This window comes from Taurulus bubalis, assembly GCF_910589615.1.
Source record: "Taurulus bubalis genome assembly, chromosome: 17".
Classification (NCBI taxonomy): Eukaryota; Metazoa; Chordata; class Actinopteri; order Perciformes; family Cottidae; genus Taurulus; species Taurulus bubalis.
This window is the reverse complement of record NC_136605.1, coordinates 1,742,791-1,814,879: the sequence shown is the minus strand read 5'-3', so window position 1 is coordinate 1,814,879 and position 72,089 is coordinate 1,742,791. Positions and strand designations below refer to the sequence as shown.

At 43.9% G+C, this 72,089-nt stretch overlaps 3 protein-coding genes across 3 annotated transcripts; 1 reads left to right on the top strand and 2 right to left on the bottom strand.

The window, feature by feature from the left end:
• Positions 1-1,119: 1,119 nt before the first annotated feature.
• On the bottom strand, positions 1,120-4,030 carry LOC306749797 (ADP-ribosylation factor-like protein 4D). The gene is made up of 3 exons (XM_079233126.1): positions 3,906-4,030; positions 2,476-3,314; positions 1,120-1,878 (listed from the first exon to the last, which is right to left on the bottom strand). The coding sequence occupies exons 2-3, from the start codon at positions 2,899-2,901 to the stop codon at positions 1,714-1,716; spliced, it is 591 nt and encodes a 196-aa protein (XP_079089252.1). The 5' UTR covers positions 2,902-3,314; positions 3,906-4,030; the 3' UTR covers positions 1,120-1,713.
• A 1,527-nt stretch (positions 4,031-5,557) lies between these two features.
• On the top strand, positions 5,558-13,042 carry LOC306749753 (uncharacterized protein). The gene is made up of 5 exons (XM_079233076.1): positions 5,558-5,656; positions 8,131-8,262; positions 12,264-12,324; positions 12,540-12,817; positions 12,947-13,042. The coding sequence occupies exons 1-5, from the start codon at positions 5,573-5,575 to the stop codon at positions 12,971-12,973; spliced, it is 582 nt and encodes a 193-aa protein (XP_079089202.1). The 5' UTR covers positions 5,558-5,572; the 3' UTR covers positions 12,974-13,042.
• Positions 13,043-21,841: 8,799 nt separating this feature from the next.
• Positions 21,842-68,902, bottom strand: nbr1b (NBR1 autophagy cargo receptor b; the record flags this gene model as incomplete). Its single annotated transcript, XM_079233823.1, has 23 exons — positions 21,842-22,118; positions 23,385-23,478; positions 25,207-25,285; positions 26,527-26,612; positions 28,359-28,595; positions 29,041-29,257; positions 32,794-33,060; positions 40,371-40,568; positions 41,369-41,479; positions 41,795-41,870; positions 43,235-43,348; positions 43,588-43,773; positions 44,055-44,138; positions 44,522-44,681; positions 48,063-48,269; positions 61,244-61,369; positions 62,389-62,687; positions 63,212-63,289; positions 65,050-65,238; positions 65,716-65,738; positions 65,827-65,845; positions 66,631-66,693; positions 68,801-68,902. 23 exons carry the CDS (start codon positions 68,900-68,902, stop codon positions 21,945-21,947), a joined length of 3,189 nt encoding a protein of 1,062 aa, XP_079089949.1. The 3' UTR covers positions 21,842-21,944.
• Positions 68,903-72,089: the final 3,187 nt, after the last annotated feature.

Sequence of the window (72,089 nt, the reverse complement as noted above, 5' to 3'; positions counted from 1 at the left end):
ATCCTTCAGTCATCACAAACAATCAAAGTCAACCCATCTGGAGATTTCACTTCACTCCTGAGATCTAAAAATATAAAACTCATAAAATGGAAATACTCAAGTAAAGTAACTCAAATCTGTACTTCAGAGCAGTACTTTCCATACTGGCAGGATGTTGTTACAATGTCAGACTGGGCCGACAAAGGGTTGATATGAGCGTTTGTTTATTCTGATTAACTAGAAGTATTCCCCTCTGCATTCAATAGCAGAGCTCAGTCGGCATTAAAGACGTTCCGCTCATCAGTCGTTGGCCCGACTCGCTTTGCAACACTTCTGTGTATCCCGAGGGGACGAGGGTCAAATATCTACAGGTTGAAACCCCAGACGTCTCCGGACCTCAAGATAATTCAACACATCACTGTTTGCACATTAGGAGACAAAGACAGGACACATTTCATTCTGCTGAGCAGGTCATGTTTCACTCATGTTGTCCACAGCTGCAGGTACGTAACAACTTGCATATGTACATATATATGTAACAACCTGCATATACGTAACAACCTGCATATATGTAACAACCTGCAGATACGTAACAACCTGCAGATACGTAACAACCTGCAGATATGCAACAACCTGCAGATACGTAACAACCTGCAGATATGCAACAACCTGCAGATACGTAACAACCTGCAGATATGCAACAACCTGCAGATATGTAACAACCTGCAGATGTGTAACAACCTGCAGATATGTAACAACCTGCAGATATGTAACAACCTGCAGATATGTAACAACCTGCAGGTATGTAACAACCTGCAGATATGTAACAACCTGCAGGTATGTAACAACCTGCAGGTATGTAACAACCTGCAGATGTGTAACAACCTGCAGGTATGTAACAACCTGCAGGTATGTAACAACCTGCAGATATGTAACAACCTGCAGGTATGTAACAACCTGCAGATATGTAACAACCTGCAGGTATGTAACAACCTGCAGGTATGTAACAACCTGCAGATGTGTAACAACCTGCAGATATGTAACAACCTGCAGTACGAGTCATCACAGCGCTCATCACACTTAGGTTTACTAAACTCTCAGCTTTGGTGAAATAAAGACACATGTTTCCAGTAATTAATGCCAAAGTTACTCAATAATTTATTCTTTTTTACATTTTACAAAATAATAATGCACAGCGTATACAAAACTAATTGAAACTGAAATAACACCAACAACGTTGGCGTTGGACTGAAACATGATGTAAACTTGCACGGCTGGATTCTGCAGCCGCAGCGCGTCGGTCTGGAGAGGAAACGCTGGGTACGACCTACCCGACCCAGAAGAAGCAACACACGATGTCTCCATGTTCCAATACGCAGAACCTCCTACCACAGGAACATGTGGAGGGAAGTGTGACAAAAGGAACAGGAAGTGGGCTCTAGAGGCCTTTGTACTAGTAGTGGGAGAACATATCCTTCACTATGAGAGTTCTTCATGTATTGCTCCTGAGGATGGACCCGGGAGAGGGAGGAGCTCCAGAGCAGACCCAAAGAGAGCCGCTCTGCCAGGAGTCTGGTGGGTGAAGACATGTGAACAGACTGGAGAGACAAAGCGTTCTCCCACTTGTCTGAAGTCGCTCTTCTGGTTTCACCGCTGAAGGTCCGCAGGAGTCAGACGTGCCGAGGAGTCCTGGACACGCAGAGCTTCAGAAGTAACCCTCCATCGGCCGTCTCCTCACCTCTTCTTCTTGCTGTGGCGCAGCATCCTCTTCCTCTTCAGGATCATCTCGTAGAGCTTCTCCAGGCCGGGCTGCAGACCCCGACCGTCCAGGGCCGAGCAGCCCTGTGTGTGGTGCAGCGTGGCGGAGCTCAGCTCATGGAGCGCCAGGACCTTCTCCACCTGAAACAGGAGACAGGAGACACAGGACTCAGGAGACAAGACTCAAGAGACAAGACTCAGGACACAAGACTCAAGACTAGTGATGGGCATCGCTTGGGTTTTTCCGATACCGGTGCCTAAACCGATACTTCTTTATTGCCAAGGCAATTTTTTTCCTTCAAATAGTGCCATAGTGGCACCGGTTTTCAGTGCCCAACCCTACTCAAGAGACAAGACTCAAGAGACAAGACTCAAGAGACAAGAGACAAGATTCAAGACTCAAGAGACAAGACTCAAGACCCTTTCCAGTGAAGCCGTTCACCCTGAAGCTGAGTCGTTACCAAACAAAGAAACAACCCAGACTTCAGCACGACGTGAAGGCCAACAATCTGAAACTGATGGTAACGTCTTTCTTTTTTTGGTATTCTATTTGTGCGTTTACAGACAAGTGAATACCGGGCCTGCACAAACACACCACCAGGCCTACACACACACACACACACACACACACACACACACACACACACACACACACACACCACCAGGCCTATACACACACACACACACACACACACACACACACACACACACACACACACACACACACACACACACTACCTCTGAAGCTGAAGCGGCCCGGTCCAGGTCCTGCTTGTTGGCCAGAACCAGCACCGGGACCCCCTGGTTCTCGGCCGCCCGGCTGATGCGGTGCAGCTCGGCCTTGGCCTCCTCCATGCGCTCGGCCTCGGCCGCGTCCACCACGAACACCAGCCCGTCCGTCCTGCGCGTGTACGACCTCCAGAGCGGCCGCAGCTTCTCCTGGCCGCCCACGTCCCACACCTGGAAGGCCGGGCTGCCGCCCCCCACCGATACCTTGATCCGCTCCATGTTGAAGCCTTTGGTGGGGATCGTCTCCACGAACTCCCGCAGCTTCAGTCTGTAGAGCAGCGAGGTTTTACCCGCAGAGTCCAACCCGACCACCACCACGTGGACGGCCTGCGGGCCGGGGAGGCCGGGGGCCATGTCTGTGAGCTGGTTCCCCATGGCCGGTCCGGACCGGGCTCAAAGAGCCTACTTCCTCTGGCAGGGCTTCTCAGATCCCACCTTCTGGCCTCACTGGCTCCTGACGAGGAGGAGCCGGTCTGACCAGAGGACAGGTCTCACTCACTCACTGCAGAGGCCCAGGATGAGAGGATGAGGAGGACAGAGAGGAGGACAGGTCTCACTCACTCACTGCAGAGGTCCAGGATGAGGAGGACAGAGAGGAGGACAGGTCTCACTCACTCACTGCAGAGGTCCAGGATGAGAGGATGAGGAGGACAGAGAGGAGGACAGGTCTCACTCACTCACTGCAGAGGTCCAGGATGAGGAGGACAGAGAGGAGGACAGGTCTCACTCACTCACTGCAGAGGTCCAGGATGAGGAGGACAGAGAGGAGGACAGGTCTCACTCACTCACTGCATAGGTCCAGGATGAGAGGATGAGGAGGACAGAGAGGAGGACACCAGTCAGCTGTTTAAGCAGAGCTCCAATCCACCATGAAGAGGACAACATTCTACTTCTGAGAGACTTTCACTTAGTTCAGATATGCACAGAGCATAAATAAATAAGGCTGTAAGTTACACTTAGTAGTTTCTAAACTTGATTTGGTATAAAAACAGCAGCTTTAACATTGTATTTAAAATCTTTTGTTATATATATATATATATATATATGTATTGTCTCGTGCAGAACTGGAACAACAGGATCAGAAATAGGCCCCCACACCCCAAAGAAGCACCGGCTCAAAAACCAGCAAACAACAGATCAGGGAGGAACGTGTTAAAAAAGTTAAAAAGGTTTAAAAAAAGAGAGATTTTATAAACCAACAACGTTACAATTTATCTGCGAAGTTAAAACGTAATTAAAAAGTACCACGTTGCTATCCGTCTCTTTACAGATCGCTCCGCGGCGGAAGGACTCGCTGCTGTCACAGAAGTCTACACAGGTGGTTAGGTTTCTGGGTATAGCGTGTTGATTAGCATGTTGATTAGCATGTTGATGTCTACCTGTAGCTCCAGCTGCGGTGGAGGAGTTTACATGGCGGCGCCGCTGACGCTGTGAGGAATCCCCGCTTCAGACCGAGCGACGTGGCGCGGGTCCGCTCCGTGAGGCAGCCGCTGGTCTGACGACGGCCGGTCTGGAGGACGGAGCCGGGGAGGCCCGGCCCACCGCTGACGTCACGACCGCGAGAGGGACTGAGGGATCCGCGGAGTGATCTGGAGAACACAAAGTCTGTAGCAGCCCTACTTTGTGGGCGGTTTAAAGTTGCTTCACAGCGCCGCACCATAAACACAATAACACAACAACACAATAACATGGAGTATGATTGCTATGTTCAGACTGTTTTAGCCTAATCATTGAAACATGCTTCATTTACACACGTTACATTGCTGATGTTGAATCTGGTCGCTTTGTACATGTGAGCTCTGCGTGACCGGAGCACTCAGGTCTACTCAAGTGATGTTCTAGTGAGAACAACATGAACACCTGAGGACAGACGAGGCTCTGAGCCTCATCACAGCTGTTACAGCAAATAATAATAATGCCTGATACCAACACGTGTGTGTGTGTGTGTGTGTGTGTGTGTGTGATTGAGGCCAGGCTGGCGGGCTGCTCTGTGAGCATGATGACCTCTGGTGACAGCTTTATAGGACACAACAAACTATAACAGGGTTCATACACATCCTGACCAATGATCCAGGACTTTAAACCAAATGTCCATTACAAACATTTAGTGAGATCTGGGTGTAAACAGTAAAAAGTGAGTAAATGTAGTATTTAAACTAACATGAGAATACAAAGCATACAGTAAACCTTAGAGAGTATTAATTATGCATAAACTGCCTCCTTAAGGCTGCTCCTCATGAGGAGCACCGTCCTCTTCCTCCTCATGAGGAGCACCGTCCTCTTCCTCCCCATGAGGACTCTTCCTCTTCCTCCTCATGAGGATCACCGTCCTCTTCCTCCTCATGAGGATCACTGTCCTCTTCCTCCTAATGAGGAGCACCGTCCTCTTCCTCGTGAGGAGCACCGTCCTCTTCCTCATGAGGAGCACCGTCCTCTTCCTCCTCGTGAGGAGCACCGTCCTCTTCCTCATGAGGAGCACCGTCCTCTTCCTCCTCATGAGGAGCACCGTCCTCTTCCTCCTCTCCAGAAGGTGAGGTCCTTCTTCATCACACAGGTGAGCAGCACCCTCTTCAGGCGGCCAGAGGGACGGCAGCCCTGATGGATCAAACCAATTATTATTATTATTATTATTATTATTATTATTATTATTATTATTATTATTGCATATCTACAGTAATGCTGCTGAGGAGCAGGAAGAGTCTGTACAGTTATGTTTCTGATTTAGCTTTTTGATCATTTCTAAGCTTCAATAAAGTTGATTTAAATAGTTGGATATATAGTTTAATATTTAAATCAGTAATACATAATGATGTAATGCACTGGGTTTGTCTTCAGGCTGTTGTCATGACGACCTTCATAACGTGTGTTGGAGGACCAGCTGGTGAAGTCGTGACCTTGAGATCAGGACACAGAGCGGTCAGTGTTGAGTTTCTGTCTCTCGTGCTCCTCCTCTTCAGGGAGGAGATGACCCTGTGAGCCAGGAGATGGTGAACAGGTCACGCCCCACTTTCTGCTCCTCTCTTACAACAGCCGCCCAAGGAGCTTCATGTTGCTGGAGACTCACCAGAGAGGAGAGGAGAGGGAGACGACACCTCGGCCAAAGAGAAGCTGCTGCTCTGGAACCAGTCAGGTGAGTCACAGAGCTGCACTGATGCTCTGTAGTCTGTCTACAGACTGTGAGGTGTCCTGTGGTCATGTATTACATTAGATAGTGAGGTCATGTCTTACATTAGATAGTGAGGTCATGTCTTACATTAGATAGTGTGGTCATGTGTTACATTAGATAGTGAGGTCATGTCTTACATTAGATAGTGAGGTCATGTGTTACATTAGATAGTGAGGTCATGTCTTACATTAGATAGTGTGGTCATGTGTTACATTAGATAGTGAGGTCATGTATTACATTAGATAGTGAGGTCATGTATTACATTAGATAGTGAGGTCATGTCTTACATTAGATAGTGAGGTCATGTCTTACATTAGATAGTGAGGTCATGTCTTACATTAGATAGTGAGGTCATGTCTTACATTAGATAGTGAGGTCATGTCTTACATTAGATCACTATCTGATGTAAGACATTCATGTGAAGGAAACACCACGCTGTGATGAGGAAGAGAGCTTCTTCTGTGTTGACATACTATGAGGGCTCAGGTGCATTCTGGGAGATCTCTATCCAGACATCATTCAGAATGGTCACATAAAGAGAGGAGAGGAACACAGGAGCTCAGTAAGAGGAGCTGCATGGAGTTACAGCTATCAGGTCACAGACCAGAGGAGCAGTCCTACTACAACATGAACTGTTTTATAGCTTCACTACGTTTCCTAACAACTCATAAAAATCAACATTTAAATATTATTCTTTTATTAATATATGTAAAAAACAGCTTTAAATGATCAGTGAAGCTGTTGTAGTGGTGAGGTAGAATAAAGAGCAACACTCTGCAGGGAGGCGGTCGTGGACGAGTCCAGAACCAGGACTAGAACCTCTGCACCAGACGTATTGGATCAGAACCACGATCATTTTCTAAACCTAACAGGTAGTGTTGCTGCATACAAGTGATGCCTTGTGCTGCTGGACCTGGGAGGAACACAAACAAACAATGGAATGCCTTTAAACTCACATCCACCAGCTGACCGGCCAGAGATTCAGTTCACCTTTAACTTTGAACGTTTCTGTCAAATTTGACAAAAAACGCTTATCCAGGTATACCCAAAGTAAATTGGAAGCTGTACTTGAACTATTTGGAGTAAATGCATGGTCTTGGTCTCTTTTGAAAGGTAACACTCTGAAGCTTTTTTACCTCAATAGTCAGAATCACTTTAAGTGCTGCTGACACTCAGTTATATGAGTTTGAACACACTAAAGTATAAGGTTTTTATTTACGCCTGAACATTTCTTTGTAAATAGATGCCTGTAGATGACTATAAATGGGACTTATGGACTGGAAAATACAATGGGACAATAATCTGAAGCTTTATCTGGTCTAAGTATAAAGCAGATAACTATATCACAGAAAATTTATATTTTACACATGTTTTTCGAATGGAATGTCTAGGCGTTTTTTCCATTTTGAGACTTATATACCTATTAAAAAGGCTTATAGTCTTGCAAACTTATAGAGGTACTATTCATATTTACTACCAGTATTGATGACACAGAAGTATATATAATATATATAAAGTATAAATAAAAATGCATTTTCATGCTAATTCAATGCAAAACTGAGGATCAGTCAGCAGAAGTCTCTTCTCATCAAGCTGAAAATAATATAAATAAAAATAAGGCACAAAATATAGTGACAGTATTGCACAAAAATATGCATAAAGTGTATAAAGTGCACTATGCATTGCTACAATACAATATACAAAGTATGGCCGTGACATGAATGAAGTCACAGCAGCAGCCGTTCACAGATCCACATAAGGAAAGAGAGGCTGAGCCTGTTCATCAACGTAGCTTCTGGTTGGGTAATGTAGCCTGTCAGTCAGGACATGAAGCTCCTATTGGTTCAAGTGAGGATTCATTAAAAACGTTAGATTTCGGCGCACATTTTGGTGCCCAGCTTTCCTCTGTGCTCTCATGCAAACTTGCTTTGCAAGTGGAAATGCAGAAATATTGTTTCATATCTTCCAGCTGATATGAAATAATGCAACGCCAGTTGGTGGATGTAATCACGTGTTTTGGACTAAATCTTTTATGGGATTTTTGTTTACGACGTAACAACGTCGTTTTTGTTGGAATGTTATGGATTTATGGATCAATATGAGGCGTCATCGGTGAGTTGCCTGGCTTTTGCTATCGTTTGTTTGTTTGTTGTTGTCTGACATTAACGTGAGCTGTAGCTGCTGTGGTGGTCTGATCTTGAAACGGATTACATAGCTGGAATCACAAGAATAGGTTTCCAGAAACATATGGCACTCGTACCGAACTATAAATAGATATACAGTGTACAACAGAATGTACAGTAAAGGACGCCTGCAGACGGCAGAACGCTAACAGGTTTGTAGCCGGTGACTTCCACAGGAACGTTACAAACCAGTTAGTTCTGACCGTAATGACCAAGTCAGCTGAGTCCTGTGAACCTTGATGGATCTCTCCTCAGCTGCTGGACCTCAGGATGTCGGCCATGCACTGGGAGGCTCGCCGGCGTCAAGGAGCGCTGGACCGCCGGATGGCCCGGGACCAGCAGGCCCGAGACCAGCAGGCCCGAGACCAGCAGGCCCGAGACCAGCAGGCAAGTTGCATGTTGCACTGGCTGTTGAAGTGAATGTACTGTGAACACACACTCAGGTGATATACCTTAAGGCTGGGTCCATTATTTATATATATTATTTAGATCTTTATATCATTCTGAGCCTCAAAGCCAATCTGTGTTTCTAAATGATGAACATGAACATAGATCCTGATGCAGTCAGTGTGTTACCTCTAACAGACCGGACATCACTAACACAACCGATCACGGTCCGGTGTTTTAGGGCTTTTGAGTAAGAAACAATGATCTGATCACGGTTCATGAATATGAAACATTAACGACATCACTATGATATAATATACATTATATAACACAACGCCTGTGACACGGCTCAGAAGGACTTCTCCTGGAAGGATATATAGGATGCCATCTGTTTAGAGGAAGCAGTCATTTGAAGATCTTTGTAATTAATCACGGATGGAACTGGTGCTGGTCCAGCAGCGAGTCTGCTCTCCTTTATTATTGAAGGCCAGCAGCGCTGGAAGCTGAGAGGACATGTGACACCCGGCATGAGGGCCAGACCGCCTCCTGTGGGTCGGACCGCTTGGATCCAGTTGCTGGTTTACGGTTTTATCTTCTAAGAGCTGGGTTAATAGCATCCACCATACGTGTGTAGACATTGATTACAAGATCCCTTAAATGTTGCTCATAGGCTCTTGGAAGAAAGACTAAAAATAAGGCCTCATTGTTTTTAATGAAATATTGTACCCAAGATTACACATCTTAAAGTTAACTTTTGCAAATCTATTTTGTTCCATGAGAAGGAATTAGCCGCCACTGCAGGGGCTGCTGCTGCTGTTGGGTTTGAACTATTTCAACTCGGGCATGTGTGACTAAAGCTATCAGTGATGAGTTACTTCCTCTTATCGCTGATGTTGTTCAATCAGAAATGGAGAAACAAATATTGTTTATATATATTTTCTTATTGCACAGCTCCTGTCTTCCTCTGTTGCTCTGCCTTCAGCCTGCAGCAGTGCAGCTGGTTTTAAGGAGAGTTTCATCCAATCAGATGTTTCTCTCCTGTGTCTCTATGTCACAAAGCAGTTTAAGCTTTAGCAGATTAAAGCACACAGAGAGAGGACGCTGTGGTTGATTGTCATGGACGTCAACAAATCAGATCTTTTGTTTGACAAGCTGGGCGGATTCTTTGACGTGCAGGGCCTGCAAAATGGCGTGGACGTGTGATTGGTCAGTGGGCCAGCGTGACCATTAACATGCGCTGTGATTGGTCAGTGGGGTTACTACTACTACTACTAGTAACTTCTAGCTGCTACCTAGAACCTACCTTGCTGGTGTATTTACTGATGACGCCTTTCACATAGAGGATTATGTGCATGTGGTGAGTGAAATGCTGGTTGTGTTACTGTTTTTACATCTGCAGTTGTATTTAATCATACACAGCTCTGTTGTTGCTGCTGGTCAGCCGGGGCCACGCCTCTCACCTCCAGCTGCTGGAGATGTCTTGTTATTACTAAATGTGACTGGTTGTTTGGTGGTTATTTGGACAACATGCATTGTTGTTGACCTGACGGGGTTGGGCTGGTCCAGTCAGTCAGCCAGGATGCACAACATCACGAGGCGAGCACTGCATAATGGAACATTGCTCCACGCCGCGCCAGCTTTTTAACAGCTGATAGAGTGATTTGAAGGCAAAGGTAGGAAATGCACGGCCCACCACTGCCATGTATGTATGTATACATGTGTGTATGTATGTATGTATATATGTATGCGTGTATGTATGTGTTGTAACAGGGCGGCATGGAGGACACCAGAGTTAGGGCAGTGCAGCAATCACAGGCAGAGTCAGTTGGATTTTAATTAAACAAACATAAAACAATTCAAAACGTAGCTCGGTCCAGAGCTCTATCAGTTACAGTGGTGGATTGGCCATAGGGAGTACCGGGAGTTTTCCCGTTGGGCCGGTCAGTAATGGGCCGGCAGTGGCTGACCTTTTTTTTTTTTGTATGTAAAGACGCATAAGAGGCCCAGTGGCCCTATGATAGGCCCAGTAGTCCCGCCCACGCATTTTCCAGATCCCCCCTCGTCCAATCACCTTTAATGATGAGCTAATGACACATCATTAGCAATCTGTGAGAGAGAAGAGAAAGCAAAAATGGAGAAAAAACGAAAAGGCGGTGCAGAAAAACTGTGGGAAAAGAAAAAAAAAAGCTCTCGTAACTGATGCTGCTAAGAGCAGAAATATAACATGTTTGCTGCTGCGGGGGCCGGCGGCAGTGGCGTAGCCTCCGGCTCCGGGGCTTTAGCTGCGCCGGGCGCGGCGGGTCCTCTCAAGTGTCGTCGGACAGTGAAAGTGAGGCTCCCGCTGCCATGGTGGCACAGTGACATGAAGTGGAGCTTCTAATGAGCACCAAGACACGTCTGTATGAACGGACTCACTTTACTGGTGGACTGCAGTATTACAACTGTTAAAGCGATTGAGAACGCGCTCTTGCACCCGACATGTATATATTTTCCACACCTAACGTCAACATTAGTTAGCGTAAACAAGCACGTATCATTGTACTTTCTGCCTTCAAAGTAAAAGCACTTCCTGTTTCCATGCTCTTCACAATAAGAGTAAATAATGTAATAAAACAAGTTACAACATACAGGAGGGGGAGGAGGAGATTGGTGGTGGTGATAGCAGGTGAGCTAGCTAACATGTTGATGTTGTGGATAAACACTCATTCACTAAATGTTCAGAAACATTGTCTATGAACTTTACTTGACATAATAGATAGCATGTGGTGTAAATCTAGTTCTCAAATGTTGGAAAATTATATACTATCCTGATTAATTAACCACTATTTTATGATGCTGTGGTTTGAGCATGCAGATCTGCTTTTTCACAATTTTTATAATTACAAATCAGGTCACCAGAGTTAAAGTGTTTTAAGTATCAATATACTTTCTCTAAGCTCCAATTTGTTCAAATGTGCTTTTTTTTCTGTCAGTGTTTATGGTTTATTGCCCATGCTTTTCTTTTTTTTGAACACTTATTTATGGAAATTTTCAGATTAAATTACATCAAATAAGAGACAAGGAGACAATAACCCATTCCAGTATAGTAGTGTTATTAAGGGCTTGTGTGATTATATGTACAGTACATCAACGGACCGAGTTGGCACAGTATCTGCGCGCGGATTGTGGTGGGTCAGTCTGGACCAAAAAGTCCAGGGCCGAATTTTTGTCCCAGTCCAGACCTGATCAGTTAACTACTGAACTACAGTCTCTTAGCCGGGCCGCTAGCCGGCTTACCGGCTCAATCCTCAACCTTCACCAAGAGGAGAAGCCTCTCTTCCGGATCAGGATCAGGTGTGTCTCGTCCCACACCTGATCCCAATGCTCTCTGACGAGTGGGTGGAGCCTTCTGGCTGGAATGTAGATTCCATCCACCACACCTCCCCTCAGGCCCTTACAGTGTGTATGTATGTATTTATGTATGTATGCATGCATGTGTGTATGTGTATGTATGTATGTGTGTGTGTATGGATGTGTATGTGTATATGTTTGTTTGTATGTATGTATGTATGCATGTATGTCTGTATGTGTGTGTGTGTGTGTGTGTGTGTGTGTGTGTGTGTGTGTGTGTGTGTGTGTGTGTGTGTGTGTGTGTGTGTGTATGTATGTATTTATGTATGTGTGTATGTCTGTGTGTAAGTGTGTGTGTGTGTGTGTGTGTGTGTGTGTGTGTGTGTGTGTGTGTGTGTGTGTGTGTGTGTGTGAATCGACTGTCTCGGGTATAAACAACAATATTATTTATGCCAAGATGATGTTACTTTGGACTATCACTGACTGATCCAAACTCTTTAAAGTGATTTTCTTGTTGCATTGTTGTGCACTTTGACTATGCTAACATGTTTGCATGCAACACAGGAGACACTGCCGGTATGTGAGGAGGTCAGGTTCAAGTAGAGCAGAAGTGTCTTTGGCTTCTTACACAACATGTTCTAATACTGCTCTCTGTTTCTCTTGCTTCACAGCTGCTGCAGAGTTCTGAGAGCCTCAAAGCAACCAGACCGAACACAACTCAAGAGCCAACAGGTATCATTGTAATCATTGTGCTATTCTCACGTACCATCAACCAAAAATACAAGCTGAACGTTATCTTTTGAGAACAGATTAGGTGAGAAGCTGATCATCAAATACCTTTTATTTCCACTACAGAAACGTGTGTATGCATTATTAACATGATCGCTTTGTGTGGCTTTAACGGAAGGTAGATTCTAATACATCAAGTCTTTCACGTGTTCTTCCAGCTGGTAGCCAGTGTCCCCACTGTGAGGACCAGCTGAAGACTCTGGTCCACCACAGTAAGGGCCAGCTGAAGACTCCGGTCCACCACAGTAAGGACCAGCTGGACACTCTGGTCCACCACAGTAAGGACCAGCTGAAGACTCCTGTCCACCACAGTAAGGACCAGCTGAAGACTCCTGTCCACCACAGTAAGGACCAGCTGAAGACTCCTGTCCACCACAGTAAGGACCAGCTGAAGACTCCGGTCCACCACAGTGCCAGGATTCCCAACAGATACTCAGTAAGTACCTTCACGTCTTTAACCGCCTCTCCAGTTTCTAGAAGCGCAGTCACAGTATTGTAGGAGAGAACTTTCTTTTGAAAACACACTTTAAAGTTTCTCCAGAGGAATAATACCTGTTTATCTCAGTCTTTACAGTACAACCAGCAGTGGTGAAGACGATGAAGAAGACGGTTCTGACAACATCACAGGATCACTGGACTGTTTGGTTTTGACGAAACTGCCTCAGTGTGAGATTAACAAATACATATAAATCAGATTTTGTCTTGACACTTCACTCGGCTCTGTCATTCTCTCACATGGCTTTTCGTACCATAGCTATGCTGATGACACCCAACTGATCCTCTCCTTTCCCCAGTCTGAAACACAGGTAGCAGCACGAATCTCTGCTGTCTGACTGACACCTCTCAGTGGATGTCCACACAGCACCTGAACATTAACAAATAAATATAAATCAGATTTTGTCTTGACACTTCACTCGGCTCACCCTGACAAGACTGAACTACCCACGACTTCACTATGACCTCACTATGACCTCACTATGACCTTCAACAACTCACTGTTGGCCCCGACTCGACTGCCAGGAGCCTCGTGTGACACTCGACAGTCAACTCTCCCTGACTGCCGACATTGCCACAACAACACGTTCCTGTAGGTCCATGCTGCACAACATCCTGTAGGTCCAATGTACTCAACATTCTATAGGTCCATGCTACGCAACATCCTGCAGGTCAATGCTACGCAACATCCTGTAGGTCAATGCTACACAACATCCTATAGGTCCATGCTACTCAACATCCTATAGGTCTATACTACGCAACATCCTGTAGATCCATGCTACACAACATCCTATAGGTCCATGCTACACAATATCCTGTAGGTCCATGCTACTCAACATCCTATAGGTCCATGCTACGCAACATCCTGTAGGTTCATGCTACACAACATCCTGTAGGTCCATGCTACTCAACATCCTGTAGGTTCATGCTACGTAACATCCTGTAGGTCCATGCTGCACAACATCAGGAGAATACGTCCCCTTCTCACCCAGAAGGCGGCACAGGTTCTGGTCCAGGCTCTGATCATCTCGCGCCTTGACTACTGTAACTCCCTCCTGCAGGTCTACCTGCTAGTGCCGTCCGACCTCTGCAGCTCATCCAGAATGCAGCAGCTTGACTGGTCTTTAACCTAAACTCACACTCCTCTGCGACCTTCACTGGTTACCATGGCTGCAGCATCCGCTTCAAAACATTGGTACTTGCGTACCGTGCTACGAACAGATCGGGTCCAGTCTACATCCAGGACATGGTAACACCGTACACCCCAGCTTGTTCGCTCCGCTCGGCTTCTGCCAATCGGCTTGTAGCTCCGTCACTGCTTCTGCCAATCGGCTTGTAGCTCCGTCACTGCTTCTGCCGATCGGCTTGTAGCTCCGTCACTGCGAGCTAAACACTCTACAAAGTCACGACTGCTCCTCAATGATGGAATGAGCTCCCCATTGACATCAGGACAGCAGAAAGTCTCTTTGTGGTGACGGGGGCGTGGTTAGCTCAGGTGCAGAGGGAGGGAGGGGGGGAGCGATTCAGAGAACAGGTGCCGGGATGAGGGACAATAAGGTCAGCTGGGGGCAATTGGTGTCTGTGTGTCTCTCCCGGTTAAAAACCAGCAGTAGCGACGGAGGAGGAAGAATGTGCGGAGGCGACGCAGCCGAATCAGCTAGTTCACCGGTGCAGGAGCAGAGACAGGCGGAGGCGGGTGGGCTCGGGGCCGAGAGCGCACACCAGGCAGCTGATTAATAAAGTATATTACTAAACCCGCAAATCTGGAGTTTGTTGCCCTTTTGTGCCGCCCAAGACTCACGGAGGTAGCGAACTACGTTACACACATCTTTTTGGACTACACCTTTAGTGTACTTTAGTAGCACTTAATGTCTCTTACTGATAGCACTTTGTGGTTTAACTTTCCATCCATCCATTATCAGCCGCTTATCCGGGGTCGGGTCGCGGTGGCAGCAGGTTCAGCAGGCCGATACAGGCTTCCCTCTCACCCGCAACACTTTCCAGCTCATTCTGGGGGATACCGAGGCGTTCCAAGGCCAGCCGGGAGATATAATCCCTCCAGCGTGTCCTTGGTCTTCCCCGGGGTCTCCTACCAGTTGGACGTGCCTGGAAAACCTCTAATGGGAGGCGTCCAGGAGGCATCCTGACTAGATGCCCGAACCACCCTAGCTGACTCCTTTCGACACGAAGGAGCAGCGACTCGACTTCAAGCTCCCTCCTGATGTCCGAGCTCCTTACCCTATCTCTAAGGCTGAGCCCGGCCACCCTACGGAGGAAGCTCATTTCGGCCGCTTGTATCCGAGATCTCGTTCTTTCGGTCACGACCCAGAGTTCGTGACCATAGGTGAGGGTTGGAACGTAGACTGACCAGTAAATGGAGAGCTTTGCCTTCAGGCTCAGCTCCCTCTTCACCAAGACGGACCGGTACAGCGCCTGTTTTACTGCTGCAGCCGCACCGATCCGTCTGTTGATCTCGTCGTGGAACAGTGGACCAGCTCTTTACCCTTGCAAGACTACTGGAGGGGTCCTGGGAGTTTGCCCAACCAGTCTACATGTGCTTTGTAGACTTGGAGAAGGCTTTCGACCGGGTCCCTCGGGGGTTTTTGTGGGGGGTCCTGCGGGAGTATGGGGTGCCGGACTCGTTGGCACGGGCCATCCAGTCTCTGTACGCCTGCAGTAGGAGCTGTGTTCGTATCCTCGGTAATAAGTCAGACACGTTCCCGGTGGGTGTTGGCCTCCGCCAGTGCTGCCCTTTATCACCGGTCCTGTTTGTGACCTTCATGGACAGGATATCTAGGCGCAGCCAGGGGGCGGAGAGGATCCGGTTCGGGAGTCTCGGGATCGCCTCTCTGCTGTTCGCGGATGATGTGGTCCTGTTTGCCTCCTCGGACCGGGACCTCCAGCTCCACTGGCCGTTTTGCAGCCGAGTGTGAAGCGGCAGGGATGAGAGTTAGCGCCTCCAAATCTGAGGCCATGGTGCTCTGCCGGAAACCGGTGGATTGCTCCCTCCAGGTGGGGACAAACTGCCTACCCCAAGCGAAAGAGTTCAAGTATCTCGGGGTCTTGTTCACGAGTGAGGGTAAGGTGGAGCGGGAGATCGACAGACGGATGGTTTAACTTTATTTAAGAAATTGTACTTTCTTGTTTCTTGTTGTTCTGAGTTTGTCTCTTTGGATACAAGCGTCAGCTAAATGAAATGTAATGTAGTGTACTATGACTCCACAGGACTGAAGACCATATTTTATTAAGTGTTCCAATACGCATGAACTTTGTCAAGTTAAACTAGAAAAGGAACAAACAAACTGTGACGCACTGCAACAAGTGCCGTGTTCCCCAGTGAGTCTCCCAGTGAGTCTCCCAGTGAGTCCCCCAATGAGTCTCCCACTGAGTCTCCCAGTGAGTCCCCCAGTGGGTCTCCCAGTGAGTTAGTCCCCCAGTGAGTGAGTCACCCAGTGAGTCTCCCAGTGAGTTAGTCACCCAGTGAGTCTCCCAGTGAGTGAGTCCCCCAGTGAGTCCCCTGCCCCCCTCAGTGAGTCTCCCAGTGAGTTAGTCCCCCAGTGAGTGAGTCTCCCAGTGAGTGAGTCCCCCAGTGAGTGAGTCTCCCACTGAGTCTCCCAGTGAGTGAGTCTCCCTGTGAGTGTCCCACTGAGTGAGTCTCCCACTGAGTCTCCCAGTGAGTGAGTCCCCCAGTGGATGAGTCACCCAGTGAGTCTCCCAGTGAGTTAGTCTCCCAGTAAGTGAGTCTCCCAGTGAGTGAGTCCCCCAGTGAGTGAGTCTCCCAGTGAGTGAGTCCCCCAGTGAGTGAGTTTCCCAGTGAGTGAGTCCCCTAGTGGGTGAGTCCCCCAGTGAGTCTCCCAGTGAGTTAGTCTCCCAGTGAGTGAGTCTCCTATTAAGTGAGTACCACAGTGGGTGAGTCCCCCAGTGAGTGAGTCTCCCAGTGAGTCTCCCAGTGAGTGAGTCCCCCAGTGAGTCTCCCAGTGGGTGAGTCCCCCAGTGAGTGAGTCTCCCAGTGAGTGAGTCCCCCAGTGGGTGAGTCCCCCCAATAAACTCTGACAGACACGTGTCAAGCTGCTCTGTCAAGTTGTGCACACGCCTCCCGTTGCGTCTCCAGCTCTGACGCCAGGTTTTGGAAGTTCCTCAAATCATGGCGCTGCAGCTTTGAGGGTATGAAAGCATTAACTGAGATGATCATATCAACCACGGTTGTGTCTTTCCCTTGCAGCTCTAAATTAAGATCATTCAACAGATCGGTTAAAAATACCTACAGCCACTGATAGTCATTGAGTTGGTTGTATTCTGCATGTTTAACTACATGAGAAACTCCTTTATCTCCGGACAGAGCTCTATAAGCCGTCTCACATCAGTGTGTAGAACAGCCGTCTTTGAAGAGCTCTCGCTCCAATAGGCGATCTTCGTTGCCACATCCATGATCTCTTTCATGTTTAGCATTGTAGCGCATAATGCTTGTTGGTGTATTATGCAGTGGTAATTAAGAAAGTCGAGGAAAACATCGTCCTGCACATGGCAATACATCCATTCAAGCCGACCATTGCGGACGCAGCGTTCGTGGTGACTAACATTAATTTGCACACTGGCAGCTGGGTTTTGTCGATAAGGTTTTTTTTTTTTAATGGCATGCGATCTACCCGCACTACCTCTGCGATCGACGTATTGGGCACCCCTGATCTAAATAGTTATTATTCTGTTCTTGCATTACTCTCAGCACTGACAATATGTTAACCATCCTAATAATATAGTTTAGGTTTTATTGGATAGGTCTTATGTCCTGTAATGACCCTCACATCTTGTTTACACCTTTAGTATTTATCCACAGCAACAATCAACGTAAAAGTAGGACACATCTGATTATTCCATGTATATTGCATTTATGGAGGTTATAGAAAAGATGACCAGAAACCCCTGATTGGTGTCATGACTTTATTGATTCATACATCCTAACCATGGTCGTAAAGTGCAACACAGAAAAAAAAAGCTCAAACAATCCAGCTTTTCTCTCCTCCTTAAATACTTGACTTGTATTCATATCCCAACATGAAGACGTTTCCCCTGACGCCCCTGGTGGAACACATGACGTGTAAATAAAGCAGAATGGCGTACAGGTACAGAGAACGTCTTTGCCTCCAGACAGCCGGTTCCACCGCTAGAACATAAAGCTTCCTTATGGAGGAAAAGTACCGCTTCCTGTTGGTCAACCATGAGTCAAATCATTTCAGGATTCTGTTTGAATAATGCCATGAATTACACATTTATGACTTTTGGCGATTCAAAAGATAATTTTGCACTTTGAGAAAGTCTAATTTGATCATAAAACTGTTGAAGTATGTTAAAATACTTTGTTAGAAAGACTACACACACATGACTAAAGCTGTTTTAAATGAACACAGATCATCTGTGTATTCACGGCACAATTCAAATGATGATAGGTCTCTTTCCTGGACTATACATATTTATTCTGATATTCGGCCATGGGGAGCACAGGAAGCCTTAGCCTCTCTATTCAAAGGGACACATCCTAAACTAACTAACCCCCTCTTATATCTCACTGTTACATTTTCAATACTCGTCACCAAGACATATTTATGTGAGTCCTTTATCATCATTGTTCCTTTTCCCATCTGACTCCTGGCAGGAAAGCAAATGAGCATTTTTTCCAAAATGTCAAACTATTCCTTGTAACTTTCTATGGATTAGGAAAGACGTTGTGATCAGCATCTCTGTTCTCAAGGTGTATCTGGAGCATATTTACTTATTTATTCATGTATTAAGAATATTTTTCGACTCTAAATCCTTCAAGTCCACTTTTTTTTTTTTACAAACAAAAACATTAACACACGTACAGCGGAGCAAACTCAACCACCACACAATAAGCATAAAAACACAACATAATCACCCAGCATTTAAAGCAAAAGCACGTAAACAATCTCAACTTAAACTAATGATTCAACTGATAGTCGTTGCTTCCAGCTGGAGGTTCTGTATTATTCATGTCTGAAGGGAAAGAGACATTCCCATCATAGCGTCAATGTTCTCTTCATGTGAGAAGAACACGCCTGCAGTGCATCAGCACACGGACCCTGATATGAACACATGAACAGAGCTGCATTCTGCTGTATGAACACATGAACAGAGCTGCATCCTGTCATATGAACACATGAACAGAGCTGCATCCTGTCGTATGAACGCATGAACAAAGCTGGATGCTGTTGTATGCACACGTGAACAGAGCTGCATCATGTTGTATGAACACATGAACAGAGCTGCATCCTGTTACATGAACACATGAACAGAGCTGCATCCTGTTGTATGAACACATGAACAGAGCTGCATCCTGTCGTATGAACACATGAACAGAGCTGCATCCTGTTGAATGTCTGACTCCACTAAACCATTTCAGATGCCGCTTGTCTTTCTGGCTTATTTGTAAAGATCTGTCATGTTAAAAGAACAGAAATAAAGTGAACAAAATGTGAGTATTTTTTTCATGTTTAACATTTAAAACCTCAAAACAAAGAAGATTATTAGATCATCAGTACAGTGAGGACCCTTATTGTGAGAACCAGCTTACAACAGCAGCATGTAGAGGACGTGACCGGTCATGTTGACTCAACGCTCGCTGTGCTAACGTTATGTTGACTCAACGCTCGCTGTGCTAACGTCATGTTGACTCAACGCTCGCTGTGCTAACGTCATGTTGACTCAACGCTCGCTGTGCTAACATCATGTTGACTCAACGCTCGCTGTGCTAACGTCATGTTGACTCAACGCTCGCTGTGCTAACATCATGTTGACTCAACGCTCGCTGTGCTAACGTCATGTTGACTCAACGCTCGCTGTGCTAACGTCATGTTGACTCAGCGCTCGCTGTGCTAACGTCATGTTGACTCAGCGCTCGCTGTGCTAACGTCATGTTGACTAAGCGCTTGCTGTACTAACATCATGTTGACTCAACGCTCGCTGTGCTAACACCATGTTGTTCTTTGCTTTCAGTAGTCATCGACTCATCTTCAGTAGATCATGCACACAGTCCAGTGAGAGCTGTGAACCCTTTCTATGCTCCAGTGATATGGACATGTCATAAAACAACAATAATAATAATAATAATAATAATAATAATAATGCTATACTGTATGAGCACAGATGTCCAGCTCAAGGGTCATGACAGACTCCCAGCATGAACCAGTAGACATGTGGCTCCAACACTAGCAGGTCCACATGTCTAGGGGGACGTGGTTCTGCATCAATCCTGATTCCTGTCACAAGGAAGTGGACTTTCCAACGACGTCTCTGGGAAATCAATTGGAAAAGTGCATTGATTTGCAACAACTTGCCGAACACAACAGTAGACATTTAAAAGATGGTTCCCTCTTTAAAATGGGCCTAAAGCTGAGACCTGGAACTGGAACCTGCATCTCTGAGTCCGGACCTGACTGGTACTGCCAACTTTGAGGCCCGGACCCAGGCTCAGAACCGAAGACCGCCTCGCCAGACAAATGCTACGTGTTTCCGCTCTCTGCAGCTTTGGCATTCCAAATCATTCTTGGCCAACTCTGAAAAATCTTCATTTGGGATTTAGAATGTTGCTCAATGTAAACATGACTTAACATGGCGGCACTCCACGAGTTTACTATTTGTTTCACGTTGAGGTCGACTAGCTCATGTCAACAGAATGTGCTAAGTGTAGCATGACAACAGAATGTGCTATGTGTAGCATGTCAACAGGATGTGTAGCATGTCAACAGAATGTGTTATGTGTAGCATATCAACAGAATGTGCTATGTGTAGCATGTCAACCGAATGTGCTATGTGTAGCATGTCAACAGAATGTGGAGCATGTCAACAGAATGTGCTATGTGTAGCATGTCAACCGAATGTGCTATGTGTAGCATGTCAACAGAATGTGTAGCATGTCAACAGAATGTGCTATGTGTAGCATGTCAACAGAATGTGTAGCATGTCAACAGAATGCGCTATGTGTAGCATTTACACAGAATGTGCTATGTGTAGCATGTCAACAGGATGTGTAGCATGTCAACAGAATGTGCTATGTGTAGCATGTCAACAGAATGTGTTATGTGTAGCATGTCAACGGAATGTGCTATGTGTAGCATGTCAACAGAATGTGCTATGTGTAGCATGTCAACAGGATGTGTAGCATGTCAACAGAATGTGCTATGTGTAGCATGTCAACAGAATGTGCTATGTGTAGCATGTCAACAGGATGTGTAGCATGTCAACAGAATGTGCTATGTGTAGCATGTCAACCGAATGTGCTATGTGTAGCATGTCAACAGAATGTGTAGCATGTCAACAGAATGTGCTATGTGTAGCATGTCAACAGAATGTGTAGCATGTCAACAGAATGCACTATGTGTAGCATGTCAACGGAATTCAATTCAATTCAGGAATGTGCTATGTGTAGCATGTCAACAGAATGTGCTATGTGTAGCATTTCAACAGAATGTGCTATGTGTAGCATTACAACAGAATGTGCTATGTGTAGCATTTACACAGTGATTATCTGGATGTGGGATGTTACCTCTGCTAGCCACTGAGCTCCGTCTCATAGTAACTGTGATATGTTGCATTACTTTAGAGCATGGAAGTGTTTAGTTGTTGAAGGTACAGCTTTACGTTAGCATGCTGTGTCACATTCAAATACAGACTTGTTGTTACTGGTGGCTTTTCAAAAGAAATAGAGCAGTGCCCTTTGCAGGCTACAGTGGGACACATGCTAAATGCTACACATAGCTTCTCTAAAACTTGAGGAATTAAATTCCGATGCAAAGCAGCTGCCCTGCCACGATCAAGACTAAGCTGAAAGTAATACTGCAGACGGTGTGTTTGAAGCTCCAGGACATCCCAGAGAGCTATCTGGAATGTCTCCTTAAGTGTCCTTACAGAGGAATGGACCAATCAGAAGAGAGATGGGGGAGAAGGTGGAATGCAAAAAAAAGGTAGATGAGCAGAAATGGATTTCTCTCTTCCAGTCTTTCTTCCTCCTTCATCTCATTATGTCTTCTTTTCTCTTCTTCCCACATCTCTCTCTCTCAGTAGCGTGTCGAGTACCAGTCATTGTCCGTCATCTGAACGAGCTCGTTGACCACGTCCAGCAGGTTGTACTTGTATTTCTTCAGCAGCCGCTGGTTTAGCGGCCGGTCCCCGAAACCCATTTCCACCAGCACGGCCATCATGGTGTCCTCGGAGGCCGCGTCCACTGGAGGCTGTGTGGGAACCACAAACACATGAAGGACCCAGGTAACGATGGACCGGCCTAGATTGGACTTCTCCACATGTTGAAGCAGTCAATATGTTTTTTTATACGATGGTAAATTAATAGTTCACATTTCAAGGTTTGTGGCAGACTGTGGCTCAGATTGCAAAGTAGTGTTATGATGGCTCTTACAGAAACTGTGATAAATGCAAATGCAGATCCTACTGTTCTGATTGGATGGGGAAAAAGTACTTTAAAAGTACTCTAAATTTAGATTTAAGAAATCGCAATATCACCGTGTTAATATTGAATCATGTATCATGATACGTATTGTACCGCCAGATTCAAGATGGTAGTATCTTGTTTCCACAGCAAAAATATAAAACGTTTAAAAGAAAGTGATGCGTTTACAACTTACATATTCAATGTGTATATTGTGCAGTGCCGACTACTGGCTGTAAGCCCGTCCTGTGATCTATTTTATCTGAGTTTAGGCTAATGTTAGCAGCTCTTCCTGCTCTATTGGATTCAGGAAAGTATATAGTCGTGATATACGCAATAGACGCACATTTTTCACGCGAGTAGATTGCATTCAAAGTCAATGCACAGATGCGAATGGTCGCGGACAATGACGCGTTGCCAAAAATGTGCCTTAACGCGTGAGTTGAAATTTTCCAACTTTTGTGAAAAATTCGCGTGATGCCGAGTTGTGAAAGCCAATCAGCGTTGAGAAGCTCCGGCCGTCATCACCGCCGTCAAACTGCTGCTGGTCCTGAAGTAGCGCTGCTAGCGGCTTCATTCAGACGCTGCTGTGGGACTACGGATAATATTATGAACCCAGACACCATGGAGTTTGATGTTCCCACGTATGTGGAGTTTACACAACAAGTATAAAGCAGAACTAGTGGTTATTTCCATGGTGGATGGAGGAAACGGTAACTGTTTTTACGGATATAAGCCACGGAGAAGCCCCGACCCCTTTCCACCACAAATGAAGCGAATGACGCAGATTACCCACATAAAGTTGAGCGAATAAACTCACGCGAGTGAACGCAGCATAAGTGTGGACCTAAACTGACGTTATCCATAATTCACAAAAGTAGGAATCGTTGTGTCGGCTTAGCCTTGGTACTGGAAGCTATCAAATACTGAAGGCCTTATTGGGATTAGGGTCAAAAGAAAACTTGATCGTAACCCCCTAGTTGTAGTACTTTAAGAGCACCATACATGTGTCAACAATATGAGGTATGGTATAAGGTATAAAGTGCATGCTGACCTGTGTGGGGCCTTGTCCAGTGAACAGAGCTTTGTAGGCAGACGCAGCTACTGACAGCGCTCCCTTCACCAGGCCGCTGCTGAGGCCCGGGTGCCTGAGAAGCGACATTAGAGGTTAAGCTAACGTGGCGCTATGTGAAGGCCTGGCTCCAATTCAGCACCTCTACACAGATCATGAGGGAGGCTAATTGGTGAACGCTAATAACGTTAAGAACAGAGCTAACAAGCTTGCTAGCTGAGTGATGACAAACAATTAGCAAGCTTTTGAAATAATGACTGTATACTATTGAGAACATGCTTTCTATGGTTGTTTCCCATATCACTTCCTGTTTAAGAACCTGTTTCAGGCCAGCATCACTACTCTGAACCACTACGTCATTGTATAAGCACCCAGCATCCTTTTGTAAGGATCAATTCAAGACATGGTTAGTAGTGCCCAGCTCTGTCAGCACGAGAACGCAACTGTTCCTTACTGTCTGTCTGTTGTCAGTGTCTGTCTGTCTGTCTGCTGTCAGCTGTCTGTCTGTTGTCAGCTGTCTGTCAGCTGTCTGTCGGTTGTCTGTTGTCAGCTGTCTGTTGTCAGTGTCTGTCAGCTGTCTGTTGTCAGCTGTCTGTCAGCTGTCTGTTGTCAGTGTCTGTCAGCTGTCTGTTGTCAGTGTCTGTCAGCTGTCTGTCTGTTGTCAGTGTCTGTCTGTTGACAGTGTCTGTCAGCTGTCTGTCTGTTGTCAGCTGTCTGTCTGTTGTCAGCTGTCTGTTGTCAGTGTCTGTCAGCTGTCTGTCTGTCTTGACCTTGCTGGTCAACCATCAGCTACCTGCATGTCTTGTGATTGATATATTTCATACACTGCTTTATGTTGTGTTCTATTTAACTAGTTATCCCTCAATGTATTTGCTTTGTGTGTTGAATGTGTTGCATTTCTTGTTAGCACTATGTCTTTTAATATTCTCACTCTATTCATTGTTTGTGCACAATATTGTATAACCTTGTATATTTAATCTTATTTCTGTTTTTAGGTTTGTTTGTAACAGCTGCCTCTCGGGACTACAGATGAAAATAGCCTCTTGGCTGTTACGGCTAGCTAGCGCGTTAGTGGTTTGCCAGCTAATAGTTCACCAATTAACTAGCACAGTGATTTAGTAAGCTAGGAACGTTGATGCAGCTAGCAGTACCTTATGATTTAATAAGCTAGGAACGTTGATGCAGATAGCAGTACTTTATGATTTAGTAAGCTAGGAACGTTGATGTAGCCACATTATGATTTAATAAGCTAGGAACGTCGATGCAGCCAGCAGTACTTTATGATTTAGTTAGCTAGGAACGTTGATGCAGCCACATTATGATTTAGTAAGCTAGGAACGTTGATGCAGCTAGCAGTACTTTATGATTTATTAAGCTAGGAACGTTGATGCAGCTAGCAGTACTTTATGATTTAGTAAGCTAGGAACGTTGATGCAGCTAGCAGTACTTTATGATTTATTAAGCTAGGAACGTTGATGTAGCCACATTGTGATTTAGTAAGTTATGAACGTTGATGCAGCCAGCAGTACTTTATGATTTATTAAGCTGGGAACGTTGATGCAGCTAGCAGTAATTTATGATTTATTAAGCTAGGAACGTTGATGCAGCTACATTATGATTTAGTAAGTTAGAAACGTTGATGCAGCCAGCAGTACGTTATGATTTATTAAGATAGGAATGTTGATGCAGCCAGCAGTACTTTATGATGTATTAAGATAGGAATGTTGATGCAGCCAGCAGTACTTTATGATTCCTTTAGTCAAACTGCTGAGTTGTAATGTGTGCAAGGGTATGAGTGTGAGACCTGGGGTCCTCAGGGTTGTCCTCCTCTGTGTCTTCAGTAACTTCAGCATCATCTGTCTGAGTTTGTTCAGGACCAGAGACTGTGGTACAACAACAAAAAACACATGACCCCTCAACATCTATGAAAAATGTCCGCGTGACAATAACAAGAAGACGCTTGAAGCTGCTGTGCCTTGTAAAGCCTCACAGAGTTGCAAGCGTTGCTCAAGACTCTTGGAGCCGTTTCACATTTGAAAATCCAAACTAAGGTACAAACCAAGGTTTGTGTTTTTTGTACATACAAGTGTTTTACGTTGCATTTACGCAAGCTCATAACAATAAACAGGACATGTGCGTCCTGACGTCATCATCTTTGTGAGCTGTGTCTCCCTACACTTGCAAATGATTACGCTTGTGTGCGTCGTGGTGTTGTTAGTTTGGCGGGTACCCTTCTAATGCCCTTTAGATGAATGGAGAAAAATGTAAAGTGAACAAATTAATTTAGGTTTCGGAAAATGTTCATCTTGACATTTGGTTCCCATCAGGTGATTTGAAGCTGTTTTGTCCCACTGGCTAGCTAATCGCAGCCGCGCTGCACTGTTTGGGTTGTTAGCACTGTTAGCTTCTAGCCGCGGGCTCAGCCATCTCCATTTTGCAGGGCTCTCAAGTGTCACGCATTGAGGGTGACTGTCACGCATTTCGGTCTTAAATCACGCCCTCCCGCCACACATCGTATTTCTCACGCTGAAAAAAAACTCTAGGCTATTTAATGTGCCGCAGCGCGCAAACATGACCTGGTCGCGCTGCCCTCACCATGGAGGAATCAAGCACGTCTCCCCCGAATCCCCAGCCAATCAATAAAAAGAGATGGGCGACACGAATAGCCAATCAGAAAAACGTATCTGTTGTATCTGGGTGAAATGTAATCCCCCCCCCCCCCGCCTCCGTCCGGGAGAGAGAGAGAGAGATGTCACGCTTACCTGTCTTAAAAACTTGAGAGCCCTGATGTTGAGAGCCGTGTGCAGGCAATCCCTGCTGTAAACTTAAACTTTATTACCGTAGTCATGTTTTTTCATACATACATGACATTTAACCCATCCCTAGGAGTAGTGTGCTGCTGAGAAGCGCCCGGGGAGCAACACAGCGTCTTGCTCAAGGACACTTTGCCATGCAAACTATGGGGAGACCAGGGATGGAACCGTGAACCTCGCAAGATGAGCGCCCCACCCATGAGCCACAGCCGCCCACAATGCTACGGTTTAGCTGCTGCGGTAGTGGTCCAATCACACGTCACATTTGAAGCAAACCTCTAGCTTAACGAAAGGTATAGCGCCGTGCTCACCATTCTCAGTTTGGTACAGTTCAGAGCCCTCTGCTTCTTCCCCAGAAGTGTCAGCGTCCACATCTGTTTCTTCACTGCTCCCTGGACTGCACAACATCAAGAGCAAAGTATTGGTACAAGTATTTATAGCCATTGCAACAAATAACAACAAAAACACTACATTTCTAAATCAAAGCTGCGCTGAGGTGTCTGGCAGCAGAGTGGTTAAAAAGCACACCACTATCAATATAAATTAAAATGCCAAGAATGCATTTAAAATATTTAAACATTAAAGCGGCAATGAATATTAGTTAAATTAACACAAAATGTTTGTAATATGAAACGCAGAGATTCATCACCAACTCCACAGAGCCTTCTAGCGGTTTCCATCTCATTGTTTAGGTTTACGGGCTGAAACTTTCCTGTTTTGATTTGGTCTCATCAAGCTTTGGTTTCCAGTGATAAGCTCTGATGAACTCACTGTACACTATCTGCACAGCACCAACAGAACATGACGCATGGAGAGCCAGACCTTCTTTCTAACAATGTTCTTGAGACCAAACCAGAGCTCAAAGTAGAGTGAATATTGCTCCTCCATTCCTTAGGTAACACTAACACGACTCCAACTAAATGCTAGCGTGGCTTTGTTTCAGCTGGATGTGTAAACTGGTGACTGTTTGCTATCATGTTGAATGAAATGCTGCTTGTACAGCTCGTTGGGCCAGGACCCTTGGTGGGAACTCTTCCGCCCGGACTGGCCCTCGTCGGGCATATTTGCTTGACATTGGTTTACCAAAGGTCGTAGGGTCCCAAAAGCAGTGGAATATATTATATTTTTAGTAGAAGAGTAGTAGTAGAGTAGAAGTATTGTCTGTCACTACTTTCACCAAAATGAGAGAGAGACTAAGATACTTGACTGAGGAATGACTTCATACTACAGACCAAGCTTCAGTTTCAGTTTTCAGAACAAGAACAACATATGTACTCTGTATCTATGTGTGTACTATGTACTCTGTATCTATGTGTGTACTATGTACTCTGTATGTATGTGTGCACTATGTACTCTGCATGTATGTGTGCACTATGTACTCTGTATGTATGTGTGCACTATGTACTCTGCATGTACGTGTGCACTATGTACTCTGTATGTATGTGTGCACTATGTATGTATGTGTGTACTATGTACTCTGTATGTATGTGTGCACTATGTACTATGTATGTATGTGTGCACTATGTACTCTGTATGTATTTGTGTACTATGTATGTATGTGTGTACTATGTACTCTGTATGTATGTGTGCACTATGTACTGTGTATGTATGTGTGCACTATGTACTATGTATGTATTTGTGTACTATGTACTCTTTACCAGCACATGGTTGTGTGTTGCGTAACTGAACAGCTGATCTGAGGTCTCTCTCACTGCAAAAAAACACTTGTTTTTTTTCAGTGTAAGGTGGGTTGGTAGGCTGTTGTCTTTGACTGAAAGCCAGTGTATTTTGCAGTGTAGGTGGGTAGGTAGGTCCTTAGGGATTTCCTGAGTGTTCATTGGTTAGTTTCACAAAAAATGTTGACGTACACCTGAATCAACAAATTATGGTGTAGAAACATCTCGTAAACATCATAATCCACGCCGACGCGGACCTCAGGGTTAAAAGGGGAATAATGTGGTATATTGACTACAATAATGTTATGCAGTTGTAATGAGTACTCGTGCTTTTTGGACACTCAGTGAACATGGCGAAGGTATTCGTGTCTGAATAAAGTGAACAAACTCTACCTCATCAATACACAACACCAATATTGGCCTGCTGAGGCCCGCAGTTGTAAGCGTATCCCTCCCTGCATACTGACCTCGGTGTGAGGATGGTGTGAGGCGGTGCCACCACTTCAGGTGTCAGAGGCTCGTCGTCCAACGTCTGAGAAGTACACAGCATGTCGTTGGCGCTGCTGGCGCCCGGCATGGCGGTCCCCGGCGCCGCCTCACCGAGCTCCCCCTCTGGGGGGGAACTGCCCGGTTGGTCTGGAAAGGGGGGTCCTATGTCTGAGGGGGTCTGGGCTGGGATGTCCCCAGGCTGGGACAACGCAGAGCTGCAATGGGGAATTAAAGGCATGTGACATCACACACCCTCCAGTGGTCACATGCATTTTTAAATCGAGTGCCCGTTCAAAACACCAAATGCCCGTTGGTGTTGCTGCTCACAGCTCTCTGGAGAACCGCTCATACAAACAATTAACAATCGTAACTGAGCTTTTTGGGAGCAAAACACCTGCCAGGACATACAGTAGTTGAGCCACATGCCCAATGCAGGGATACTCACGGTCAGAAACACGGGCCAATTAAAGTCTAGTATGGGAAAAAACACTAGGGACAGACTTTGACCACACACAGAACGACAGGCCTTATAATCCTTTTAATCATGTACTTTACATTCTGAGAGGACACAGTCTGTGATTCTGAATCAAGTGAATATCTTCTCACTGTCTGCTGGCTGTTCAGACACAGCGCCTGTAATCATGTATTTGAGTCACGCACCTGTACATGGACTCCCCCAGTGGCCGACTGGTGTCAAAGCAGTCCGGGAGGATGATGATGTAATCCTCCGAGGAGGTGGAGGAGGAGCGACTCCGCGTCCCGTCTCTCTTCTCCCCTCCCTTCTTCTTCACACGGGGGTTCTCCATGTGGGCTTCCTCACCTTGGGATTGGGATGAACCAAAGTGCTGAGTTTCACAGGCCATACAGGCTCTAGACCCTAAACTACTGGTGACTGACTTCCACATCCATGTGCTATTCATGAGTACAATCCCATATGTAGTGGCCAGGTGTGTTTTTGGTGGAGAAACATAGCAGGTGACCTTCCACCAGCGAGAAATGATGAGCAAATAAGTCACTAGATGCTTCCAACTACATTATCTGTGGTACAGAACGTCAAACATCATGACATAGACTCAGAGTTTACAGGTTATTGAGTTTTAAAAACTAATGAGCAATTCACATGGCGTCCCCAGTTCAGTGATCAACTTTACTGGTTACTCTCAGCCGAACTGTCGTGGTCATTAATATCACGACCAGAGCATGTAGGTCTCCTCGTAAAAGCCTGAAGTCAATATTAAATACTCATGTGTGTTTACTACACGACCATTCAAGTAGGGTTTTGCCGTAGACGTTTATACGAAGTGGACGTAATGAAGCCTCTGGTTCGGCATTTTGGCCGACGGCCATCGTGGATATCGGCTGTCGCCATCTTAGCTTTTTGCAACCGCTGAACGGAATTGACCGTGTTTAGGAGCAGTGACGTCATCATAAGTTACTTTTCACTTGAACCCAAAACACAATCTACTCCTCAACCGACGTCAGTAGTTCTGTTGACTAAACCTGTGAGTTGTTTCCTGTGCTGCTGGCTTCAGAAGGAAAACGCACAAATAATGAATGGATGAAATATCATATTGTTGAGTGAGGATAAGTTGAACAGCTGAAGCAAACAAAGGTGAGATAAGATGATGGAGAGCTGTAGATGTAACTTCATGTCTTCATTCTATCAGAAGGAATGAAGGCCTATAAGTGAAGATTATTAAAGAGCAGAGTTATTTTGACCAGTTCTCAGGAGTTTAGCAGCTTGATCAAACTGTTCCTGCTGATGACTACAGTGGACCAGTAGAGGTGGACCACGTGGACTGGTCTGATGACTACAGTGGACCAGTAGAGGTGGACCATGTGGACTGGTCTGATGGTTACAGTGGACCAGTAGAGGTGACCCATGTGGACTGGTCTAATGACTACAGTGGACCAGTAGAGGTGGACCATGTGGACTGGTCTGATGACTACAGTGGACCAGTAGAGGTGACCCATGTGGACTGGTGATTACAGTGGACCAATAGAGGTGACCCATGTGGACTGGTGATTACAGTGGACCAGTAGAGGTGGACCATGTGGACTGGTCTGATGGTTAGAGTGGACCAGTAGAGGTGAACCATGTGGACTGGTCTGATGACTACAGTGGACCAGTAGAGGTGACACATGTGGACTGGTCTGATGGTTACAGTGGACCAGTAGAGGTGACCCATGTGGACTGGTTTTCCTAGACAGCCCAAGGTTAAGTGAAGGTCCTTTAAATAGGTTTTATGGACCCTTGAGTCTGCAGCTCTTACTTAGACGTGTTGAGGTGGATCAGTCAGAATTAATGGGGCGGATTAGCTGAGTCAGCCAAATAGTCAATGTTCTCTTCCATATTTTCAGAAATTAAATGCAGTTCCCCTTTGTATTGTTTCTGTTGTCATTACTGAAATGAACTGAAGATATTTACTATGAGTAGAGTGAGCTGTATGAACTGAAGATATCTACTATGAGCAGAGTGAGCTGTATGAACTGAAGATATCTACTATGAGCAGAGTGAGCTGTATGAACTGAAGATATCTACTATGAGCAGAGTGAGCTGTATGAACTGAAGATATCTACTATGAGTAGAGTGAGCTGTATGAACTGAAGATATCTACTATGAGTAGAGTGAGCTGTATGAACTGAAGATATCTACTATGAGTAGAGTGAGCTTTATGAACTGAAGATATCTACTATGAGTAGAGTGAGCTGTATGAACAGCGTTGCTCCTGTCAGAGGTCTCATCCTGGCAGCTCCATTCCTACCGTTCAGGTGTTCATAAGTCATTATCATTATGTCCCCTTCACCAAACGACTGCGTTTGAGTTTTTAAACAGATCAAAGCGTTATTTGTGTTTCGGACTTTCAAACAAATTTGTATAAAAGCAAAACGCTCATCCCTTCTGAATATATTGGTCTTACATCTTGTATGTGTACTTATGGTTTCCTGAGAGGTAGAAACACTACGTTTAGTGCAGACTGAATATTTACAGCTCATAAACACAACCTGATAATTACACAGGCGATTAGGTTCTCTAAAGATATTTAAAGTTCATGTCTCAGTCTCTAGTTTAAGTCTTCTTCAATATAGCATGATGGTCATTTAGTAAATTATGGACATTTAGAGTGAAACAGACCTTAAAGCAGGGGACTCTTTAGGGCGGGGCTACAAGGTGATTGACAGGTGATGCTTTAGGGCGGGGCTACAGGTGATTGACAGGGTACGCTTTAGGGCGGGGTTAAAGGTGATTGACAGGGAACGCTTTAGGGCGGGGCTACAAGGTGATTGACAGGTGATGCTTTAGGGCGGGGCTACAGGTGATTGACAGGGTACACTTTAGGGCGGGGCTACAGGTGATTGACAGGTTGGACTGCATCACAACATCACTCCTCCGCAGTCCAAATAAGCTCACTTCCACTAACTGGTGTCATAGAGACGGCAGTGGGTGAGATCACAACGACTCCTTCACTTCTCCAGCCGAGGAGGAAACCACTCAGTCCTAGTTATTATAAACTTTAGACTTTATTAACGAGCATGTTTGCTGCCCTATAGACGGATCAGCCAGCTGCGCTTTCATATCATCAACTACCTGACAGAGTTGACACAATGTCAAATTCATAGAGACAATAAAAATGACAATTCCAAGTGGTTGAAGGCACTAAATCTTCATTTATGCGTTGAACAGAATCAAAAGCATGTCTATTGATTCTGTTCAATGCTGTATTTCTGCCCAGTTGCAGACACACATCTGGCTACAGTAATATTTGTAGTATTGTTCTATTAGAGGTTTATATTGTGGCTGTCGGACCGATTCTGATTTGTGTAATCCAAACATCTCCAATAACTCAACATGCTCAGTTGGGCATTAGTTGGGCATCAGTTGGGCATCAGTTGGGCATTAGTTGGGCATTAGTTGGGCATCAGTTGGACATTAGTTGAGCATTTTTTTTTTCTCCATGGATTCGTGGCTGCCTGGAACCAGGGGAAGGACTGTGGTCCTCCCCCTGTCCATCCGGGGAGAGGGATCCTCCTCTGTTGCTCTCCCTCAGGTTTCTTCCACTTTTTTTCCCTGTGAAAGGGTTTTTACTATCTTTTTGGGGGAGTTTTTCCTGATCCGTTGTGAGGTCCCGGGACAGGGATGTCATGTGTACAGATTGTAAAGCCCTCCGAGGCAAACTTGTATTTGTGATGTTAGGCTGTACAAAATAAACTGAATTGAATTGAATCAGTTGGGCATCAGTTGGGCATCAGTTGGGCATTAGTTGGGCATCAGTTGGGCATCAGTTGGGCATTAGTTGGGCATTAGTTGGTCCTAAATACAGTCGCTCCTGCTCTTCAGGCGCGTGTCCATCAGACTGCTGTATGCTGTGAGGTCAGATGCTCTCAGCTCATCCTGCATGTGTTCTGCTGTACCTGGGCTGCTGTGCTCCTGCAGCGAGGACCTGGGCGGAGCAATGAGCGGGGTCGGGGCTGAGCTGGGTCCAGGTCCAGGTCCAGGTCCCAGGGTTGAGGCCACATAGGGTGGAGCCGACAGGGAGGCTTTCAGCGGCAGGAGGGAAGCCATGAGCGTGGCCGGGGCTTTCAGGAGGCTTCTAGAGGCGCTCTCTTCAGATTTCACTGTTTTACTCTTCACACAGGAGGAGGAGGAGGAGGAGCCGCCCTGAGCAGCCAGACGCACCACTGGGGGCAAACAGGAAGTCCACTGTTAAATACTGTAGTTATACTTGTAAACAGAGTAAACAACTACAATCTGAAAAGAAGCTGGAGATGAACACAAGAACCAAATATAGATGTTTATTGTTTCATCTCCTAAATGATTGCGCTTTACTGTTTTGTTTTGTTGTATATGCACTTTGTAGTTTAACTTTATTAGTTGGAATGCTTCAGCAGTTTAACTATTGTTATTGTCTTTTTTATTCAACTTATTATTATTATTATTAGTTGGAATGCTTCAGCAGTCCAACTATTGTTATTGGCTTCTTTATTAGTTGGAATGCTTCAGCAGTCCAACTATTGTTATTGTCTTCTTTATTCAACTTATTATTATTATTAAGTGTGGCTTCAGCTACAGGGGTCATAGCTGAGGAGAAAGCAGGAGCCAGACCAAAACACCAAGATGCTTCACGCCCCCCTTCACCTCAATTCAAGAGCCCAACAACCTTTGATTTTGTTGGCCAACTAGCTGTTCCAGATTTATGGTGCAGGCGAGAGCAGCAAGCTACAAGACTGAGACGCCAGGAGAAAAATAATTATCAGGAAAGGCAGTCGTCAAGTGAGCAAGAAGAAGAGGAGGTCGAAGGAGAGGAAGATCAACGTCACCACTTGCAGGCCCCAATTCTGACTTTGAATAATGGTGTAAAACAATACAAACCATATAACCCCAAGGATGTGAAGTACATCATTGACAAGCTGCCTCCCCTGGCGAAAGGAGGAACTCCCTGGATTAAAGCATTGAATGCAGCCACCACCGGAACCCCCTTGGCAGTAGGAGACCTGAGAGCCATCCTTGTGCAGTGCTCCAGCCTGGGGGACTTGCAGGAGGTACAGAGAAAGGCGGGGTGCCAACATTTGACAGACAGCCAAGCCAAAAGAAGAAGCAATGGTGTACCTGAGACGAGCTGCTGAAGAATGGGAACTATCTACGGGCGCAAGACACGCCAAAGATGAGACTTGCCTGAGATTATGGATGAATGCTGTAGTGCAAGGTCTCCCAGCCCCAATAAGGCAGAAAATGAGAGGGACAGTGGGCATCAGAACTGCCTCAATGAAGCTGTGGGGAGAACATATCACCCACCACAATTACCAGTACAATGACGAAGAGGTAGAAGAGAGTGCAGGTGACCAGAAGATGACAAGGAGACTGCTGAAAATGACAATAGCAGAGAAAGACACCGAGGCTGCGAAGAATGGGCCAAAAGTGCAGAAACAGATGGCTGCTATGAGTGACCTAGCCATCCAGATTGATGAAGCAGTGGCCAAAGCTCTGAAGGGAAAAAGGCAGAAGGTACAAGACAATAAGAAGAATGATGAAGGCTGTTATAACTGTGGGGAAAGTGGACATTGGGCTAAAGATTGCTGAAGAGAAGCTCTGCACCATCAACCAAGTCTTTCCAATTTTATTCAAATTTATGTTAAAGTCATGACATATTCTAACGGTGATTAACACTGTTAGTTATCCCCCTGCAGGAAAGAAGAGACAGTCAGTCGTCAAGTGGCTGATACTGAGACAGTTTTCCAAGAATGATGAGGTCTGACAATGGCACATGCACACACATTTTGCATTCAAACACGTACAAGAGAGGGACATATTTAGAAATTGCATAGTCACACGGAGCAGACTATTACCCACCATTCCAGGGTAGTCGAGAGAGCGAATCAGATGATGAAGTCTGAATTGGCTAAAATATCGAGCGATCAAACTCTGGGGAGATTTTTTAAATTAACCAATCGGGTTTGAGTTTTTTGTCTTACAGGAGCCAACCAGACACCAGCTGATGATAACGTGTCATCAGTGGAACCAGGTGACTGGTAAAGTTGAGTGTTTGCAAAGAAGAGGTTTGATATGATGTTGTAAATATTAATTGTGATATGATGAGCTCTCTTGCGCTGAGTTCATATTGTGTAATATTATACACCACATGACACATTTTAGCATAAACACACGGGTCAACAAATGATTTGGGGTTAAAGTGGACAATGGAATAGGGCCGTTTGGAGTCGTTGCAAAGGCTTCACACGCCCTCCAGAGAGGCCACGCCAAATACCAAGTAATATCGTTTGACACATAGTACTACTGACAGCATTGAGAAACACTTGTGCATATTTTTTAGGGTTGGGAAATGATGAGAAAGGAACTGTGAGAAGTGATTGATTCCCTGAGCCAGAGATCCTGTGCAGCAGGACCAACCGCTGAGGGCGAATCTGACCAGGAGGGGATGGCTGCAGTTGGCAACGGTGCCGTTTGCACTAAACCCTGAAAATGATCCTGAGGGGTTCAGATGCATGCTTGGGCTGTTTAAGAACAAGCTCTGACCAGGGAGGACCAGGGAGGACCAGCGGTTGATAATGCCGCTGATGGTTTCTGAGGTGGAAGTGGAAGAGCAGAGATCAGGTGTTACCTTGTTCCATTCACCCCAAACCCCAGAGTATTATAAAATGATATCCTGTGAAGCGAAGTCCAGCTCGGAGACCTCTCCGTGCGTCTAAGTTCTTTCCACAGCCACACCCGTCACTTCATCACCGACCTCCATTACGAGAAGGCTTCACCGTCAGACCAGAGACTCCGGGTGTCACATCAGAGAGCTGCAACCCACTGGGAGCAGGTAGTATGAGGGAGTATCATACAACTTTAGTAATAGAACAACACACTGAGGTTTGAGTTTAAATGATCATGATACAGTGTTTGAACCACCTGTTGTTCTGATCTTTTTTCGAGATAACTGGAGATGGAGACTGCCGGAACTGGAGATGGTGGGAGCAAGAAACATGGAGTCAGATGGACGAGTCGACAGAGATCGGAGGGAGACGATGGAGGAGTGCGAGTGTGACCGGTTGTAAGGAGGGACTAAAATTGGAGATGTCTGAAGAGGAGCGAAGGGTTTCAGGACTTACATGACATGCATAGTGAGACATGCACCAACACCCCCGAGAACATTAGAATCACACACACACGTAGACAGATATGCAGACGTAGAAGACACATAAATGTTCCTGATTTTAAGATTTTTTGCCTGTGTGATGAATAGAACCACATTGATATATTGCGTTTTGAAACCGTATATTTTATACGGTTTAGAGAGGGAATGGAATTTTTTCTTCCACAGTATTAAGATGTATGTACTGTGGGAGATGAATAAAGAGTTGTTACAGATGTTTATACTATAGAATAGTATAAAGAGAGGGAATTGTAGTGTTTTTTAAGCTTAGTTTGTCACATGTGACTTGCACATCTATAGAAAATGAGTTGTTTGTGTGTAAATTACAATGCATGAAATATGATAATTAATAAGGGATATTATTATGAGGGATTTGTAATTGTATGCATATGAAGGTCACTTTTATAACTCAAGAATGATTGATGTGTGAATGAATGCTAGACAAATACTGCATGCTGCATGATATATTGACTAGTGCTATAAGGAGTGTAGTTCTCTTGTTTGCCTGAGGGGGCGGAGCCGAATATTGACTTTTTGAGACAATGGACACTACCCTTTTAGGAGAAGAAGAAGAAGAAGACGAAAGAAGAAGTAGTTTATTTCCGCCCCCAACGGCAGGGCCAGTAATATGTTTAGAAAGGTAATAAAACAATAAACTAACAGGAAGGACCCAGTCCCGCGAATGAGTTGAAAACTAACTGGTGCGCGAGCGCTCGGTCTCTTTCAACTCTGCTCAGCGGACTGTTCGGACCGGTGTCCTGAAGTGCGCCGTGGATTTTAAAGGGCCCGTGCGGTAGCATAAGCTGTCTATCATTTTTTATTAAATATAATTTTACTATAGCTACAACTGGATCCCGGACCTCATTTCCCACCACCTCCCAGGATTTGAACATATTTCTCACAGTACCCGACTTAGAAATTGCGACTACAGACACATCATGTAGCCTAGAAACCCACAAACAACATCGACGCGTTCGCAAGAGTCTTATCTCTCAGAAAATATCCTTATTTTGGTGTCTTGCCTTCGAAGTTATTGAGATATGAAGCTTTTTATGAGAAAGACAAATGCACTGGAGTCTATGGAGATCAAACAACAGTCTCTCAGTCATGTCACAGGTGTTTTCAGTTTGAACTAATCACCGCACACTGCAGCTGTTGGTGGAGAAACGGCGTGGACGGCCGCGCGCGTGATAAGTGGGCGGAGTTTACCCAGCATTCAGTTTGCTGGTGTAATTTTATATATGTGAAACCGTGACTGAACATTTGTACCCTGTCAGATAAATAGCGCCCCCTGCACTCTCAGCTGTATTCTGTGAAAATTAAATGATTCTCTTTTCCAAGAGTGCAATGCACTATGGGTGTTGAGTGTATGGTATATTCATATCTACATTCCCCTTGGTCATATGTCCCATCATGTTAGCTTCTTAACATGCTACCAACCCTCTCTGTAGTTCCTCCCTATAACAACTCACTTATTCTCTCTCTGTCTCTCTCCATCCTCCCTCTCTTTCTTTCTCACTCTCTCCTGCTCTGTCTGTCACCCCATATGTCTCTCTCCACCCCTCCCTCTCTCTTTTTTCTCTCCTGCTCTGTCTCTCCCCCCTCTCTCTCTCTCTTCTTCTCTGTCCTCCCTCTCTCTGTCTGTCTTTCTTTCTCTCCCTCTCTTTCTATACCTCTCTCGTTCTATACCCCTCTCTCTTTCTCTTTGTCTTTCTTTCTCTCTCTTCTGTTTCACTCTCCCTCTCTCTTTCTATACCTCTCGTTCAACTTTTATATCTTCTATTTCTCTCTCTTTCTTTCTCTCTCCCGCTCTGTCTTTCCTCCTCTCTCTCGCTCTTTCTTTCCCCCCGTCACTCTCTGTGCTGTCCCTCTCTGTCTATCTGTCTCTCTTTCCCTCCCTCTCTTTCTATACCTCTCTCGTTCTAAACCCCTCTCTCCCTCTTTTGTCTTTCTTTCTCTCTCTTCTGTTTCACTCTCTCTCGCTCTCTTTCTATACCTCTCTCGTTCAACTTTTATATCTTCTATTTCTTCCGTACACATTTTGAGTCTCTTCTCCTCCTTCATATATTCAGCTACAGAAACTGTGCGGCTATTAAAATGTTCAGCTCCTTAAGGACACGATGGCAATGACCTTTTCATATTTCTGACTTGAAATATTAAGCTTTTCATGAAAATTAAAATGAATGTGATCAGATGGAGGAAATCTTCAAATCCTTTTCAACTTCAAAAGCGTACAGGATCTGCATACCGTCAGCTACAGACACATTTTAAATGTTCAAATGTTGACAAAACCTTCAGCTATTATTCTATAATTTCATATTTCTTATATTCAGCTATATTCAGATAAATTCAGCTATATTCTGCTATTTTCAGCTATATTCAGCTATATTTTCAAATATTTAAGCTTTAAGCTTCAGCTTTTTGCATTCCAACGCATTTTCAGCAGGAAATGCAATTTCTAGTTGAAATTGTACTTTCTTGATTCTTGCTGTTCTGAGTTTGTACTCATGGTGGAATGCACTTATTGTAAGTCACTTTGGATAAAAGCGTCAACTAAATGAAATGTAAATGTATATATTGGGTATTTTGCATTTGTGATATTTTTTATTTTGACTACATTTTTTCTGATATTTTTTATTGTATTTGTATTTGTTGTGTCTCATATGTAAGTTGCTGCTACTGTGACAAACACATTTCCCCTCGGGGATCAATAAAGTATCTATCTATCTATCTATCTATCTATCTATCTATCTATCTATCTATCTATCTATCTATCTATCTATCCATCCATCCATCCATCCATCCATCCATCCATCCATCCATCCATCCATCCATCCATCCATCCATCCATCTATCTATCTATCTATCTATCTATATATCTATCTATCTATCCATCTATCTATCTATCTATCTATCTAACTGCACACACAAGGGTTTTCAACATTGATTTGTAGCGAAAATACAAAAAACTCATCTGCAAATATTGTATGTCTAGGGCTTTTATTGTGAAAGGTAAGAACGGAGGAGTGAATCTGATTTGTGCTGCCTTTACTTTCTGAGAGGACATTTCACAATTGAACATAACTTTTAAAGACACGGTCCTGCGTGACTTATCATACATTCAGAGTTCTTTCACCAGCCGTGATACTGGATAGCTTTGATCTTACCTTCACTTACTCGTTTTAAAACTCACCCAAATGGTAAACAACTCACCCAAATGGTAAAAAACGTACCCAAAACTAGAGGACCGACAGTGGATTTAAATGGCCATATCATAAAATAATTTAGGGAAGAGTTGGAGAGGAAGAAGCCTTGGCTGTCTGTCAGCTACTAGCATGCTGCTTTAAGGGTCTGGTGGACTGCATTGTTGGAACATGTTTTCAGGGCTCTCAAGTGTCACGCATTGAGCGTGACTGTCACGCATTTCGGTCTTAAGTCACGCCCTCTCGCCACACATCGTATTTCTCACGCTGAAAAAAAACTCTAGGTTATTTAATGTGCCGCAGCGCGCAAACATGACCTGGTCGCGCTGCCCTCACCATGGAGGAATCAAGCACGTCTCCCCCGAATCCCCTGGACTCATCAGCCAATCAAAAAAAAGAAATGGGCTACACGAATAGCCAATCAGAAAAACGTATCTGTTGTATCTGGGTGAAATGTAATCCAGCAACCAATGAAAATGAAGCTAATAATAATAATAAGGAAGATATGTCACTCTTACCTGTCTTAAAAACTTGAGAGCCCTGTGTTATATGTATGTACAATGCCCTGTTCTGGGGCTTTGGTGCATTTCTCCAGCTGTTGAACACTCACAGATCATTCATATTCCTGCTTCTTCCTGGGGAGGAGATCCAATGTGTGCGATTTCATTTCATAAATAGTAGATAGGTTGCTGGACTACTTGGTGAATTAAAGTAACCGTTGAGTGATTTGTTTTCCTCCCTGTCTGACGTCTTGTACCAGAGCAGATGGTGTCGCGTTACATTATCACAGAAATACACTGAAAACGGGTCAGAGAGGAGTGTAAAGGCTTAGCACACATTCTGCAACACAATCCTCAAAAATAATTATATGTTTAAGAGTTTTGAAAAATTAGTGATAATGTGAAAATTGAGAATTGCTTTTTAACAACAAAACAAAAGAAAAAAAGAGGATTGTTTCTGCTGGAGCACCAGATGAGGCAGACACACTATTCTCGCTCGCCCTGAAGTGAGGGAGCATCGAGGAAACTAAAGTAAAACAATGTTCAACGTTCCAAAATGATTTATGTTTGGAAAACCTGTACATTCTCACAATGCTGGATTAATTTGTTCACTTTCAACAAAGTAAAAGCACAGTAATCTACTTCAGACCCTGGTTTACCTGGCGCTGTGCGGGCCCCTCTCAGGGGGGCGTGGTCAGGGGCCTCCTCCAGGGTCATCGAGCGAATCACAGTCTCGCAAACAAACTGAGCCCCGCTGATGTCGTCCTCCCCTTCCTCCTGAGCCGGGACTCCGCCTCCCTCCGCTCCAGGCCCCGCCCCCTGAGGGACACCTGAGGACCAGGAACAAGTGGACACAGTAAGTATGTGAGGCGGATCAGGGACCGGCTTCACCTGTTCCTCTTCTGCAGACATCAGAGCCACTGCTGACCATGAGCACCAACACTTCCCAGTAGACACACAGACACATGTACCACCAGCTGATGGGAGGAGCTACCATGAAGGCACCACCTGATGGATAGGTGGTACCTTCATGGTAGCTCCTCCCATCAGTGTGAATGTTAGTTAGTCCTGATGGACAGGTGGTACCTTCATGGTAGCTCCTCCCATCAGTGTGAATGTTAGTTAGTCCTGATAGACAGGTGGTACCTTCATGGTAGCTCCTCCCATCAGTGTATGAATGTTAGTTAGTCCTGATGGACAGGTGGTACCTTCATGGTAGCTCCTCCCATCAGTGTGAATGTTAATTAGTCCTGATGGACAGGTGGTACCTTCATGGTAGATGGTAGGTGTTTTAATCTGCACCTTGTTTGCAGTACCCTTAACCTCTTAACCTCTCAAGGGTGATGGACTTAAAAGGGAAGTGTTGACCATATATGGCGCTCTGGGGCATTAATAGAGTCTATTTATCGAAAGCAGATGGATGTAGAACAGGTGAGCGGTATCATGGTTCTTTGTATTAGGTGTGAGTATATCTGTTTGATAAGTACAGACTTCACATGACAGTCCTACAGAAACACCTGGACGTGTTCTGAGCCTCAAGCTGTTACTCAGCTGTATTTCATTGCTCCATTTAGATTGTCTTTCATTTACCAACTCATCAACAAAACCTTTGCATAGAAAATTCCTGTACCCATGATGCTCTTACCTGCTTCTGTCTCCTCCTGGATGAGAGCCAGGGAAGGACTGGCCCTGTCCTGCAGGCAGCCATCTTGAGGCCGAGGGGACATGCAGGGCGTCATGTCTGCATGGAGGAGAAGGTCAGTCAGTCTCCAGTCACAACACCTTACACTGAACAACACTTACACTGAACAACACCTTACACTGAACAACACCTTACACTGAACAACACTTACACTGAACAACACTTACACTGAACAACACTTACAGTCACTACACTGAACAGCTTTGCCTTTGTAATGACACTGTCATGTAACTACCCCAACACTGGTCACTACAATATCAGCGTCTGCATCCTTGATACACAAAGTATGCCTTCTGGACACCAGCTCCCTCATTACCAACCAGCAGCAACTGGAAGGACAGGAAGTCTTCTTACCAGCAGGGGTGTTGTTGGGGACACTCTCCAGCTCCTGCACGATGTTTATGTCCAACAGCTCGAAAGATAGCAGATCCTGAGAGATGAACAGACAGCTAGTCAATGCCTTTGAGCTGCTTGTGTGTTCAGGAGTCAGGAGACCTTGGGGTTAAAGGACATCGCAGCTGCATTCCCGACTTATTGAGAGTTCTCTCAAAAGCACTATGATGAGTCATTCATCCATTCATCCAGAGAGGACTCCTAACAGGTTCTGGTTTCAGCCTCTCTGTGATGATTTGCTATGTCTGTTTAGTTGTAATGGTAATGTTGAGCATCTCTGGGTTTCTGTTGATTAGGACTTGGGCTTTGAAGTCTGAAGCAAAGAGAGAGGAAAGTCCTCAGAATGTTCTGTTAATGTGCTCGTTGTCTTACGGCTGACACTATTTAAAACTTCACAATACATACACTGTAATGTCAATGCAGTGGTCAATCAGCCTTTACTTGCAACCAGAAGGGTTGAAGCATCATTTTGTCGTGAAATGAATTTCATTCCACATTGGACAAAGCTTAATAAAGGGCAGTGGCTCATGTACCGTTACATCCTGATAACAAACAGAGCCGTCTGGTTCCATTAAGCTCTCCGTTATCTCAACGCTGATCTACAGGTAAGAGGAAAGGTGAGCTGTGTCTTTAAGGGATCCTTCCACACTGATGCAGCTGATTACAATCCAGTAACACAATATAATATACACATCATTCTGAGAAGGGCCAATCTGCATCATAACTACTTTTACTTGTGAGTAGAGTGTGTAGAGAGTGTAGAGTAGAGAGTACAGAGTAGAGTGTGTAGAGTAGAGAGTGTAGAGTAGAGAGTAGAGAGTGTAGAGTAGAGAGTACAGAGTAGAGAGCACACAGTAGAGTGTGTAGAGAGTGTAAAGTAGAGAGTACAGAGTAGAGTGTGTAGAGAGTGTAGAGTAGAGAGAACAGAGTAGAGTGTGTAGAGTAGAGAGTACAGAGTAGAGTGTGTAAAATAGAGAGTGTAGAGTAGAGAGTACAGAGTAGAGAGTGTAGAGTAGAGAGTATAGAGTAGAGAGTGTAAAGTAGAGAGTACAGAGTAGAGAGTGTAGAGTAGAGAGTAGAGTGTGTAGAGATTGTAGAGTAGAGAGTACAGAGTAGAGTGTGTAGAGTGGAGAGTACAGAGTAGAGTGTGTAGAGTAGAGAGTACAGAGTAGAGTGTGTAGAGTAGAGTGTGTAGAGTAGAGAGTACAGAATAGAGTGTGTAGAGTAGAGTGTGTAGAGTAGAGAGTACAGAGTAGAGTGTGTAGAGAGTGTAGAGTAGGGAGTACAGAGTAGAGAGTGTAGAGTAGAGTGTGTATAGAGTGTAGAGTAGAGATTACAGAGTAGAAAGTACAGAGTAGAGTGTGTAGAGAGTGTAGAGTAGAGAGTACAGATAGGTGTTACCTGTGCCGTGAGCAGGTCCACAGACGGGATGTAGTACTCCTCTTGGTCCACCGACATCAGTGGCGGCTCCCGCGCTGCATAGGCTTTCCCATCCTTCGCCGCTGGGTTCTTACCCTGCAGACGAGTCAAACCTTTTCAGTGTGACAGTGGACAGAACAGTGTGTATTCATAGATCAGTGTTCTTTCTGATCATCCACAGCAGCGGAGAAGAGTTCCAGGCTCCACCTCCTCCGCTGAACCGTCATGGTCCAGAGTTTGAAGGATGTTGTGTATTCCAGACGATCACAGGTGAGATCATGTTGAGTTATTCACATACGCATTCACATCCCTTCACTCATCACCCTTTGGTGTACCTGCGGCGTGACACACGGCGACACCAGGATCCCGTCAGCCATCATGGGTGCCGGGGCCAGAGCGTCCACCACGATGCTGCACCAGACCCGGGGCCCGAACTGCTCCCCGCCGTGGGCCAGGCGCCAGTGGGAGGTGTAGGAGCCCTCCACTGCCGGGGCGCACAGTGCCACGCTCACGATGCCCACCTGTATCACAGAGAGGGTTACCACAGAGGGGTGGGTGGCTGCAGGGGTCACTCACATCCTGACCAGTGCAGCCAGGACTTGAGCAAACATTGAGTGAAATCTGGGTGTAAACAGTAAAAAGTGAGTAAATGTAGTATTTAAACTAACAATGACAATACAAAGCATACAGTAAATCTTAAATGACACAGAGCAGCAACACAGGATGCAGAGCTACAAAGAGACGACCAGGGAGAAGATGCGTTAAGGGTACTTTCATAAGGTGTAAAGGAAGACTTCCTGACCTGCCCTGGCTGGAGGAAGGGAACAGACACTTCCCTCCATCGGTCCCCAGAACCGACCGCCAGGTTCCCCCACATGAACTTCAGCTGCAGGGAGAACACGTGATCATTTATCCAGGCTACGTCCTGTCACTGCAGAATAACTCTTTACATCAATACCTGTGTGAACAACGGGTCAAATGACTGTGAAAGCTGCCACTCATAGTGATGAACCCATAGAGAAATACATCCAACCCTGATGCCTTAGAACAGTGATTCTCAACTGGTGGTTCGCGACCCATTTTCAGTCGGTCAAAAAAATAAATCCTGTGGTTTTATTTTGAAGGGACTTTTTTTGAGTGTCCTTTTTTTTTGCCGGCTCCGGTTTCAACTTGTTTTGCACTTGACTCTGGGTTTTTAGGATAATTAAATTAAACAGCCTACTACTTCTTAGTTGTTGGACTTTTTTGTTTGTGCTTTTCCTCCAGTACCTTGGTGTCGGCGCTCCAGCAGACCGCTCCAGTGTTCCTCATCTTCCAGTACTTGATGAACTTGGTCCCGGGACGCAGTCGGGTTCCATCAGGAAGGTTCTCGTCCAGGAAGGCCGCCGTCATGGCTGGAGCCACCAGGGGGCAGGGTCTCTTTGGACGTCTGGCAGGAAACACACCTTTAGTCCACCTCCACTTTAGACCAGGTGTGATCACTTCTTAAACCAGGTGTGATCACTTCTTAAACCAGCTGTGATCACTTCTTAAACCAGCTGTGATCACTTCTTTAAACCAGCTGTGCTCTGGTGTGATCACTTCTTTAAACCAGGTGTGATCACCTCTTAAACCAGGTGTGATCACTTCTTAAATGAGCTGTGATCACTTCATTAAACAAGCTGTGATCACTTCTTAAACCAGCTTTGATCACTTCTTTAGACCAGCTGTGATCACTTCTTAAACCAGCTGTGATCACTTCTTTAAACCAGCTGTGATCACTTCTTAAACCAGCTGTGATCACTTCTTTAAACCAGCTGTGCTCTGGTGTGATCACTTCTTTAAACCAGGTGTGATCACCTCTTAAACCAGGTGTGATCACTTCTAAAATGAGTTGTGATCACTTCTTTAAACAAACTGTGATCGCTTCTTAAACCAGCTGTGATCACTTCTTTAGACCAGCTGTGATCACTTATTAAACCAGCTGTGATCACTTCTTTAAACCAGCTGTGCTCTGGTGTGATCATTTCTTTAAACCAGGTGTGATCACCTCTTAAACCAGCTGTGACCACTTATTTAAACCAGATGTGATCACTTCTTAAACCAGCTGTGATCACTTCTTAAACCAGCTGTGATCACTTCTTTAAACCAGCTGTGCTCTGGTGTGATCACTTCTTTAAACCAGGTGTGATCACCTCTTAAACCAGGTGTGATCACTTCTAAAATGAGCTGTGATCACTTCTTTAAACAAACTGTGATCGCTTCTTAAACCAGCTGTGATCACTTCTTTAGAACAGCTGTGATCACTTATTAAACCAGCTGTGATCACTTCTTTAAACCAGCTGTGCTCTGGTGTTAACTTCTTTAAACCAGGTGTGATCACCTCTTAAACCAACTGTGACCACTTATTTAAACCAGCTGTGATCACTTCTTTAAACCAGCTGTGATCACTTCTTAAACCAGCTGTGATCACTTCTTCAAACCAGCTGTGCTCTGATGTGATCACTTCTTTAAACCAGGTGTGATCACCTCTTAAACCAGCTGTGATCACTTATTTAAACCAGCTGTGAGCACTTCTTTAAACCAGCTGTGATCACTTCTTAAACCAGCTGTGATCACTTCTTCAAACCAGCTGTGCTCTGATGTGATCACTTCTTTAAACCAGGTGTGATCACCTCTTAAACCAGCTGTGATCACTTATTTAAACCAGCTGTGAGCACTTCTTTAAACCAGCTGTGCTCTGGTGTGATCACTTCTTTAAACCAGGTGTGATCACCTCTTAAACCAGGTGTGATCACTTCTAAAATGAGCTGTGATCACTTCTTTAGACCAGCTGTGATCACTTATTAAACCAGCTGTGATCACTTCTTTAAACCAGCTGTGCTCCGGTTTTAACTTCTTTAAACCAGGTGTGATCACCTCTTAAACCAGCTGTGACCACTTATTTAAACCAGCTGTGATCACTTCTTAAACCAGCTGTGATCACTTCTTCAAACCAGCTGTGCTCTGATGTGATCACTTCTTTAAACAATATGTGATCACCTCTTAAACCAGGTGTGATCACTTCTAAAATGAGCTGTGATCACTTCTTTAAACAAACTGTGATCACTTCTTAAACCAGCTGTGATCACTTCTTTAGACCAGCTGTGATCACTGATTAAACCAGCTGTGATCACTTCTTTAAACCAGCTGTGCTCTGGTGTGATCACTTCTTTAAACCAGGTGTGATCACCTCTTAAACCAGCTGTGATCACTTATTTAAACCAGCTGTGAGCACTTCTTTAAACCAGCTGTGATCACTTCTTAAACCAGCTGTGATCACTTCTTTAAACTAGCTGTGCTCTGGTGTGATCACTTATTTAAACCAGGTGTGATCACCTCTTAAACCAGGTGTGATCACTTCTAAAATGAGCTGTGATCACTTCTTTAAACAAACTGTGATCGCTTCTTAAACCAGCTGTGATCACTTCTTTAGACCAGCTGTGATCACTTATTAAACCAGCTGTGCTCTGGTGTTAACTTCTTTAAACCAGGTGTGATCACCTCTTAAACCAGCTGTGACCACTTCTTTAAACCAGCTGTGATCACTTCTTAAACCAATTCTGATCTGGTGTGATCACTTCTTTAAACCAGCTGTGATCACTTCTTAAACATCCCAGAAGATTGCAATCTTTACTTGAAAAGTGTTCCTGGTATAATCTAGGGTTAGGGTTAGGTTAACCTGTTTATAACCTTTATACCGCCATGGAGTTCAACCATGCATCCATATTACATTTAGCTAGCTATTACACATCTGTGCATTATTTTCAACATTTATTAAAAAGTTTAAGCAAACTAGTTCATATAAATCCATTAATATCTATCTATTTAATTTATTTATCCATATATGGTTTCCACTGCTGGCTTGCTCACTAACTTACAATGACTTTGTTTTAATTTATTTATACCATTTAAATGATATCAAACCCTTCATGAATATGAATGCTAAATACATCTGCTTAGTGAATACTGTTGAAGCTGGCAGACCTGAGCATGTTGTGTTATAACGGTCTGGTTGTGACTCGTTGTGTTATAACGGTCTGGTTGTGATTCGTTGTGTTATATCTGGGGTGTGACTCGTTGTGTTATAACGGTCTGGTTGTGACATAACGGTCTGGTTGTGACTCGTGTTATATCTAGTTGTGACTCGTTGTGTTATATCTGGTTGTGACTCGTTCTGTTATATCTGGTTGTGACTCATTCTGTTGTAACGGTCTGGTTGTTACTCGTTGTGTTATAACGGTTTGGTTGTGACTCGTTGTGTTATATCTGGTTGTGACTCGTTGTGTTATAACGGTCTGGTTGTTACTCGTTGTGTTATAACGGTCTGGTAGTTACTCATTGTGTTATATCTGGTTGTAACGCGTTGTGTTATAACGGTCTGGTTGTGACTCGTTGTGTTATATCTGTTTGTGACTCGTTGTGTTATATCTGTTTGTGACTCGTTGTGTTATATCTGGTTGTGACTCGTTGTGTTATAACGAACTGGTTGTGACTCTTCGTGTTATATCTAGTTGTGACTCATTGTGTTATAACGGACTGGTTGTGACTCGTCGTGTTATAACTGGTTGTGACTCGTTGTGTTATAACAGACTGGTAGTTACTCGTTGTGTTATATCTGGTTGTGACTCGTCGTGTTATATCTGGTTGTGACTCGTTGTGTTATAACAGACTGGTAGTTACTCGTTGTGTTATATCTGGTTGTGACTCGTGTTATATCTGGCTGTGACTCGTTGTGTTATATCTGGCTGTGACTCGTTGTGTTATATCTGGCTGTGACTCAGGGACCTACTCGGGGCTGTGGTGCTGGGTGGCCCGCGGCTGCAGCAGGACGGGGGAGGAGCTTCCGTCTCTGTGGGAGGAGCTCCACTGTATGCCCCGCCTCTCCATCCTCAGCTGCTTTCGGATCTCCTTGACCTCGGCCTTCAGCAGCCGCTTCTCTGCTTTCAGCCGCTGCTTCTCCGCCTTCCTGAAGCTGCGGTCGCCTCGCCGGTAGAACCTGAGGGGCGGAGCCACATCAACAAGACGCCCTGACATCCAACTTCCACTTTATTACGTCATTTCACACACATACATACATGTAACCCATCCTTAGCATTGTAGAGCCGACGAAGCGCCTGGATGAGGAACGCTGTGGCTGTGGGGATCCAACCGGAGAGTTTAAACAAAACATCAACTTCAACATTTGATTCTGCTCCGTTAAGTTTATCAAGGAACAAAATGAAAGTGCTGGCACACAGTAAATGGACGCTCACAGTTTGGCGTCCATTGAATGACATAAAAAGATGTACATTGAATGGGTAGGAGTGTTTTGAAGGTGGCATCAGGTGCTTAACCACACTGAGTGTTGGTGCTGGTTAGATGGGTTCACCACAGTAACTAAACAAACACCGCATGCTGCTGCTCCCATGAAGGCTGGTGATGACACAACACTTCCTCAGTCTCATGGCCGCTAACCCAGCACACATCTCCTAGATCTAGCATTGACTTATTTACATTTCTAAAATCTATTCTTCTGTTACTTTGCTTGCATGTGTTTTCTCCTGTCTGGGAGAAGAACCTCACTCAATCCACTTCAAGCTAAACCATTGCTTAAAGATGGCCGTCGTGGTTTTGGCAAAAGTACTGTCTGTCAGCTGATGTCGTAAACAATATTACAAGTTATACTTTCAGGCATGAAACATCAATATTTGAATCACCTTCATCGGCATTCGGCCCCACACCACCAAGCCCAGGGACACCTTCACTTCCAGCTGACCCTTCACCCCCCGCACTACTGTGTACAGCTTCATATCTCCTGCAGAGGTATGGTACCACCTTCTGCTGCCGGCTCTGTGTGTTCTCATTAAAGCAGGGGTGTCAAACATACGGCCCGCGGGATAATTATTACAAATTGAAGAAAAATAATAATAAAAAATACCAGAGTTGGGAGTCAAGCCGCTGATCCTCTGATTGTAAGACGGGCATAATAACCATTGAGCCACAGTCACAATTGATTGCAGCACTGACTTTACTAGAGATATTGCCCAACTGCGAGGGAATCTGCAGAGGAGATCATCGAGGTAAACAGTGGGCTGAGGTCTGAATGTTTGCTCTTTATGTTTCTAGTTTATTGTAGAAATACCTTTTTAAAATAGGGTTTATCATCCAAAAAGCTTCACCAATGATTTAAACATAGAGAAATATTGTGGTTATGTATGCGTTATTATGCTGTATTTTACTGGTCAGCCCACTTGAGGTCAACATGGGCAGCATGTGACCCCTTCACTACAATGAGTTTGACACCCCTGCATTAAAGGATCCTTTCACTCTTCTACCGCACTCAATTGGACTGATAGTGATATGAATATGAAGAATATGAAAAAATGACATTACAGCATTACATTACAGCAAACAGCATCACTATTGATTATTACTCAATATATCACGGATATGGCAGGACCTCTGCAGCGCCTCAAAGGACGTCCCAGGTCATAACAGTCAAAATGGTAAACATTACATTTCACGTCTCTACTTCCCTCCACTGCTTTACAACTCCACTGACGTCTCCTTCTTTAGTTTAGTGCTCATACTGTTTATTGGACTCTCCGTTGTAACCCACAGAAGACAATCCAAAAATGTGTACCATGATCCAGAAAAACATCACTATACACAAACATGTATTTGTTTTATTTGTGTTATGTTATATCTACAAAAATACAGAGCAATTTGCATAAATTACTCTGTCAAAACAGATCTTACTTTCTTACATGTTTCATAATGTAATAGTTTACATGTAAAGTGATATCAATGCATTTGTGAATCCGTCTGTTCACATGAAGGGACACATTTGTGGATTGCTTCCTGTCTCTCGTAGGCCACGTAACATGTGACTTCCCTCCTCTATGTGCAGAGTTTTGTCCAATGTGCTGCAGGGACGCCATGTTTTTTGTTGAAGTTAGCATCGCACCGGTTCCTTGGTTTTTCCATTGGATTTTGGATTATTGCAGAAAATGAGCTCTGTGGTAAACACAATTTTATGATACTTACACACTATGTTCAGCAAGATTATCTTTACAAATGATCACCACATTTATGTTTTCGGAAGCCTAGACACAATAGGCAGAAGTGAAGCGCTGTTATGTTAGGAGATAGACTAATGACCTCATGATAGACTAATGACCTCATGGTAGATTAATGACCTCATGATAGACTAATAACCTCATGGTAGACTAATAACCTCATGGTAGACTAATGACCTCATGGTAGATTAATGACCTCATGGTAGACTAATGACCTCATGGTAGATTAATGACCTCATGGTAGACTAATGACCTCATGGTAGACTAATGACCTCTTGGTAGATTAATGACCTTATGGTAGATTAATGACCTCATGATAATGACCTTATGATAGACTAATGACCTCATGGTAGATTAATGACCTCATGGTAGACTAATGACCTCATGGTAGATTAATGACCTCATGGTAGACTAAAGACCTCATGGTAGACTAAAAGACCTCATGATAGACTAATGACCTCATGATAGACTAATGACCTCATGGTAGATGAATGACCTCATGATAGACTAATGACCTCATGGTAGACTAATGTCCTCATGGTAGATTAATGACCTCAAGATAGATTAATGACCTCATGATAGACGAATGACCTCATGGTAGATTAATGACCTCATGATAGACTAATCACCTCATGGTAGATTAATGACCTCATGGTAGACTAATGACCTCATAGTAGACTAATGACCTCATGATAGACTAAGGACCTCATGGTAGATGAATGACCTCATGATAGACTAATGACCTCATGGTAGACTAATGACCTCATGGTAGATTAATGACCTCATGATAGACGAATGACCTCATGGTAGATTAATGACCTCATGATAATGACCTCATGATAGACTAATCACCTCATGGTAGATTAATGACCTCATGGTAGACTAATGACCTCATGGTAGATTAATGACCTCATGGTAGATTAATGACCTCATGGTAGACTAATGACCTCATGGTAGATTAATGACCTCATGGTAGATTAATGACCTCATGATAATGACCTCATGATAGACTAATGACCTCATGATAGACTAATGACCTCATGGTAGATTAATGACCTCATGATAATAACCTCATGATAATGACCTCATGATAGACTAATGACCTCATGATAATGACCTCATGATAGACTAATGACCTCATGATAATGACCTCATGATAATGACCTCATGATAGACTAATGACCTCATGGTAGATAATGACCTCATGATAGAGACCTCATGATAATGACCTCATGATAATGACCTCATGATAGACTAATGACCTCATGGTAGATTAATGACCTCATGATAGACTAATGACCTCATGGTAGATTAATGACCTCATGGTAGATTAATGACCTCGTGATAGCCTAATGACCTCATGGTAGACTTAAGACCTCATGGGAGGTTAATGACCTCATGATAGACTAATGACCTCAGGGTAGACTAATGACCTCATGGTAGACTAAAGACCTCATGGTAGACTAATGACCTCATGATAGACTAATGACCTCATGGTAGATTAATGACCTCATGATAATGACCTCATGATAGACTAATGACTTCATGGTAGATAATGACCTCATGATAATGACTCATGATAGACTAATGACCTCATGGTAAATTAATGACCTCATGGTAGATTAATGACCTCATGGTAGACTAATGACCTCATGGTAGATTAATGACCTCGTGATAGACTAATGACCTCATGGTAGACTAATGACCTCATGGTAGACTAAAGAACTCATGGTAGACTGATGACCTCATGGTAGATTAATGACCTCATGAAAAACTAATGACCTCATGGTAGATTAATGACTTCATGATAGACTAATGACCTCATGGTAGATTAATGACCTCATGATAGACTAATGACCTCATGGTAGATTAATGACCTCATGATAGACTAATGACCTTATGGTAGATTAATGACCTCATGGTAGATTAATGACCTCATGGTAGATGAATGACCTCATGGTAGATTAATGACCCCATGATAGACTAATGACCTCATGGTAGATTAATGACCTCATAGTATATTAATGACCTTATGATAATTACCTCATGGTAGATTAATGACCTCATGATAGACTAATGACCTCATGGTAGATAAATAAACTCATGATAGACTAATGACCTCATGGTAGATTAATGACCTCATGATAGACTTATGACCTCATGATAGACTAATGACTTCATGGTAGACTAATGACCTCATGATAGACTAATGATCTCATGGTAGACTAATGACCTCATGGTAGATTAACGACCTCATGATAAACTAATGACCTCATGGTAGATTAACGACCTCATGGTAGATTAATGACCTCATGATAGACTAATGACCTCATGGTAGATTAATGACCTCATGGTAGATTAATGACCTCATGGTAGACTAATGACCTCATGGTAGATTAATGACCTCATGATAATGACCTCATGATAGACTAATGACCTCATGGTAGATTAATGACCTCATGATAATGACCTCACGATAGATTAATGACCTCATGGTAGATTAATGACCTCATGATAATGACCTCATGATAGATTATTGACCTCATGGTAGACTAATGACCTCATGATAATGACCCCATGATAGACTAATGATGTCATGATAGATCAATACCTCATAGTAGACTAATGACCTCATGGTAGATTAATGACCTCATGATAATGACCTCATGGTAGATTAATGACCTCATGATAGACTAATGACCTCATGGTAGATTAATGACCTCATGATAGACTAATGACCTCATGGTAGATTAATGACCTCATGGTAGACTAATTACCTCATGGTAGATTAATGACCTCATGGTAGATTAATGACCTCATGATAATGACCTCATGATAGACTAATGACCTCATGATAATGACCTCATGATAGACTAATGACCTCATGGTAGATTAATGACCTCACGATAGATTAATGACCTCATGGTAGATTAATGACCTCATGATAATGACCTCATGATAGATTATTGACCTCATGGTAGACTAATGACCTCATGATAATGACCCCATGATAGACTAATGATGTCATGATAGATCAATGACCTTATAGTAGACTAATGACCTTATGGTAGATTAATAACCTCATGATAATGACCTCATGATAGATTAATGACCTCATGGTAGACTAATGACCTCATGATAGATTAATGACTTTTTGATAATGACCTCATGGTAGATTAATGACCTCATGATAATGACCTCATGATAGATTAATGACCTCATGGTAGATTAATGACCTCATGATAGATTAATGACCTCATGATAATGACCTCATGGTAGATTAATGACCTCATGATAATGACCTCATGATAGACTAGTGACCTCATGATAATGACCTCATGATAGACTAATGACCTCATGGTAGATTAATGACCTCATGATAATGACCTCATGATAGACTAATGACCTCATGGTAGATTAATGACCTCATGATAATGACCTCACTATAGATTAATGACCTCATGGTAGATTAATGACCTCATGATAATGACCTCATGATAATGACCTCATGATAGATTATTGACCTCATGGTAGACTAATGACCTCATGATAATGACCCCATGATAGACTAATGATGTCATGATAGATCAATGACCTCATAGTAGACTAATGACCTCATGGTAGATTAATGACCTCATGATAATGACCTCATGGTAGATTAATGACCTCATGATAGACTAATGACCTCATGGTAGATTAATGACCTCATGGTAGACTAATTACCTCATGGTAGATTAATGACCTCATGGTAGATTAATGACCTCATGATAATGACCTCATGATAGACTAGTGACCTCATGATAATGACCTCATGATAGACTAATGACCTCATGGTAGATTAATGACCTCACGATAGATTAATGACCTCATGGTAGATTAATGACCTCATGATAATGACCTCATGATAGATTATTGACCTCATGGTAGACTAATGACCTCATGATAATGACCTCATGGTAGATTAATGACCTCATGATAGACTAATGACCTCATGGTAGATTAATGACCTCATGATAGACTAATGACCTCATGGTAGATTAATGACCTCATGGTAGACTAATTACCTCATGGTAGATTAATGACCTCATGGTAGATTAATGACCTCATGATAATGACCTCATGATAGACTAGTGACCTCATGATAATGACCTCATGATAGACTAATGACCTCATGGTAGATTAATGACCTCACGATAGATTAATGACCTCATGGTAGATTAATGACCTCATGATAATGACCTCATGATAGATTATTGACCTCATGGTAGACTAATGACCTCATGATAATGACCCCATGATAGACTAATGATGTCATGATAGATCAATGACCTGATAGTAGACTAATGACCTTATGGTAGATTAATAACCTCATGATAATGACCTCATGATAGATTAATGACCTCATGGTAGACTAATGACCTCATGATAGATTAATGACTTTTTGATAATGACCTCATGGTAGATTAATGACCTCATGATAATGACCTCATGATAGATTAATGACCTCATGGTAGATTAATGACCTCATGATAGATTAATGACCTCATGATAATGACCTCATGGTAGATTAATGACCTCATGATAATGACCTCATGATAGACTAGTGACCTCATGATAATGACCTCATGATAGACTAATGACCTCATGGTAGATTAATGACCTCATGATAATGACCTCATGATAGACTAATGACCTCATGGTAGATTAATGACCTCATGATAATGACCTCACTATAGATTAATGACCTCATGGTAGATTAATGACCTCATGATAATGACCTCATGATAGATTATTGACCTCATGGTAGACTAATGACCTCATGATAATGACCCCATGATAGACTAATGATGTCATGATAGATCAATGACCTCATAGTAGACTAATGACCTCATGGTAGATTAATGACCTCATGATAATGACCTCATGATAGATTAATGACCTCATGGTAGACTAATGACCTCATGATAGATTAATGACTTTTTGATAATGACCTCATGGTAGATTAATGACCTCATGATAATGACCTCATGATAGATTAATGACCTCATGGTAGACTAAAGACCTCATGGTAGACTAATGACCTCATGATAGACTAATGACCTCATGGTAGATTAATGACCTCATGATAATGACCTCATGATAGACTAATGACTTCATGGTAGATAATGACCTCATGATAATGACTCATGATAGACTAATGACCTCATGGTAGATTAATGACCTCATGGTAGATTAATGACCTCATGGTAGACTAATGACCTCATGGTAGATTAATGACCTCGTGATAGACTAATGACCTCATGGTAGACTAATGACCTCATGGTAGACTAAAGAACTCATGGTAGACTAATGACCTCATGGTAGATTAATGACCTCATGAAAAACTAATGACCTCATGGTAGATTAATGACTTCATGATAGACTAATGACCTCATGGTAGATTAATGACCTCATGATAGACTAATGACCTCATGGTAGATTAATGACCTCATGATAGACTAATGACCTTATGGTAGATTAATGACCTCATGGTAGATTAATGATCTCATGGTAGATGAATGACCTCATGGTAGATTAATGACCCCATGATAGACTTATGACCTCATGGTAGATTAATGACCTCATAGTATATTAATGACCTTATGATAATTACCTCATGGTAGATTAATGACCTCATGATAGACTAATGACCTCATGGTAGATAAATAAACTCATGATAGACTAATGACCTCATGGTAGATTAATGACCTCATGGTAGATTAATGACCTCATGGTAGACTAATGACCTCATGGTAGATTAATGACCTCGTGATAGACTAATGACCTCATGGTAGACTAATGACCTCATGGTAGACTAAAGAACTCATGGTAGACTAATGACCTCATGGTAGATTAATGACCTCATGATAGACTAATGACCTCATGGTAGATTAATGACCTCATGATAGACTAATGACCTTATGGTAGATTAATGACCTCATGGTAGATTAATGACCTCATGATAATGACCTCATGATAGATTAATGACCTCATGGTAGACTAAAGACCTCATGGTAGACTAATGACCTCATGATAGACTAATGACCTCATGGTAGATTAATGACCTCATGATAATGACCTCATGATAGACTAATGACTTCATGGTAGATAATGACCTCATGATAATGACTCATGATAGACTAATGACCTCATGGTAGATTAATGACCTCATGGTAGATTAATGACCTCATGGTAGACTAATGACCTCATGGTAGATTAATGACCTCGTGATAGACTAATGACCTCATGGTAGACTAATGACCTCATGGTAGACTAAAGAACTCATGGTAGACTAATGACCTCATGGTAGATTAATGACCTCATGAAAAACTAATGACCTCATGGTAGATTAATGACTTCATGATAGACTAATGACCTCATGGTAGATTAATGACCTCATGATAGACTAATGACCTCATGGTAGATTAATGACCTCATGATAGACTAATGACCTTATGGTAGATTAATGACCTCATGGTAGATTAATGACCTCATGGTAGATTAATGACCTCATGGTAGATGAATGACCTCATGGTAGATTAATGACCCCATGATAGACTAATGACCTCATGGTAGATTAATGACCTCATAGTATATTAATGACCTTATGATAATTACCTCATGGTAGATTAATGACCTCATGATAGACTAATGACCTCATGGTAGATAAATAAACTCATGATAGACTAATGACCTCATGGTAGATTAATGACCTCATGATAGACTTATGACCTCATGATAGACTAATGACTTCATGGTAGACTAATGACCTCATGATAGACTAATGATCTCATGGTAGACTAATGACCTCATGGTAGATTAACGACCTCATGATAAACTAATGACCTCATGGTAGATTAATGACCTCATGATAGACTAATGACCTCATGGTAGATTAATGACCTCATGATAGACTAATGACCTCATGGTAGATTAATGACCTCATGGTAATGACCTCACTATAGATTAATGACCTCATGGTAGATTAATGACCTCATGATAATGACCTCATGATAGACTAATGACCTCATGGTAGATTAATGACCTCATGATAATGACCTCACTATAGATTAATGACCTCATGGTAGATTAATGACCTCATGATAATGACCTCATGATAGATTATTGACCTCATGGTAGACTAATGACCTCATGATAATGACCCCATGATAGACTAATGATGTCATGATAGATCAATGACCTCATAGTAGACTAATGACCTCATGGTAGATTAATGACCTCATGATAATGACCTCATGATAGATTAATGACCTCATGGTAGACTAATGACCTCATGATAGATTAATGACTTTTTGATAATGACCTCATGGTAGATTAATGACCTCATGATAATGACCTCATGATAGATTAATGACCTCATGGTAGACTAAAGACCTCATGGTAGACTAATGACCTCATGATAGACTAATGACCTCATGGTAGATTAATGACCTCATGATAATGACCTCATGATAGACTAATGACTTCATGGTAGATAATGACCTCATGATAATGACTCATGATAGACTAATGACCTCATGGTAGATTAATGACCTCATGGTAGATTAATGACCTCATGGTAGACTAATGACCTCATGGTAGATTAATGACCTCGTGATAGACTAATGACCTCATGGTAGACTAATGACCTCATGGTAGACTAAAGAACTCATGGTAGACTAATGACCTCATGGTAGATTAATGACCTCATGAAAAACTAATGACCTCATGGTAGATTAATGACTTCATGATAGACTAATGACCTCATGGTAGATTAATGACCTCATGATAGACTAATGACCTCATGGTAGATTAATGACCTCATGATAGACTAATGACCTTATGGTAGATTAATGACCTCATGGTAGATTAATGATCTCATGGTAGATGAATGACCTCATGGTAGATTAATGACCCCATGATAGACTTATGACCTCATGGTAGATTAATGACCTCATAGTATATTAATGACCTTATGATAATTACCTCATGGTAGATTAATGACCTCATGATAGACTAATGACCTCATGGTAGATAAATAAACTCATGATAGACTAATGACCTCATGGTAGATTAATGACCTCATGATAGACTTATGACCTCATGATAGACTAATGACTTCATGGTAGACTAATGACCTCATGATAGACTAATGATCTCATGGTAGACTAATGACCTCATGGTAGATTAACGACCTCATGATAAACTAATGACCTCATGGTAGATTAACGACCTCATGATAGACTAATGACCTCATGGTAGATTAATGACCTCATGATAGACTAATGACCTTATGGTAGATTAATGACCTCATGGTAGATTAATGACCTCATGGTAGATGAATGACCTCATGGTAGATTAATGACCCCATGATAGACTAATGACCTCATGGTAGATTAATGACCTCATAGTATATTAATGACCTTATGATAATTACCTCATGGTAGATTAATGACCTCATGATAGACTAATGACCTCATGGTAGATAAATAAACTCATGATAGACTAATGACCTCATGGTAGATTAATGACCTCATGATAGACTTATGACCTCATGATAGACTAATGACTTCATGGTAGACTAATGACCTCATGATAGACTAATGATCTCATGGTAGACTAATGACCTCATGGTAGATTAACGACCTCATGATAAACTAATGACCTCATGGTAGATTAATGACCTCATGATAGACTAATGACCTCATGGTAGATTAATGACCTCATGATAGACTAATGACCTCATGGTAGATTAATGACCTCATGGTAGATTAATGACCTCATGGTAGACTAATGACCTCATGGTAGATTAATGACCTCATGATAATGACCTCATGATAGACTAATGACCTCATGGTAGATTAATGACCTCATGATAATGACCTCACGATAGATTAATGACCTCATGGTAGATTAATGACCTCATGATAATGACCTCATGATAGATTATTGACCTCATGGTAGACTAATGACCTCATGATAATGACCCCATGATAGACTAATGATGTCATGATAGATCAATACCTCATAGTAGACTAATGACCTCATGGTAGATTAATGACCTCATGATAATGACCTCATGATAGACTAGTGACCTCATGATAATGACCTCATGATAGACTAATGACCTCATGGTAGATTAATGACCTCACGATAGATTAATGACCTCATGGTAGATTAATGACCTCATGATAATGACCTCATGATAGATTATTGACCTCATGGTAGACTAATGACCTCATGATAATGACCCCATGATAGACTAATGATGTCATGATAGATAATGACCTCATGGTAGATTAATGACCTCATGATAGATTAATGACCTCATGATAATGACCTCATGGTAGATTAATGACCTCATGATAATGACCTCATGATAGACTAGTGACCTCATGATAATGACCTCATGATAGACTAATGACCTCATGGTAGATTAATGACCTCATGATAATGACCTCATGATAGACTAATGACCTCATGGTAGATTAATGACCTCATGATAATGACCTCACTATAGATTAATGACCTCATGGTAGATTAATGACCTCATGATAATGACCTCATGATAGATTATTGACCTCATGGTAGACTAATGACCTCATGATAATGACCCCATGATAGACTAATGATGTCATGATAGATCAATGACCTCATAGTAGACTAATGACCTCATGGTAGATTAATGACCTCATGATAATGACCTCATGATAGATTAATGACCTCATGGTAGACTAATGACCTCATGATAGATTAATGACTTTTTGATAATGACCTCATGGTAGATTAATGACCTCATGATAATGACCTCATGATAGATTAATGACCTCATGGTAGATTAATGACCTCATGATAGATTAATGACTTCATGATAATGACCTCATGGTAGATTAATGACCTCATGATAATGACCTCATGATAGATTAATGACTTCATGGTAGACTAATGACCTCATGGTAGATTAATGACCTCATGATAATGACCTCATGATAGACTAGTGACCTCATGATAATGACCTCATGATAGACTAATGACCTCATGGTAGATTAATGACCTCATGATAATGACCTCACTATAGATTAATGACCTCATGGTAGATTAATGACCTCATGATAATGACTTTATGATAGATTATTGACCTCATGGTAGACTAATGACCTCATGATAATGACCCCATGATAGACTAATGATGTCATGATAGATCAATGACCTCATAGTAGACTAATGACCTCATGGTAGATTAATGACCTCATGATAATGACCTCATGATAGATTAATGACCTCATGGTAGACTAATGACCTCATGATAGATTAATGACTTTTTGATAATGACCTCATGGTAGATTAATGACCTCATGATAATGACCTCATGATAGATTAATGACCTCATGGTAGATTAATGACCTCATGATAGATTAATGACTTTATGATAATGACCTCATGGTAGATTAATGACCTCATGATAATGACCTCATGATAGATTAATGACTTCATGGTAGACTAATAACCTCATGGTAGACTAATGACTTCATGATAATGACCTCATGGTAGATTAATGACCTAATGACTTCATGGTAGATTAATGACCTCATGGTAGATTAATGACCTAATGACCTCATGGTCGCATGAGAACCCACATGTGGACTCGTTCGCATAGCAACATGTTTTGGTCACAAACTGCCTTTTGTTAAACCTGGTAAAGCTTCAAAATTCATGAGATGTGTATTTACTGGCATATTTTTTATGGTATAGAACAAAATGTTAAAATCTCTTAAGCTTGTGTGAACCACAGACACTATTTCAGGCATCTAACCAAAAACCCATTAAAATAACCTGTAAGCTATAATATTCATAAGCTTGAGACATGTCGTACCTGCTGTGGTCCGGGGCCGGTGAGCCGTGCTCTGGGATGGACAGAGGGGTCCTGGCCCTCACCAGGTTGTGACTCGGGTCATGAGAGAAGCTGCAGGGCTCACACAGGGTACAGGAAGTGCACACACTGAGAGAGAGAGGGGGGGAGAGAGAGAGGGAGAGAGAGAATTACAAACAGTTGGTTGAGAGAACTGCATTTACAGTCTGTTGTGTTACAAACACTAGAGCACATTCACACATATTATGTTGTAAGCCTAAAAACTAAATGTTTACAGGCTTTCATCTCCATAGCAGTCAGAGATAGACTCAACACACATTAAGGCTTCAACCTTGAGTGTTTTATGCTGTTCATTCTGTACTCTCTTCTGGATCCCTATTGGTTTTCCTATTCATTTTCCCTGTTAAAGGGTTTTCCTATTTATTTTCCCTGTTAAAGGGTTTTCCTCTGTATGTTCCTTGTTAAAGGGTTTTCCTATTCATGTTCCCTGTTAAAGGGTTTCCTATGTATGTTCCCTGTTAAAAGGTTTTCCTATGTATATTCCTGTTAAAGGGTTTTCCTATGTATGTTCCCTGTTGAAGGGCTTTCCTATGTATGTTCTCTGTTAAAGGGTTTTCTTATTCATGTTCCCTGTTAAAGGGTTTTCCTATTCATGTTCCCTGTTAAAGGGTTTTCCTATCTATGTTCCCTGTTAAAGGGTTTTCCTATTCATGTTCCCTGTTAAAGGGTTTTCCTATTCATGTTCCCTGTTAAAGGATTTTCCTATGTATGTTCCTGTTAAAGGGGTTTCCTATGTATGTTCCTGTTAAAGGGTTTTCCTATGTATGTTCCCTGTTAAAGGGCTTTCCTATGTATGTTCCCTGTTAAAGGGTTTTCCTATGTATGTTCCCTGTTAAAGGGTTTTCCTATGTATGTTCCCTGTTAAAGGGTTTTCCGTATCCACGGCCAGGTTAGCGGGGCAGCGGATGTCATATGTTGTACATCCATCTGTCCTCAGAGGATTAAATGGCCTCTGAGGAGCTGATCTACTTCATTCATCCTTCTCCCAGCACTGATCACGTTAAGACCAACACATTAAACAGAGAGGTGGGCTGTGAGGCAGGTGGTCAGATGCGCTTGGAGAGGACAGCATGAGTTACGTCACATACCTGCACTGGAAGCCTCCTCCCGTGGTCTGGCCCCGGCAGGAGGAGCAGGGAGGCGTGGAGGAGGACGGAGCCCCGGGCAGAGTGGAGGAAACCTCGGGGACCTGCTGGGCCTCTGCTCCTGCTGCCGGGTCCCCTCGTCCTCCTGCTGCTCCTCCTGCTCCTCCTGCTCCTCCTCCTCCTCCTCCTCCTCCTCCTCCTCCTCCTCCTCCTCCTCCTCCCAGGGGCTTGTGGATGCAGCACTGTCCTGAGAACTCCCGGCAGATCTTCTCCACCGCCTCACGGACGACCTGGTCCTTAAACTGGAGGGATGAGAGAGGAGTTAGTGGGAGAGAAGGGAGGAGCGCTGACGTCAGGGTACATACACATTGTGACCGATGGGTTCATGACTTTAAACCAAATGTCCATTACAAACATTTAGTGAAATCTGGGTGTAAACAGTAAAAAGTAAGTAAATGTAGTATTTAAACTAACAATGAGAATACAAAGCATACAGTAAACCTTAAATGACACAAATGAATGAGACAATAGTTTGATTAAAAGAATAAACATTTATATAGATGCCTGTATGTATGCCTGCTTATATTTGTGTTTATATTTGAGTCTTTCTTTTAAAAGCATATTAATTATTTCAAACTCAGCGTAAATGAACGACATGAACACATGAATATAACACATTTACATGACTTTTACTAAACTTTTGGGGTTTTATTTTTTCAAGGACTTTTCCAGGCCTGGAAATAACCATTTTAAAATGTCCATGACTGTTCCAGGTTTTCCATGACGTATGATCGCTGTATGTGTTTACAGTGAAACAGGTTCCTACCTTCTCCATGTAAGAGGTGAACCAGGCTGGAGGAGTCTTGTCTTCTTCTTTGGTCCCCTTCATGTCTTTCAGGATCACCTGCTTAACACCAGATATGATATGAATTAGATAAAACATGCATATTTACATCTTGAGTAAATCATGGTCAATGTAAATGAGCATATATTATATATATATATATATATATATACAATATATATATATATATATATATATATATATATATATATATATATATATATATATATAATATATATATATATATTGTAACTTCATCCGCAAGTTCTCCAATAAAGTGGTCCTTTTGGTGTGAACATTCTCACTGCGTCAAAGGGGGCGTGGCTTATCTCCATTGCTTGTGAAAAGAGCTTTCATTTCCGCTATCAACCAAAGAAGAAATAACCACTAGTTCAGCTTTCTTCAGTTCGGTGTGAATGCAGCATTAGTGAACAGTGTGTCGGTGGTCTTAATGAACAGTGTGTTGGTGGTCTTAATGAACAGTGTGTTGGTGGTCTTAATGAACAGTGTGTCGGTGGTCTTAGTGAACAATGTGTCGGTGGTCTTAATGAACAGTGTGTTGGTGGTCTTAATGAACAATGTGTTGGTGGTCTTAGTGAACAATGTGTCGGTGGTCTTAATGAACAGTGTGTCGGTGGTCTTAGTGAACAATGTGTCGGTGGTCTTAATGAACAGTGTGTCGGTGGTCTTAATGAACAGTGTGTCGGTGGTCTTAGTGAACAGTGTGTCGGTGGTCTTAATGAACAGTGTGTTGGTGGTCTTAATGAACAGTGTGTTGGTGGTCTTAATGAACAGTGTGTTGGTGGTCTTAATGAACAGTGTGTCGGTGGTCTTAGTGAACAGTGTGTCGGTGGTCTTAGTGAACAGTGTGTCGGTGGTCTTAGTGAACAGTGTGTTGGTGGTCTTAATGAACAGTGTGTTGGTGGTCTTAATGAACAGTGTGTTGGTGGTCTTAATGAACGGTGTGTCGGTGGTCTTAGTGAACAGTGTGTCGGTGGTCTTAGTGAACAGTGTGTTGGTGGTCTTAGTGAACAGTGTGTCGGTGGTCTTAATGAACAGTGTGTTGGTGGTCTTAATGAACAGTGTGTTGGTGGTCTTAATGAACAGTGTGTTGGTGGTCTTAATGAACGGTGTGTCGTGTGTTAGGGTCTTAATGAACGGTGTGTGGTGTGTTGGGGTCTTAGTGAACGGTGTGTGGTGTGTTGGGGTCTTAATGAACGGTGTGTGGTGTGTTGGGGTCTTAGTGAACGGTGTGTCGGGGTCTTAGTGAACGGTGTGTGGTGTGTTGGGGTCTTAGTGAACGGTGTGTCGTGTGTTGGGGTCTTAGTGAACGGTGTGTCGTGTGTCGGGGTCTTAGTGAACGGTGTGTAGTGTGTCGGGGTCTTAGTGAACGGTGTGTCGTGTTTTGGGGTCTAAGTGAACGGTGTGTAGTGTGTCGGGGTCTTAGTGAACGGTGTGTCGTGTTTTGGGGTCTTAATGAACGGTGTGTCGTGTGTCGGGGTCTTAGTGAACGGTGTGTAGTGTGTCGGGGTCTTAGTGAACGGTGTGTCGTGTTTTGGGGTCTTAATGAACGGTGTGTCGTGTGTCGGAGTCTTAGTGAACGGTGTGTTGGTGGTCTTAGTGAACAGTGTGTTGTGTGTCGGGGTTTTAGTGAAAGGTGTGTCGTGTGTCGGGGTTTTAGTGAAAGGTGTGTCGTGTGTCGGGGGTCTTAATGAACGGTGTGTCGGGGGTCTTAATGAACGGTGTGTCGGGGGTCTTAGTGAACGGTGTGTCGTGTGTCGGGGTCTTAGTGAACGGTGTGTCGTGTGTTGGGGTCTCACCATGCCCTGCTCTGGAACCGCAGCCTGGACTTTGCGGCTGACCACCTGGGCCAGGGTGGTGCAGTGCTGCGGGGGTCTGAAGCCCCTCTTGGGCTCCGTGCCGCTGGCCTTGGTGGTGGAGACCCTCGCTGGCTGGCCTCGAGTCTCGTACACGTTCATGTGGAGTCGGTTCCCCTGCCGTGCTGCACTCTAGGAAATAAGTAAGTGCTTTAGTGTCACCTGCAGACATTTTTAAAAATTCATTTTGGATCAGTTTCTAAACTTTCAAGCTAAGCTTTAATTTCTTCTGATAATAATGAACACGAGCCTCTTGACACGTTCTGTATTTAAACTTCAGTCAATTACAATCTGTCCCAAGCGGACCGTATAACCTCATCCAATGTGTTAATAAAGGGGTTTTGAGTAGTACTTATGTTACTATTCAAAGTATCTTTTCTAATATATTAAACATAGGTTCTCGGAGGAGGTGGGCTGTTTGGGCTTCATGGAGAGCAGGAAGAAGGAGGGGGAGTATTAATTGTCATGTTTCCTTCTTACTTGTGAAATGACCACAACAAACAGTTTCATGGTGATTCTTTTTCTATGGCTAACATGTTCTGCACAGTACTTCTTTGTTTCCCATGAGAACTTAAACGTGAATAACAAATGAACTTCAAATCAACGTACCTTCAATGCCTCCTCATAGTCCACTGGAATAAAAGCAGAAATATTCATCACCATGATATTAAAGTGCAACCCCGTATTGTCTCATAGATGTGTTTGGTTTGGTTTGCTTACCTTGGCTGTTGATGGACACCTGGAAGCAGACAAGGAAGAGTCTTTGTGTTAATCAGTGAACGTTAACACTGGGGTTTTGTGGTGCAGTTCTATTAATAAAGGGGCAATGCTATTAAAACAGCTCTATGTACTCATCAAGGACAGTATACATATGTATAAGTATACATGACACCATGTCTTCTGCTGCTCTGGAAGAGCTTTCTCATGATGTCATCAAGCGTATTGAAGACTACAAAACAATGCCAAAGGCGGTACAAAGCTGACCCAAATATAACAGTTATATTACAGCTATATTACAGTTAACGTTCAAGAACTGAAAACACACTGAAAGAGTTAAAGTAGTTTGGATCACACGGTAGCCCTAAAGCGTACCGTGTACACATCTTAGTTCCTCCAAATGGACCAATGGACCTTATGATCATCATGCTGCATTGAAGAAGGAAAGCAGGCATTGAGACCATGAACTCATGCGGGAATATGAATAACACGCTAGGTGCTAGGCTCTGAGCACTTTATCACTGTTCATATGGTTTCACCACATGTTCCAGACTGTTCTTTGCCTATAACAGGGGATTTGTTTGAAAAGAAGTCTGTATTATGTATTTTGGAATAAGGGGAGCTTGTCATATAGCAGATAGCCAGTGACACATCAGGATGAACGGCTAACGGTTTGATAATCGCAGCCTCTGAGGTGCTGCCTGGGTCCATGTGACCATGAAGCACACATTGACTGTCTTGATATGGCCCAACTTTACTCTGGAGTGTAAACAAAACCTGTGAGTGACAACAAAGAGAATGCCTCACCTCCTCATTCTCCTCATCGAAATAAGTCAGCTGAAGACTGCACAGGCCGAACGAGCGCTTCACCTACAGACAGAGAGATCCGGTGAGGACGAGGAGGATGAGACACATGGAGGATGAGACACATGAAGGATGAGACACATGGAGGATGAGACACAGGTAACCCCTGGTTCAGCATGTGGTCGGATGAAAATCTTCCTCATTGATAGAACAACCCTCTTCCTCATTGGTAGAACAACCTTCTTCCTCATTGGTAGAACAAACCTCTTTCTCATTGGTCGAACAACCCTCTTCCTCATTGGTAGAACAACCCTCTTCCTCATTGGTAGAACAACCCTCTTCCTCATTGGTAGAACAAACCTCTTCCTCATTGGTAGAACAAACCTCTTCCTTATTGGTAGAACAACCCTCTTCCTCATTGGTAGAACAAACCTCTTCCTCATTGGTAGAACAACCCTCTTCCTCATTGGTAGAACAACCCTCTTCCTCATTGGTAGAACAACCCTCAAAGGGAAGTCTCTGTGACTCAGCAGCACTCAGACACAATAGTCTCGTTCGAGATGATCCAGTTCTGCGCAAAATCAATCGGCGGCGATCGGCTCGCAATGCATGCTGGTTAGATTTGTGTCTGACTTGCTCTGACGTCATGCACACATGGTCAACTATATTCTCACGAGATCAAGCCGGTAGTCAATTTCAGAGTCAGGCGCGGCAGCAGCTCTCCACGGACTGCGTGGCCCAGTGCATGATGGGAAACGCCTGGCTGTCGCCACATCAGAGAGCTGATTGGCTCTTAGATCTGACAGCAAACACCAAGTGTTGTAGAAAATAATTATTTTATGTGAAGTTGTAATACTTAACGCTGGATTGTTGACTATTCGTCTCATGTTTAATCTAAAAACATTTCTTGTGTGGTTGTTAATAGAAAAATGTATCTATATAACACACCAGTAGTAATGTATTTCACAGGCAGACATAAAAAGAACAAAGGATGCAGCTACAAACACATGTGTGTGTGTGTGTGTGTGTGTGTGTGTGTGTGTGTGTGTGTGTGTGTGTGTGGGGGTGGGGGGGTGGGGGGTAATGAGTTGCTTCAAGGCTGTTGACTTGTGTTTACATTGTAGAGGAGGCTCAACATGGCAGCTAACATGAACTATAACATGTCCGTTATGTTCAATAAAGGCCTCTAATGAAATCCATTCAAATAAACAGAGCAATGCATTATGGGATTAGGACTGCCTACACCTATTATCATAATGTCTCTGAGAGCCCGGTCCTGTTGTTCAATGTGTAATAGAGCTGTAAGTAGCGCGTCTGTAGCGCGGCGCCCTGTAGCCCGGCACCCTGATGTAGCGCGGCATCCTATAACGCGACACCCTGATGTAGCGCGGCACCCTGATGTAGCGCGGCACCCCATAGCGCGGCACCCTGATGCAGCGCGTCTGTAGCGCGGCACCCTGATGTAGCGCGTCTGTAGAGCGGCACCCTGATGTAGCGCGTCTGTAGAGCGGCACCCTGTAGCGCGGCACCCTGATGTAGCGCGTCTGTAGCGCGGCACCCTGATGCAGCGCGTCTGTAGCGCGGCACCCTGATGCAGCGCGTCTGTTGCGCGGCACCCTGATGTAGCGCGTCTGTAGAGCGGCACCCTGTAGCGCGGCACCCTGATGTAGCGCGTCTGTAGCGCGGCACCCTGATGCAGCGCGTCTGTCGCGCGGCACCCTGATGCAGCGCGTCTGTGGCGCGGCACCCTGATGCAGCGCGTCTGTAGCGCGGCACCCTGATGTAGCTTGTTTGTAGCGCGGCACCCTGTAGCGCGGCACCCTGATGTAGCGCTGATAATGCATTATGGGATTAGGACTGCCTACACCTATAATCATAATGTCTCCGAGAGCCCGGTCCTGTTGTTCAATGTGTAATAGAGCTGTAAGTAGCGCGTCTGTAGCGCGGCACCCTGTAGCGCGGCACCCTGATGTAGCGCGGCACCCTGATGTAGCGGCACCCTGATGTAGCGGCACCCATATGTCGCGCGTCACCCTGATTTAGCGCGGCACACTGTAGCGCGGCACCCTGATGTAGCGCGGCACCCTGGTGTAGCACAGCAGTGTCATCACCCGCTACGTGCACGCGCGCGTGGAGCGGCCGAGGAGCGGCTGCGCGGGCCCGCGGCTCTCACCATGGCCTCCATCGACTCCCAGCTCTTCGTCTCGGACCCCGACAACAGGAAGTTCTTGGCATTTCCTCTGAAGTTGACCTTCAGGTTGATGTAGAAGTCCATGGCGTCGCCCGTGCGCGGCTCACCGCATAGTACAGGAGGCGCGTGCACGGAGCGACGGAGGCTGCTCGCACTAATCTCGCTCCACTGTGATGGATCCGAGGTGTTTACACCAGCGTCCTGGCCACGCCCACTCCGCACCACGTGTCCGGAACTGAGCTCGACACTTCCGCTTTGTGCGGAACAAAACAAAGCAGCGACGCTTTCTACTACGAGACAATAACACACTACTATTATATTACTATTATAATAACACACATATAACACAATACTATTATAATAACACACATATAACAACACTACTATTATAATAACACACATATAACACAATACTATTATAATAGTCTCGGCAAGAGTGGTGCCACAACAGTATATAACTGTGTCATCAGCATAAAAATTAAATTTGGCATTTGGGACATTACTGCCCAATGTATTTACATAAATAACAAACAGAATCGGGCCCAGAACTGAGCCCTGTGGCACACCAGCAGAGACATTTAGCAGTGTGGATGAGGTGCCTTCAAAACGAACACATTGTTTTCTATTAGACAGATAATTATTAAACCAGCCAACGGCCTGCTCGGATAAACCTATATCAAGCAGGCGTTGCTTCAGAATGGAATGATCCACTGTGTCAAAGGCCTTTGAAAGGTCAACAAAGAGAGCTGTGCAAACTTTCTTTTGATCCAGCCAGTCTATTATATCATTGGTGAGTTTGAGTGAGGCTGTAGTTGTACACACATATAACACAAAACTATTATAATAACACACATATAACAACACTACTATTATAATAACACACATATAACAACAATACTATTATAATAACAAACATATAACAACAATACTATTATAATAACACACATAATGTTACACAGCTCTTATTGGATTATTAGCACTGATCCACAGCTGCAAGCTCAGGTTGCTCTGACCTCAGGGTTCTATGCTCTGACCTCAGGGTTCTATGCTCTAAACCTCAGGGTTCTATGCTCTGACCTCAGGGTTCTATGTTCTAAACCTCAGGGTTCTATGCTCTGACCTCAGGGTTCTATGCTCTAAACCTCAGGGTTCTATGTTCTAAACCTCAGGGTTCGATGCTCTGACCTCAGGGTTCTATGCTCTAAACCTTTGGGTTCTATGTTCTAAACCTCAGGGTTCTATGCTCTGACCTCAGGGTTCTATGCTCTAAACCTCAAGGTTCTATGCTCTGACCTCAGGGTTCTCTGACCTCAGCTGGTTCCAAAATGAAGACGAGCCCCAGGACCAGCGCGTCAGCAGCCAGCAAGTGAAGAAATGTGATATCAAACAGATCTGCCTGTCACACGTCTACAGGGAGCTGGTGGACATGACTCAGTGGACATGACTCAGGTGGACATGACTCAGTGGACATGACTCAGGTGGACATGACTCAGTGGATGTGACTCTGGTGGGCATGACTCAGGTGGACATGACTCAGTGGACATGACTCAGTGGACATGACTCAGGTGGACATGACTCAGTGGACATGACGTAGGTGGACATGACTCAGGTGGACATGAATCAGGTGGACATGACTCAGTGGACATGACTCAGGTGGACATGACTCAGTGGACGTGACTCAGTGGACATGACTCAGGTGGAAATGAATCAGGTGGACATGACTCAGTGGACATGACTCAGTGGACATGACTCAGGTGGACATGACTCAGTGGACATGACTAAGGTGGACATGACTCAGGTGGACATGACTCAGGTGGACATGACTCAGTGGACATGAATCAGTTGACATGACTCAGTGGACATGACTCAGGTGGACATGAATCAGGTGGACATGACTCAGTGGACATGACTCAGGTGGACATGACTCAGTGGACACGACTCAGTGGACATGACTCAGTGGACATGACTCAGTGGACATGACTGGTGGGCATGACTCAGGTAGACATCACTCAGTGGACATGACTCAGTGGACATGACTCAGGTGGACATGACTCAGTGGACATGACGTAGTTGGACATGACTCAGGTGGACATGACTCAGTGGACATGACTCAGGTGGAAATGAATCAGTTGGACATGACTCAGTGGACATGACTCAGTGGACATGACTCAGGTGGACATGACTCAGTGGACATGACTAAGGTGGACATGACTCAGTAGATATGACTCAGTGGACATGACTCAGGTGGACATGACTCAGGTGGAAATGACTCAGGTGGACATGACTCAGGTGGACATGACTCAGTGGACATGACTCAGTAGATATGACTCAGGTGGACATGACTCAGTGGACATGACTCAGGTGGACATGACTCAGGTGGACATGACTCAGGTGGACATGACTCAGTGGACATGACTAAGGTGGACATGACTCAGGTGGACATGACTCAGGTGGACATGACTCAGTGGACATGAATCAGTGGACATGACTCAGTGGACATGACTCAGGTGGACATGAATCAGGTGGACATGACTCAGTGGACATGACTCAGGTGGACATGACTCAGTGGACATGACTCAGGTGGACATGACTCAGTGGACGTGACTCAGGTGGACATGACTCAGTGGACATGACTCAGTGGACATGAATCAGGTGGACATGACTCAGTGGACATGACTCAGGTGGACATGACTCAGTGGACATGACTCAGGTGGACATGACTCAGTGGATGTGACTCTGGTGGGCATGACTCAGGTGGACATGACTCAGTGGACATGACTCAGTGGACATGACTCAGGTGGACATGACTCAGTGGACATGACGTAGGTGGACATGACTCAGGTGGACATGAATCAGGTGGACATGACTCAGTGGACATGACTCAGGTGGACATGACTCAGTGGACGTGACTCAGTGGACATGACTCAGGTGGAAATGAATCAGGTGGACATGACTCAGTGGACATGACTCAGTGGACATGACTCAGGTGGACATGACTCAGTGGACATGACTAAGGTGGACATGACTCAGGTGGACATGACTCAGGTGGACATGACTCAGTGGACATGAATCAGTTGACATGACTCAGTGGACATGACTCAGGTGGACATGAATCAGGTGGACATGACTCAGTGGACATGACTCAGGTGGACATGACTCAGTGGACACGACTCAGTGGACATGACTCAGTGGACATGACTCAGTGGACATGACTGGTGGGCATGACTCAGGTGGACATGACTCAGTGGACACGACTCAGTGGACATGACTC

Bases quoted from the DNA above. Each gene is read 5' to 3' on its own strand.
- LOC306749797 (XM_079233126.1), bottom strand. From the start codon at position 2,901: ATGGGGAACCAGCTCACAGACATGGCCCCCGGCCTCCCCGGCCCGCAG. The intron at 1,879-2,475 runs GTAGTGTGTGTG...CTCCTGTTTCAG, and splicing joins GGGCCGCTTCAGCTTCAGAG to GTGGAGAAGGTCCTGGCGCT.
- LOC306749753 (XM_079233076.1), top strand. From the start codon at position 5,573: ATGTTGCTGGAGACTCACCAGAGAGGAGAGGAGAGGGAGACGACACCT. The intron at 5,657-8,130 runs GTGAGTCACAGA...ATCTCTCCTCAG, and splicing joins GCTGCTCTGGAACCAGTCAG to CTGCTGGACCTCAGGATGTC. The intron at 12,818-12,946 runs GTAAGTACCTTC...TGTTTATCTCAG, and splicing joins GGATTCCCAACAGATACTCA to TCTTTACAGTACAACCAGCA.